At 39.1% G+C, this 58,809-nt stretch overlaps 1 protein-coding gene across 4 annotated transcripts; it reads right to left on the bottom strand.

Annotated features, from left to right (window-relative positions):
• Positions 1-7,519: 7,519 nt before the first annotated feature.
• NT5C3A (5'-nucleotidase, cytosolic IIIA) lies at positions 7,520-56,500 on the bottom strand. Of its 4 annotated transcripts, none has more exons than XM_075212585.1 (9): positions 55,964-56,500; positions 21,647-21,745; positions 20,180-20,249; positions 19,855-19,901; positions 19,303-19,388; positions 16,029-16,118; positions 15,659-15,821; positions 12,097-12,297; positions 7,520-8,089 (listed from the first exon to the last, which is right to left on the bottom strand). In XM_075212585.1, the coding sequence occupies exons 1-9, from the start codon at positions 56,099-56,101 to the stop codon at positions 7,988-7,990; spliced, it is 996 nt and encodes a 331-aa protein (XP_075068686.1). In that variant the 5' UTR covers positions 56,102-56,500; the 3' UTR covers positions 7,520-7,987. The 4 variants fall into 4 exon arrangements, with proteins under 4 accessions (XP_075068686.1, XP_075068687.1, XP_075068688.1 ...); XM_075212586.1 differs by lacking the exon at positions 55,964-56,500 and adding an exon at positions 31,049-31,504; XM_075212587.1 differs by lacking the exon at positions 55,964-56,500 and adding an exon at positions 28,527-28,627.
• Between the last annotated feature and the right edge of the window lie 2,309 nt (positions 56,501-58,809).

Genomic DNA, 58,809 nt, shown 5'->3' with positions numbered 1-58,809 from the left:
CAGGGCTGCAGTCACTACAGACTATGAAAGTTTGTTGATGAAAAATTTTTGTTTGTTAATGTTTTGTAATTAAAGTTGTATTAAAACTCCCAAGTGAAAACAGTTTAAACCTCAATGTAAAAAGGCTTCTGTTTATACATATGAATGTTAGAATTGGATATTTTATCCTGACTTACAGCATTAGTACAATATCCGCTTTTGCTGACTCAGTTCTGTTAAGATGAGGTCACTGAAATTGGTTGTTCTGTATATAATGAGAGCCCAAGAAATTCTATGGTAACAAAAGTACATTGCCCTGATCTAGCATCATGCCTTGCTAACCAAGCTGTTTAATTACTGCTCAGTCTGTGAGAATGAATGTGGGACACACTTTCACAGAAATAAAACAGTATGCAATGAGCAACTGATGATTATTTTTAGTGTACTCAGAGCTATTCTGCCATTTTAATTTTCCATTGTCAAAATCAATGGGGATTAGTTTCATTTAAATAAAAAGGGCAATATTCTAAAAATAAATACATTTTTATAATATATATATATATATATACAAACAAGTTAACCCGTGCATGATACTCATGCATTCTAGTCAAATCAAGCTACTTAAGGTGTTAAAAAAGTTCTGGTCACGCATTTGGGCCTAGCCCAGGCCTCCTCAGGGGAAGAGCGTTACTTCCCGACGCAAGCGCCCTTTTTTAACGTGGTTTTGTCCACATGTCACCACCTCATCATTTTTCTCCATCACCTCATCCTTCATCTTCATCGCCACATCCTTCATCAAGCTACTTAAGGTGTTAAAAACTCCCCACTGTCACCCCCAGCAACCACCAACCACTCCCAACTGTCACTTCTCCTTCAAGATATATATAGGTCAGTGTATAACTCTGCCCAGCAGGTGGTGCTGCAGCTTGGTTTTTTTTTCACACACACGCCACTAGGCATTTATATAGTAGATTATATATATATATATATATATATATATATATATATATATATGTATATACATACATACATACATACATACATACACTATAGAGAGGATGCACTCAGTAGGCAGATGCATCAAAAGCACTGTGCACAGTCCAGACAGATATTTGTAGGTGAGTAGTGTTCGAAAAACATTCAAACGTGCACTAGTAATGAGAAAGCATTTAAAAGATTAATTAATCATCTATACACTTAACTACATGAAGTGCTTACTTTTGTTGATATATTTGTATTTTAGTCATTTTTTTTTTATTTTAATGTGCACAGAATATTTGTTTACTGATGATTTTGTTACAAGTACCCAAGTTCATTCACATTTGCCAGTTTATGGATTGTGTATCAGTTACACTAAATCTTTTTATAAATACTGTAACTATTTTCATTTAAAAATTCAAATTGTCAATTAACTGGTCAAAATATTAACTCTAAATGAAATATAATGAGTGTAGTAAGATACTTTTTTTTTTTATAAATACATTACTGAAACTGCACTGGGAATTATGTTGAGAAATTAAAATATTGAACTTTATAAAGTATTTTCACTTGCACTACCAGTTGGAGGACACTGCTCACCTTGAGGGTATAGAGGGCACTGTGGAGTCAAGGCACTATCAAACTTGTCTAGACTGCTCCATCCCCTTTATGCCCACTCCGGCCATCTTCCTCAGTTGTTTTTAAAAGTGCCTATGGAGTAGGGCACATTTTTTGTAGTTTAGCCATTTCTTTTTATTTGAAATTAATTTCTTTTTAACAATCTTTTATTTTAGCGGCATTCACTTTGTGAAGCGGACACAGAGCTTTAGTGCCGCTTCCCCCTAACATTTACGGATGCCCAGGAAAAAGGTCACTTGGCATCTGACAGGTGTCCAGGGACCCAGTCCCCATGGGGTCTGCTCTGGGGACCACGGCCGTGGCAGTCTTCCAGCAGAGGGAATGACTGCACTGTCGGTGGTCCATGTCCTTCAGGACTTCAAAGGACTCCCCACCAAGGAGAACATTCAGCAGTGGAATCGGAGGTAGAGGGGCATGTACTGATGAGTGGCTGTCGCTGTATCGCACCTCCCATCAGGTTGTATAGTTTATTGTGTTGCTGGCAGCAATTTCTATAGGTGAGCCATGTTAAAAGGGGATGGATTAGGAGTTTAGATACTCCCCCTTGTTTTCTCAGGCTTTTGCAGACTGCAGACATCATTACAGCTCGCAGGCACACACAGTACACCTGGAGGCAGACACTGAGGAAGCCAGAGGGACAGGTTCTAAGTCCAAAGCTGTCACTGTGATGCATTTCACCTGTTCAGGTGCCAATCCAAATTACCAAATAGATGGTCTGAACCAGACAGCTTGTGCATTGACTGTGAGACCAAGGACCTGCGTCAGTGCTCGTCTGAAGAAGAAAAAAAAAGCTGAGGCGGAACCGACATGGGTCAAGGAACGTGCACGGTCTATTGCAGAACTTAAGAGAGACATACCACGCTTGGGAATGGGAGGTACTGAAACCTATACTTTTTCCCAGGGTCAGAATCCTCCAATGCCCTTCCCTTGGGACATGCATCTCAGTTGCTACCAGCTTCGGCTGGGTCCTCCCCAGAATCCTCCTTGGATGCAAAATTTAACTATATAGAGCAGGCCTGTCCAACCTGCGGCCCTCCAGGTGTTGTGAAACTACAAGCCCCAGCATGCTTTGCCGGTAGACCACCAGTTGATAGCTGGAAGGGCATGCTGGGACTTGTAGTTTCACAACATCTGGAAGGCCGCAGGTTGGACAGGCCTGATATAGAGGGTCTGCTTCTCTGGAAAAGGTTTTGCAGACCGCTTCGGCTACTAGGCTGCACAAGTGCCTGGGTCAGCCTCTCTCTCAGGCCCTAGAGCACACAGATACTGAGCCATCTCTTCAGGATAATGGTGTACACAAGGAATCGGTGGAGATGTATTTGTGTGGGAGGAGGATTATTCTAGTAGACTACGAGTGGAGGACCAGATCCTGGCGGTGAAGCAAATGCTCAATATTGCTGATACTGACCAAGATGTGGTCCAGACTTCTATGTTTAAGAAGTCCAAGAAGCGGACAGTCTTTTTCTTTCCATCGCCCAATTGTTGGATATTTGGGGAAGGCTAGAACTAAACCAGACGACTAGTTTCTCATACTCCGGCGGTATGCACTCCATTTTCCTTTTCCTGAAGCTGAAATTGGATCTTGGGAGAACCACCCGAGTGTGGATACTCCCATTACACATTTGGTCAAAAATACTGTTATTCCATTGCCGAGTGCTGCTTCCTTGCAGGACAACACTGACAAAAGATGCAAAGGGATTCTTAAATCCATTTATTTAGCATTTGGAGCTTCTCTGCCCCTATTATGGTGACTGTCTGGGTGATCAAAGAAGTTGAAAAGTGGGCATCTGCACTCAGCGAGGGCATTCAAGCAGGACTACCCAGAGCTGAACTGTTCCCCTTGGCAGACTGTGTAAAGGAGGCTGCCAAATTTTTGAGTGATGCAGCGAGATGCTGGCCAGGGATTGTCACGTACTTCTGCTATTGCTATTGCCACCAGACGTACACTTTGGCTGAGATCTTGGGAGGTGGACGCCGAATCCAAGAGAGCTCTGGAATCTGTTTCTTATGACAGCCTAACCCTGTTTGGACAGGCTTTAGACAAGTTTATTGCTCAGGTCACAGGGGGGTGGGGGGGGGGGGGGGGGGGATTTCCTTTCTTCTGATGGCCGCTTCCAAACCTAAAGGGAGACCGTTTTGTTCCTTTTGGTTTGTGAGAAGACCCAAGAGCCTACCTCCATGTGGTCAGCATCCCGCGCCTTGGGGTGGGAGAGGTCGGACAGGTAAGCAAGCTTGGTCTGGATGCGGTTCCTACTGAGAAGCCCTCAGCATGGCTCCCAAGTTTCACCCACCGGAGTCTACAGTGGTGGGAGCTTGATTGTTGCACTTTTAGGGTCAATGGCTTTTCTCAACCACAGACACCTGGGTAAGGGGGGGGGGGGTGATCTCCAGGGGGTACATTTTGGATCTGGAAGGACCGGCTCGCAAGCGGTTCCTCTCCACTCCTCTGCCCAGGGACTGTGTCTTAAAAGGTGGCACTCCACAAAGCTGTCAGAGCTCTGGTGATCTCAGGAGTAGTCATCCCGGTCCCAAGAGAGAAAAGGGGTCTGGGTTATTATTCATACCTCTTCCTTGTACAAAAGCCAGATTTATCTTTCAGACCAATTCTCAATCTCAAAGACCTCACCTTTCACATGAAAGTGCCAAGTTTTCGGATGGAGTCCATTTGTTATGTCAAACTATGGAGAAAGACGAGGTTTTGCCGTCCTTGGACATCAAGGATGCTTACCTTCATGGCCGGGTCATCCAAAACTGCTCAGGTTTACAGCGGATCAGAATCACTTTGAGTTCCAGATGTTTCTGTTCGGTTTAGCTACGGCAGAGTCTTTACCAAGATAATGGCATTCATGGCAGCCATACTTCGTCTACAGGGGATTATTCCTTATCTAGATGATCGGCTGATAAAGGCACACTGGAAGGTTCGCCTTTGGTATCATCTGCATTTGAAAGCAAAACGTTGCAAGCCCACGGCTAGATCATCACTATCAATAAATCCAGTCTGACCGACACTCAAAGCATGATGTTTCTGGGGCTCCTATTTGATACCAAGGGGTAAATGTATCAAGCTGAGAGTTTTCCGGCGGGTTTGAAAAACCAATCAGATTCTAGCTATCATTTATTCAGTACATTCTACAAAATGACAGCTAGAATCGGATTGGTTGCTATAGGCAACATCTCCACTTTTCAAACCCGCTGGAAAACTCTCAGCTTGATACATTTACCCCCAAGTGTCAGAAACTTTTCCGGAGGTTAAAAAAAAAACACCTTCTAACATTGCAGAACCAGGTCAAACATTTGCTGGTTCAGGTGTCAGTGCATGAAGCTGATGGGCTGTCTGGTGTATTGCTTCGAGGCTGTTCAGTGAGCCAGGTTTCACTCTTGCCCGTTTCAGCAGGCAATTCTGTTCATACACTGAAGTTCACATGGGGTGGCAGAGGGAATACAGCCTGTCAGCAGGAAAGTTAACTATTTCAGTGGCTACTGCAAGTTCCCTCATACAACCCCATGGTAAGCAGAGTCCCCCAGGTGGAGTTAAGAGAAATACATTTTTATTTGTCAATGTGATTTGTAATGGTATAGAGATACATGACCATTATTTTGTCCTTTTGTTTTTTCACAAAACCTACTGAACTGAACTCATGGAGGTCTAGAATAGTGTGTGTTTTCTCTCCTAATTAAGAGATTTCTTAAGGACAGTTTCAGTATGGCCAAATCATGTGTACACCTTTCATCAGCAGATCCAATGATGGGAGAGATGAAATTACCCAAGGACTTTAATTATTGCTGGAGCAAACCTTGATGTCAATAGGTCTTGTGGCCAGAAAAGTGCAGGATCTTATACATTAGAACAATATTCTGTAATATACAATGACCTTCTAGCCAGGAAACCTTGACTATAACAAACTATCTGGCTAATGCTCAGAAAACCCCAGAACTGCATAGAACATAAATCTTGAAATGCAGCGAGCCTCAGTACACCTTCTCCCATTGGTCGTAGATCCTTTGATCTGTCCCTTCGCTCTGCCTTCCACTATGTGTGCGCCTCTATTGCCGTCAATTTAAATTAAAATGCCCCACCATCACCCCACAAATAAAAAAAACATCCAATAATTAGCCCCCACCTGCACTCCACACACACACTAGGTTCATTTACTGCCCCCCCCCCCCCTAAACACACTAGATTCAATTACTGGTCCCCGCACGCACACAAGAATCATTTAGTATACTGACACACACACACATTAATTTAGTAAACTGACACACAATATACTACCCACCCCCACTTACCTCGTTTCATCAGCGTGCGCTGTATAGTCTCTACACACATGGGACGGCACCTGTCACGTGGTGCGCGTCCCATGTGACAGCAATAGAGGCGCACACATAGTGGAAGGCAGAGATAGAGGACAGATCAAAGGATCCACGGCCAAAGGGAGAAGGTGGATGGGGGAGGGGCCCAAAATCTGTTTTTTAATGAATTCAACATGGGGTGATAAGACCTTTAATTTAATACTGGGTGGTTTGGGAGCTATTCATTGATTGTGGGGCTGTTTGGGGAAAATGAGGTCTATTAAATGTAATTATGAATTATTTAATGCCTAGGATTGTTGTGGGAAATGGTTCTATTTATTAAACGTAATTGCTATTTAATTTATTGCTTTGGCTGGTTGGAGGGAGTGAAGTAGGTTTATTTATTAAATGTGTATGCTGCTAATTTAATGTCAGGGCTAGTTGGAGGGATATAGGTCTATTTATCAAATGTGAATACTATTATTTTAGTATTGGAGCTGGAGGGAGACCTAATTTTGATTCAACATTGGGGCTGGTTGGAGGTTGGTAAATTTAACATACCCATTTTTTTTTTTTCAAATAGGGTCCCCAGCATTCCAGGATCCAGACTAGCAGCAACTGATCTAAAGAAACCTGCAGCCACAGGTCGTGAAAGTGACAACAGGTAGGAGAGAGCAGGACAGTCTACTAACTGTCCTGAACCTGGTGGGGCAATACAAAATTTGGGTGGTCTCGCTTAGTCAGGATTTGGACTGACTGTAAGGACAGTTGGGAGGTATGTCCCGCTTCATACTGTACTGCTCGTGAAGGCAGAACTGCGTGCACCTAACAGTAGTGCACACAGTATTGTCTGTGTATTTGTCTAAAGTGATAACCATGTTACATTATAGGGGCCCCCCTGTCTAAAGTACTCCAGGCCCCCAGAGCCTTAATCCAGCTCTGGGCCAGGGTGTCAGATTGACACCTAGTGCTCTGCTCCTCCTCTCAGGAGCACCAATCATATTATTTGTTTAAGGTTAACCCTATAACAAATAATAATCCTATTAGAATATAGTGTGAAGGAAAAACAAGCCCTTCTGCTGGCAAAAACATCAGGTTTTCAAAGCAAAGGGGCTTTTTGCATTTTGATAAATCAGTCTTTGGTCAGTATGGTAATAGATTATTATATAATCTATTGCTATATGACTTATACCCATTATCATCACACAGGTATATGTGTAAGAAAAAAAAAAGAAAAAGAAAAGGGCTTTGGAAAGAAAAGTGTAAAATTAAATACAATATAAAGTGAGGTTTGTTTTTCGTTGCATTATCTGTTTATTATTATCAATGATAAAGCTTAAATAACGAAAAGCATTGCTGGGTTAAGAAACACTAAAATTGCCTCTTTTTATATTGAAAAAATATATATTGTACCGAAAACCACCCTTTAAGGATGGGCCGCTACTTATGGGCCAGTGCGATGTGCCTGCCCACCGGGCTAAAGTGTGCCAGACCCTGCTGTATACCATACCAACATAATTATTGTTTGTTTATCAGTATACTATAAAAATAGAAGACCAATATTGATTTCTTAATATCAAAAACAAAATTTCCAAGAACTTACGTTACAAAGAAATACGTTGTTACAACTGTGACTGGTTGAACTTTTAATACATAAAAACACTGTAGAAACATCACTTTTAAACATGCACATTATTTGGCCTTCAATAAACATATATGCTAGTACAAAATACAACACCTAAAAGCGTATATGAAAATATAGATATTTCAAATCTTTACACTTCTCACAGATAGGATTACATTTTATTACATAATGATGGTTAATTTCATTTGGTTCCAGGCAGGTTTTCCATGTAGGTTGAAGGCGATGGACGTATTGCAAAAACACCCCCCAAAACATGGATATAATAAAACAGCACAATGTGGAAAAGTAAGGTGCTTTGAAATTCCAAAATTGTTCTATTAAATATATTTAAATAAAAGAAATTAATATAATTCAGAAAATAAGGATTAAAAAAATAATATCCCCCTTTAACTGGAGAAAACAGTTGGCATTAGTCTTCTCAGTCGATGCAAAGCGAGGGTTCTATCTTAGCGCAAACTAAAGGATCTTCTGTAGAATGGAGTTGGCAACATCCAGAGTTTCATCGGTCACTAAAACTATATCATAAGAGTCCATATATTTTTCTAGTAATTCTTCTACCTGTGGAAGGAAAAATAATTAGAAAGGATTCAATGCCGTTCCTGAAAACCATATGCAAATTATTTACACCTCTATTCTCTTTATTATCCCTCATATTTTTGCTTTTGAATATTAATATTTAATTTGATTGAATCTGCACACAGGAAAATTGCTGAAGACACCAAACCATAAAGAATTAGGCATGTCCATATGCATTTAGTATGTTCTCAAGCAGGATGCTCTTTTCTAAAATGTCTCTACCTTATTGATAATACCCCTGACAAAAAGACAATGCATTTCTTACATTGAATGATCACTCACTATATAAAAAACGTACCTCATGGACTTGGTAAAGATACAATTAAGAGGGTTTTACATGTGAGTAATAACCTGAAAGAGAAACACCAACTGGCTAATGGCTAAACCACCAGTTAAAAGGCCGAAAACCACAGTTTCATAAACCACCACTTTACAAATCGCCATCCTGATTTTTCACTTGTTCAAAATACAAAACAGCCGATTTTACTAAGCTGCCGTTGACAGACTGCTGGGAAAGCTGCCAAAAAAAAACAGCCAGAAAAAAAAGAGTTGGTTGCGAGAGGCGAGATTGCTCTAACTGCATGCTCTTTGTGCTATATGGCCATTCAGAACATAACAGGAGGCAGCATTGACATATATATTATGTGGGCAATCATTGTTTGTTGATTAAGGGGCAAAATTAATTTCTAATTTACTTATGGATGTAATTTTAATTTTCTTTATATTAAGGGACAATATTGTATTACATTATGGGGGAAATATGAATATATAATTATGTTAACTGGACAATACTATTTGCTTGTAAATGGGAGATATAACTGTAGAGGATGCACACATGGGTCACTACATAGTGCCCTCATAATATAATACAATAATATTATCCCCTTAATATAATGAGAAAAATTGCCCCATAAGTTAATCAGAAATTAACTTTGTCCCTTAATCATTAAATAATGATTGTCCCCATAATTTATATGTTAATGCTGCTTCCTCTTATTTTCCGAATGGCACGAGAGCTCAAACAGCATGTTTGAGCTATCAAGCCAATCAGAAGCAGGTATATTAAAAAAAAAACCCTGTTTTTCTTATGGCAGTTTTGAGCAAACCTCCAGCAGTTTAACAGTTTTTAATTCGCCAGGAACTTTACAAGAGAGTAGTTTGAGGCTGCGATGTAAACGCAGTGTATTGGAGCATTAAACCGCCACGATGTTTAGCTATCTGCGTCACCACCAAACGCGATTTTTAGTAAATCTACCCCCAAGGCTTTATCACTGATCATCCATCACATTTATTTTAACACATTTTCTTTGATTGCCGTTACTATTTGCAGATCATGGGGACCTGGTTTGCCCAGAGTTACACCAACCTCTACTTTGGTGCGTTTGAGACAGTGCACATCTGGGGTGGCGACTTTGGGGTGAGCTTGGTTCTCTTATGGTTGTTATATAGATGACATTTATTATTTGGTAGTGTAATGAGCACTTGGCCACTAATTTTGTTTCAAAAACAATTTGTCTAACTTGATGGGAAGAAGCCCCATTGTACTTAGTAATAAAGGCTGTATCTGTAAATTGCACATTTGTGGGCAATTTGTCAGGTTTAACAGTAAGGAACGAGGATCTGTCAAGTAATTTAATCTCACTGATAAATTGCCCACAAATGTGCAATTTACAGATACAACCTTTACTACCAAGTGCAATGGGGCCTCTTTCCATCAAATTAAACAAATTAAAACTTCCTGCCAGCATATTCCTTAAATTATTACCCTTTTTAAAAGCCTGAAAAAACCAAGGCTTTTAAAAAGGGTAATAATTTAAGGAATATGTTAGCAGAAACCCGAAATGTTTGGTAGTTATTGGTGTGGTACATGTTAAGTATCCTGATTGGGGAGGTGACAAATCTAAACGCTTGTGCAGACAAATAGTATATTTGATGTACCAGACTAATTCTAACTATTCAGATAGTCGCAACAAAGCGATGGGGCTAAATAATATTCATTTAGAAATAATGAATATTAAAGATACAACCAACATACTATTAGCGCCGCTCCTATGTATAAGTAATAAAAAATAGCAGTATAAATCAAAAGCTTCTCTGAATATGAAGTCTCTTATAAGAAGTTTCTGCTATCTCAATCAAATACGTCTACATGCTTTCAAACTTCCCATATGACCAATTTATTAAAGATATATACACCTTTGCTAATATGATATTATTCATAGTTTTGTTGTTAAGGCTTGAAATAAATTTAGTATGTATTTCAATTATGGAATATTGGGTAGAAACTGATTGAAACATTTGACGCTTTCTAGCCAGATGTCCGATTGGAACTTATAGGGCCAATTTGGCCCTGACGTTTTTACATAGCGGCCTCTCACAAATCACTGCTCAAAGCTGTTTACATGGTCAGCTGACTTGGTAGTGGACCATTTATAAGACTCATTGGAGCTATAGATTTATTTCAGATATGCCTCTGAGGAAGTTAATATATGTAACGAATCATGTTAGGAAGATTTATACATATATTTTACCTGTGGCTGCTAACTACGGACCTTTCTGCTTTACGGTTTGATATTATTTATACAAAAAAAAAACCAAAAAAAAACCACACACATTAAAAAATCCCTCTGATCCCTATTATTGTAGATCATTTTTTTTACCAGTTTGAACAAATGAGAGTTAAAATGAAAGAAATGATAAGACCTACATTTAAGGCAAGGACAATGTAAATTCTACATTTATGGAAATTATTTTGACTACCATTCTCATTGAAGTGATTGCCAATTCAATTTAAAGGGTAAATAGTTATCTAATATATATAAGCCTAGCGGCGTGTGTTAGTGTGTGGAAAAAACTATTTTCTCAGAAAGGGCTCATCCAATTGACCTTTGGTATACTGACATTATTTGACAAAAAAATTATAATAGTGAAGTCAGTTAACTTCCATCATTCCCCCCTCTTCCCCGTGGGAGGGGTAGTAAAGGCTAAATTTACCAGTTGAGGACTCAAACTCTTGACCATGTGGGTATTTATTTACCAGAGCCTGTGTTTGGTCATGGACAATTGTATGTCGCATTTTCACGAGTACGGAAAAGCAGTGATGTGAAAGTGCAGGTTATGAATACTGCCCTTCAAGGAAGACTGATTGAGCACAGCGATAAGGTGTTTAGCAGAAACGTTGTGTATCGAGAGGTTTTATAACAGTAAGACGATGGAGATTAAGGATGTGGCGATGAAAATGAAGGATGAGGTGATGGAGAAGAATGATGAGGTGGTGACATGTGGACAAAACCACGTTAAAAAAGGGCGCATACGTCGGGAAGTAACGCTCTTCCCCTGAGGAGGCCTGGCCTAGCCCCAAATGCATGACAAGAACCTTTTTAACACCTTAAGTAGCTTGATTTGACTAGAATGCATGAGTATCATGCACGGGTTAACTTGTATTAAATATATATGTAGTATATTTTATTGAACCAGAGAAGGAAAAACCTGAAAAAGAAAAACCAAGCCAAGTCGGATTCACAGATATGGCACGAGTGTGATGTTTTTCATTTTAGAATTTGAAAGTTGTATCATAAATGAAGATGATGGTAATAGTCACATGTGAACAATTAATTACAACTTTTTTAATTGTTGCAAGAGGAATTATCCTTAAATGCAGTTTGGCACTAAATGTAATCTATATTAAATAGAGAAAAAAACAGGCTACTTTAATTATAACAGTCATTTTTATCTATGTACTTATTTAGAATAGGGCTTTCATTCCAAATAGAGGAGCCTGACTTGGCAGTGACCAAATCCAACCCAAAGAACCTTCTTCCACAATGAAGCAAAGTAGAATATCCTGGAAATTGTGGGAGGGACACCAGCTTGTCAATTGGGGAAAACAGACTTATGTTATAATGAGTTATCCTTTAATGCCTTTTAAATAAAAAGCTTAGGCAGACAACACAGAACATACTTTCACAAGGAGGATGACATGTCTTTACCTTATTATTAAGGAATCCTATTTTTAGGATATTTTCCACATTTGGCACTCCATCAGCCATAGTTAAGTCTCCTAATGAATCGCCCAACAAAATTATGTTACTGTTATCCTTCAATTGGTTGAAATACTCTGTACTCTTCAAGGCACCATCATGTTTGTTGTAAACATGTATTAACTCTCCCTTGAAACCCTTCATAACACCCTGAAGAAAAACAAAATACTGCATTAATATTTAAATGTAAAATGTATTATTTATTTTGTGGCCTACAAGTACATTTATCCCTTACTAGCACTGTGGTGGGTTTCTTACTATGTAGGATTCAGAGTAGCAGAGCAGCAGACAGAAGTATGCTACATAATGTTGTATGATTTCCCTGCATACCAGGTAAGATGCTCCTTTTGTGCTTGCCAAGGTATCTGTCATTAGTGGGGGTTTTTCCACCTGTGCCACATCACTCATTTTTTAAATAAACGTATAGCTGTTATGAAGGGAAAATACATCTATAGGTGATCACGGAGCTCAACTGTGATTGCTGATGCCATCTCTGGTTGGCTGCTTGACCCTCTGCACCCAGCTGTCAGCATACTGGACCTCATCATGTCAGAGCTGCAGAAACTTCCTACTATTAACGACAGCCAGGGGGCAGTAAAGTATCCTTCACCTCCTTAATTGCCCTGCACAATTTGGATCAATTGTTCACTCCCAATCCCTACCCTGCCTTATACGCATTTATTCAAATCTCGCTGTAAATTGATGCACTACTCAATTTACACTCTCTCCTAGTCACTGTCACTACACTTCTCTCCAAACTCCTCTAGTCTCTCCATCATTTATGTCGCCCTCTCCTATTATCATTTCCCCTTCACTAGTTCTCTTCTTGCTACTCTGTACACATGAACTGTTTTGTTTCCTGTACCCGCCACACTTACCAAGCTACATTAACAGAAATAAACCTCACACCAACAAATCATCCTTGCATGACCTCCTTCTCATGGCTGCTGGTGACATCTTGCCTATCCCTGTACAATCCCCACTCTCTGCTCGCGCTCCTTACTCCAACTCAAACCTTTCCATCCACCCTGTACTTCCAATCCCACCAACCTTATCCACATTTCTCCACTACCCACTCTTCCCTTCTCCTGTACCCTATGGAATGCCAGATCTGTTTGTAACAAACTTTCATCCATTCATGATCTATTCATTTCCAAATTCTTTAATCTTCTTGCCATTCAATCTTCTTGCCATTACAGAAACCTGACTCTCCTCCACTGCCACTACATCCTGCAGCTTTCCTACAGGGCACTCTCCCTCAGCAACAGTTCTATACACGGAAACAGACAAATGCTTTATCCTATGACTTCAATGTCCTGCCTAATCAGGCTGCCTTTTTCTACAACAAAACACTCACTTGAGCCCAAGACAATGCAGCTCCAGCTACCACATACAGTCTCCAACAATCCAAACCCCAACAATGATACACCAAAAAGACCTGCCACCTGCAAAAGTGCTCCCACACTGCAGAGCGCCACTGGAGGAAACCTCGTTCCTCTTCCGATTTCCTCCACTATAAATCCATCCTTGCACCTTACAGAACTGCCCTTTCAATTGCCAAACAAACATACTTGAAATCTCTAACATCCACCCAGTCTTCTAACCCACGTCACCTCTTTGCCCTAATAAAATCACTTCTCTGGCAATCGGCACCTCCTCCCCCTTCCTTGCTCACAACTGATGATTTTGTCATCTACTTCAAAGACAAAATCAAAACCATTCAACAAGATAATTCCTCATGCCAAATTCAACCTGTTCTACCCACCTTCACCTACAGTCCCCAATTCACCCTGAATTCATTTTCTAGAGTAACATAAGTCGAAGTCTCTGCACTCATCAACATACCCTACAACCTGTCCCCTCGACCTTATTCCCAATCAAATTCTTTGCTCCCTCTCCCCCACTACATGACCACCTCTAACTCATCTCTTTCACCTGTCTTTCTCCAATGGTACAACTCCCTTTAAACATGTGCTCAATTATAAATAAACCATCTATCGATCTAGCCTCTCTATCCAACTACCGCCTCATTTCTCTCCTCCTATTGGCCTCTAAACTAATTGAGCGATTGGTATACAAGCACCTGTCACACTTTCTCTTCTCTCATTTCATCCTCAACTCTGCAATCAGGCATCCACCACCAACATTCCACTGAAACCGCACTCACAAAAGTGATCAATGATCTATTTACTGCAAAGTCTAAGGGGTAAATTTAGCGGGTTTGAAAAAGTTGAGATGCTGCCTTTAGAAACCAATCAGATTCTAGTTATTTATTTAGTACATTCTACAAAATGACAGATAGGGTCATAAGGGTAATTTCTCCAAACTTATGCTCCTTGTCCTGCTTTTGACACGGTTTGATCACCCGCTTCTCCTACACAACCCTAACTCCACTGGCTTCCGTGACCTAGTTCTTTCCGGATTCACTACATATCTATCAAACTGCTCCTCTTTTTAGCGTTTCTACCTCTAGCACATCCTCCCCCCTGCTTCCATCTGTTGGCATCCCACAAGGCACTGTTCTTTACTTCTTTCACTGTACACCCCTTCCCTTGATGAAATAATTTGCTCACTCTGCTTCCAATACCACCACGAGACTGACAACACCCAAATCTATATACCTCTTCCCCTGACCTCTCTCCTATCTTATGTAACCAGCTGTCTTTCTGCTATCTCCACATGGATGTCTCATCAAGCTCAACATGTCCAAAACACTGCACATGCATTCCTCACATGCAGACTATCTCCCAGTCCTGTCGACTCCACCTTACAAACATTGCCAGAATTCGCCCCTTTTCGTACCCAACAATCAACCAAAACTGTTAATCATTCTCTCACCATCTCCTGTCATGACTATTGCAACCTCCTGCTATCTGGAATTCACGACACCCATATAGCCACACTTGAATGCATCCTAAATGCTACTGCAAGACTGATCTTCCCCTCTCACTGTTCCACATCTGCTACACCACATTGTAAATCCCTACACTGGTTCGCTGTGTCCTCTAGAATCCAATTCAAATTACTCACCCTTACCTACAAAACCCTCCTCAAAAGTAACCCTGCATACATCTCAATCTCATATCAAAATACCCTCTCTCCCACCTTCTTAGATCTACCTCTGACCCACGCCTCGTCTCATCTCTGATAACAACCCCTCACTCCCGCCTACAAGACTTGTTCACTTGTGTACTAACTTTCCATAAATGCAAATACTTTCATTTCCAGGTCCATAATAAGTCAGGTTTAAATGAAAGTACAGGAGGTTGTTTAGAATCTTACGTAATAAACTTTTTATAAATTATGGTCTCCCACCAGTACAGGATTATCAGCATCTGATACCACGGTTTGGCTGCGCACACTCAAAAAAGTAGTTTGAGTGTGTGCAGCTAAACCACAGTAGTTTTGCTTTGTTTGCTTATGAGAGCTACACTCTTTTTGGCAGCATCCATTTGCTCAATTACATATAATGCAAAAACCAGCATAACATTAAGACTAAGTAATAAATTACATTTTCATCAAAATCCATGAAATTGGAGACCACTTTAACATTGGGGTAGTAGATACCACACTGACGTATCGCTTCTTCCAGGACATCTCCAAGCCCTGCTGAAAATATGAACACGGGTACATTGTGTTCATTTAGCTTATCAAAGAACGTTTCATAACCATCCCTGCAAAATAAAAGAAAAACATTGTTTGATCTGTTTTGCATATTCCTTAATCAAAACTCTTATTTACATATGCTGCCGCACCAATGCCCCACACATACAGAAAATGCTACTGCTCCTAGGGACTATTTCAAATAACATTTATAATACCGATAGTATAATCTGTTTTACCTCCTTTCATAATACATGACATAATAATAAGAAGCTTACTTGAGCATGATGTCAGAGTCCCGTACAACCTCTGCCAATTGGTCTTTCTGTAAACGTTGGTCAATTAATAGAGTGTGGGATTTTGTGTACCTGAGGTAACAAATGTAAGTGTTAAATTGCTGGTCACCATATTACAACTGTTTATTTATTGGTATTAACATTTACAGAGGAGTAGCATACTGTGCAGCATTTTACAGTAAGGTATTAACAGAGAAAGAAGTATGAGGTCCCTGCTTGTAAGCTAAATCTAGAGGATTTCCATCTACCTCCCTATTATAACAGTGTGACAGTTCTTCACGATTTATGCTTCAGTGTGACTATACTATTAATCAATGAGTTCGACATCCACAAACAATAAACCCTTACATGTTTTGTCAGCTGCAGGTACATCAGAATTATTATATGTTACTGCAAATGTTTTTTGATTTGTTTGCTTTTGTTCTTGAAAGCCTGGGATCAGTGTTCTTATGCCCCAAGTGCAAAAAAAATGCAAATCCCAAAGAGTTCAAAAGGGTGTGGCAATTTCTGGCACTCCTCAAAAGAGGCCCCTTCATCCCGACCCCCGAGACCAAAATGTTATTTAGGGGGCAAAGGTCTTCAGAGCCCTCTTTTCCGCAAGGCTAAGTTTGGGGGGGTGGCGCCACTCCGTCCCCCCCATAGATAATCAGGGAATTGCAGCACCCATAAGGGCCTATTGCACCCCCTAGATCCGTGTAAAGAAAAATATGACAAACAAGATGTGCAATAAATAGTGCTGTGTGGGTACAGATCCAGCCTAATGGCTGAGCAATTATAAAAAATGATCCCGCCTGGCCAAAAAGTCTGGGAAAATGGAGGCAGTTGCAAAACTAAAATGTTAAAAATGTGTTAAAGTGCCATTAAAAGTCACATCTGTGATTCTCAGGCAGCCGCTCCCTAGGGACATTATCCCAAGCTTTCCCCGCAGCCTCAGCCTTCTGGCCAGAGGATCAAGTATACCACTAACCAAAAGGCAGATAAGCGACTTACTGTGTATGTTCCTTTTCCAAAATTAAATATAATAAATGTCTAGTTTTAGAGATAAGGCAGTTTATGAGATTATGTTATTTACCTGGGAGAGGAGCAACACTGCATGGCTTGCAATGCTGACTCGGACAGCTGAATAGTTAAAGGGAACCCGTTCCCTTGGGTATGGGCATTTTATATAGTGTGTTGTGCACTTTGCATATACTGCATAGAACAAAAGGAAATATTGCCTGTATGTCCTCCAAATCCTGCCACATGGAAGAAAGCCTGTTATTTATTTAGCTGCCAAGGTGACCTGCGCACTGTATTATGTTTTTATCTGATAGTCTTTTTATGTATAGTGCACAAAACACTATCTCTTAATAAGGTCTTCGCAATGTCCCCACTTCGCTCTTACAAGAAAAAAAAAATGTTTGTTTACTTTTATTATGTACTTTTAATAATTATAAGTGGCCTTGGGAAAAGCTAAACAGTAGATTATTTATATTACCAACTGAGAAAGCAAATTTCAGAAGGAATATTTTGAAAGCAATAAAACATACTTAACACTTGCTTGGGCTTGCCTCCTTAAATATAAAAGTAGAATTCACACACACTAAATAAAACTGCACAGTGCAGTTATCTGGATCCACTATATAACTAGAGTGTCTGTATTTAATAGAGCACTGAATTATACAGCAAGTACTCTTCTGTATTTACTGAAACAAAGAACGTACCAAATATAGAATATATTGCTTTCCAATTGCACTTAATACTTTAGTGGGTACAGAAGAATGTTTACCATAGATATCAATGACATTAACAAGCTTTCTAGCTGCGCCTACTGAGCAGTGAGTGAGGAAATCTGCAACATTTTATAAAATAATATTTATGTGGCCTTGCAGAACCAATCTCTGTAATCAAGTATTTGATTACAATATAATAAATTACAATTTGAGTATCATATAAAATAGTTGCTCTTCAGTTGTGAATGTTTTCTCCCTAATACACTGGATAATTGAGTTTACCGTATATACTCGAGTATAAGCCGACCCGAATATAAGCCGAGGCACCTAATTTTACCACAAAAAACTGGGAAAACTTATTGACTCGAGTATAAGCCTAGGGTGGGAAATGCAGCAGCTACTGGTAAATTTCAAAAATAAAAATATTGGGGGGTGGCTTCAATGCATTAGGTAAACACTCATTATTTAATCTCTGTTTGTAAACTAATAAGAGACTATCAGTAAATGTTAATCTGGTGTGGAAGAGAGAGAGGGGAATTCTTGATGAATTGTCTTGTGACCTTTGAATCTTGACATTATTATTATTATTATTATTATACATGGCCAGATATTTGTGTTTTTCATGGATGATTCTCACTTACCAATATAATTATCCCTTATTCACCAATAAGTACAGCCCTTTATAGTATTAATTGAATTAAATCCCCCTCAAATCAGCCTGGGGATATCTATCCTTTACCTGCTGCTTAAAACAATGTATATAACCTGATCTTAGTTAGTGCCATAGCATATAGTCAAGTCATGAATAGAATTAACTTTGTATTGCAAGAGTAGTCTGTAACTCAGTGTGAGCTTGCTTGCATATCCGTTTACAGCCCTCCTAGAAGCTGTCCGTTTCTGCTCCGACATCAGTTCTAAGTTAAACTCGTTAACTCATTCATTCATCTTTATCTAGCATGATCAAAGTGTAATCCTATAGTCTACTCACAAATCATTAACACTGTCTGGTAGGCACATAGATACTATCAAAGCTTTCCGTCACACTCATTGATCTCACTGTGTATTGCAAGAGTAATCTGTAACTCAGCATGAACTTGCTTGCATATCTGTTTAGTGCAGCCGTCCTAGAAGCTGTCAGTTTCTGCTCCGGCATCAGTTCTAAGTTAAACTTCTTAACTCATTAACGAGTGAATTACCAGACGACAAGTTCACTCGTGTATAAGCCGAGGGGGGGCTTTTTCAGCATAAAAAATGTGCTGAAAAACTCGGCTTATACACGAGTATATACGGTAACTAATTTATAGATAAGTCTATGACAGGCTGCCATGGGAAATTCTGAGGAACAGTACAAATTAAACAACTACCCCACCTCCTCTGCTCACACCCCCCCCCCCCCCCCCCCCACACCACCTTCCCTACCCTCACCCCAATTTTCATTTTCCTCTGCCTGAAATCTGTCTCCCCCCAGCCCTACCTCATCAATCTACACCAAAATAAAGAGACTGATAAGAGTAGCTAGTTGGGTATGTTTGTATCAGACTTACCATTCTATCATGTATGGGTACTTTTCTTTGATTGTAAGGTTTGGGTCAATTTCAATTGCATAGTACTTTTCTTTCAGTTCATATAACTACAAGAAACACAGTTTTACAAATGATACATGATTATAACAGAAACAATTATAATAATGGAAATATTTTAGTCATACAATCAAAAGCGTAAAAATATATGTAATACTGTATATTACTGGAGCTTACTGCCTCATTTGCCAGTTGTACACACAAGTGCCGTGTTTGACAGGTGAACAGAGACACAGATGATCACATACACAATGTCCTTCTTAAAGCACATGACGGAGCATGGATAGTGGAAAATAGTATAGCACAGTACTGCGTTTTGAAAATGAACCACACAGAAGAATATTTCCATTTGCATTCAAAATAAGAACTGCAGCTTTAACATAACTGCACAGATGAGGTTACGCAGTTTTTTTCTCACTTAATCATCAAATATTTTCTCTAATTAGTGATTTAAACAAGGCTATCACACACTCCTACTCACAAATGGTAATCGTGCACAGAAATAAGTCTACAAACCTTTTTGCGACATTCATCAGTTACATATTTGCAGTTATCAATAACATCTGTGGATGAAAAGTAAAAAGTTTAGCTGAAATATTTATATTCCACCTGGAGATGGTAATTGCTTTAACTTCACTATCCATCAGATGTGTACAAAGCATTGTCCACTATACATTAGTTTTAAATCATGAACCATATATTATTTTACAGAAAAATATTGTAAAAGTGGTGTACAAACATTAGGGTTCAGACAACTAAGACAGAGATTTTATGGCACAAGCACTAGTCATTAGTAGTCCAAACAGAAAAATGTAAAAGGAATATGCACAAATACACTTACTGTGACAAGTGGGACATCTCTTTCCATTGTGGGAAAATCTGCTTAATGTCATATCAAAATCTGTTATTACCTTAAAAAAAAAAAAAAAAAAAAAAAAAAAAACCATTATACCAATTACCCCCAGTTTTCATGTATCGCTGCAAGATGGTGCATGTAACATTGTGAGTTATTACTATTCTTAAGAAAAGCAGAAATGTAATGCAATCATACCTGGGGGGCTAAGCATGGGGGAATTTTACAGTCTTGTTTTTACAGAGTTATCGTATATTCTCATTGGTAAGGACCATGCAGCTACAATTATTGTAACTAAGAGCCTGTCAACAATGTTACCAGTATTTTGACAGAATATTTTTTTATTTTTTTACAAAATACTTTAATGAACTGGTCCGTAATATATTGTGGATGTGTTCTACTATTTTTTCATTAGCCTCTCCTCATAAGGTAAGAGAGGTCATATTTAAGAGGTCATTTATGGGATGACCACAAAGCACCCCAAGTAAAAAAGTTTTTTTCCATTCCCACCAGCCTTTGCTCTCTGCAGTCTTAACATTATTTACTTGATATGTTGAAGATGCCAGGCTGCAAACCAAAACCAATTATCACAGGTATATGCACCGATCAACCACAACATTAAAACCACCTGCCTAAATTGGTTTACGTCCCCCTCGTGCCGGCAAAACAGCTCTGACCCATTGAAGCATGGACTCCACAAGACCTCTGAAGGTGTCCTGTGGTATGTGGCACCAAGATGTTAGCAGAAGATTCTTTAAGTCCTGTAAGTTGCGAGGTGGGGCCTCCATGCGGTGCACTTTCCATCATAGACAGCATTAACTTTTTTCAGCAATTTGTGCTACAGTAGCTTTTCTGTGGGAATGGACCAGACGGACTAAACTTTGCTCCCCACATGCATCAATGAACCTTGGGCGCACCTGACCCTGTCACTGGTTGTCCATTCTTGGACCAGTTTGGTAGGCACGAACCAGTGCATACTGGAAATACCCTACAAGACCTGCCGTTTTGGAGATGCTCTGACCCAGCGTCTAGCCATCACAATTTGGCCCTTGTCAGAAGTCGTTCAGATCCTTATGCTTGCCCATTTTTCCTGCTTCCAACACATCAACACGAAGAACTGAGTGATATATCCCACCCCTTGACAGGTGTCATTGTAACAAGATAATCAATGTTATTCACTTCCCTTGTTAGAGGTTTTAATGTTGTTGCTGATCAGTGTATATATTAGTTTCATGAATGTACACAATCCTTATGGCTCCCTCATATGTCACCAATTATATAGGATGTGGAAATAATTACTAAAACATCTCTCTTTCATTATTATCTTCTGAAATAAGGGACATTGTAGCAAGCAAATAATGATCACAAACACTCTCTGCAATGTTATTAGCTTCTACTTTGGTAAGGAGTTTAGTATTTCCAATATCCTTAATCTCCAGCTGTATCTATACATACCTGAAGTCTGGCTGAACCACCTTTGATTAGCCCACATATTATTTCTTCTACTCTTGCTGGGTCCTTTATGTGGACTGTCTTCTTTTGAAATTCAGGCATCTGAAACCATAACACCATTAAAAGGTTACTTACTACAAGCAAAGTAAAAAAAATACATCCAAACATATTACAAAAGGATAAAATATATTTAACTACCTATTGGAAGGGTTGCCACTTCAATCAGAAGTGAAAATGACATATACTAAACTATATATATATATATATATATATATATATATATATATATATATATATATATATATATATACATACACACACACACACTAAACTATATATATATATATATACACACACACACACATACACACACACACACACACACATATATACATACATACATATACATACATATATATATACACATGCACACACACCATGGAAGCATTTCATTCAATTTATTTAAAGCTGTAATCCCACATACTGATTTAAAGGAAAAAAATAAGTTTTGTATCTGTTTAATGCCCAATGGCATTGCATTATGCATATTTTAATGCATGCAACACTAAAAATAATTGATCTATTGGGCCCGTAGCCATTAGCGTGTTTACTTGCGTTTCGGCAGGGTTTATCAGAAAGCTGAATTTACTCCATTTCAAGACATTTCCAACAATACAAAACACTAGTAAACAGTCGGTTTGCACAATTACATGAAGTTATGTCCTCCTATAACTTAGTATTCCCTTTGCAAAATTTCTCTGAAACCGATATGGCTGCAGAGCCTCTCAGCTGGAACACAAGTGCTCTTCCTCCAAGTACATGAGGAGAGGCAGGAGGGGCCAGGGGATTGTGCTGCGAACAAGCATGCTAAAAAGAGTGATGCAAAAGTCTCTCTGCTCACTACATCATATCTCATGTGCCTATGGTCATCATGGTACTCTTATGAAAACTGCAAATCATTAAAAACAGCTTGAAGATAAAGGGCAAGGAAAAAAGGAACACCCCATTTGTCTTTGTATAGTAAATCAGTGATGTTAAAGTATCATCTCCACATTTCAGCTAAAGCTACATCCACATATTTAGAACAGTGTGCTGATTGGTTCTGATGCAAGTAAAAAACAGAAGTCATTTGAGTTTCTATGGCAACACTGCTTCAGTTCATGAACTAAGAGTGGTACTGGAGTAGAGAACTGACTGTATTCCTGCACGTCAGTCATGTGACCAGCATTCAGCATGAAGGGGGACACTGACACAGGTGATCTCATATTGGGGCACAGACTGGTATGTGGAGGGGCACAAACAGGTTTCCAAGAAGGGCATGGGAGAATCCCTGGTATCTATTTTCAGTATTCTCTGTGCACTGAAATTTCTGGCTTCACTTACTCTCCAATCTGGCAATTTTTATAAAAATAATTATAATAAATGCAAACATGGATTTTTCTTTATAAGAAATGTTTCAAGGTAATGTACATTAATTTGTTTGCCTGTTTTTATATATACGTGGTAGAAAAAGTACGTTACCCATAGAAAAAAATATAAATTCACTAGAGTAGATGAAGTAATAAAAATGTTGTTTCTAGTGTAACACACACAAAGTGTTCTGTACAATTGTGAAGTTGTGATTATCAAATCATACTTGGAAGTAAACAGCAGTTAGCAATAACGTACCAGAATAGTTTTTGTATGCTTGAACATCTACGGGAAGTACCAAGAACTGAGAGAACAGTGGAATGTGCAGTGTTCTATTGCCACCTCCCTCCCATTTTTACTGGTGTCCTTAAAAGACCTCTTGTTGTGTGTCATAATATAAAGCTTAACCAAGTAGTGAGTTAACAAACAAATTAAATTCTTAAAAAAAAAAAATCAAAAAAAAAAATCTGTGAAGTATTAATTCTCAGAACATGCCCTAAAAAAACAATTTGTTCTCAGTATTTTCCAAAACAAAGCCGTTCTTTTAAACAAATGGACAATACAGACAAACTCCTCCAATCTAGGGACTCATTTTCACAGTAGCGCTTTTAAATCTGCTTCACATAAGTTTTTAAGTGCATGTAATCAGGCAATGACACTAGAAACCACTGTATCTATTGTCAACATGCCCAGAACATTACCCGTTTTATTCTTTGCATTTACCATATGTAAATGTATGGGGATTCTTATGGAGTTCTAAAACAATAGTAAAAATGCATATCAAAATGTCTGTGTTTTATATAAGTGTTCACAAGCAAAAAATTTCAGATTCAGATTTCCTTTGGCATAAAAGAAAACAAGTATAACATAGTGCAGCAGATCGTATTTAGAATCTTCAGAATCGCAAATCCATTTTATAACAGAATACCACTGCATTCAAAACTAATGTGGTGTTCCATGAGGAAGAGAGAACATTGCCAAACAAGTCCTCAGGTAACAGCTTTAGTACTCAGGTCATGCTACATGATGCAGAAAATATATGTAGCATTTCACCACAATTCATCTGCAATTCTGTGAGACCTTGACAAAGTCACTACTGGAATAATTAATTGCCTCTAACTGCACAAAGGTTGTCTACATAACCCAATACTCTAACTTTGAGAAAAAGGGGAGAGCTACCAATAAACAGATAGTTGTTGTCCAGACCAAAATACACCTGGTAAAACTCCATGTATAACAAAATAAAGCCATGGATAGATAGAGAATATTTATAATAAATATAATATAACATACAAACTCCACACAGATAAGGCCATGGTCGCAAATCAAACTCATGACCACAGTACTGTGAGGCAGAAGTGATAACCACTAAAGCTGGGTACACACTACAGAACTCGGTCCATGGACTGCATACACACTAGCCTTGTTTTAGACGATAAAGGGAAGAGCGGCCGTCCCGTTAGCGACTTTTTACAGCCATGTTGTCGTGAGCAATGATTTTAATACCATACACACTGAAGCATCATTTGCGGGGCATGTAACAATATACCAAAAGACATTAGCATAAAGGGGCAGAGCTTTCACTATAGTTAACACCCAAAGCCGCATAAAAAGAGAAGGCAACACTGTCTTCATTCATTCCTATAAAATAGATATTACCATACATAAAGTTTAGAAAAAACATTTAACTGGTAAAGTGCAATGCAATAATTATTCCCTAATAATAAAATCCCTTTGTATGTAATGGAATTCTCCATTCTCTGCGGGCATCATCGCTGATTGGTCCACAGCAGAAACGAACGCCCATGTCCGAGTGTATAAAATGACAGGAGCCTGTCTGGCGCTGAGGAGTGTGAGAAGATGGGGAGCAAGGAGAAAGTGTCAGTGGGGGTTGTGGGTGAGAAGGTGTCTGTGGGGGTTGCAGCTATGGAGACAGAGTTAGAAATGGTGCTGGAAGGGCCAAAAAATGTTGAAAAAGTTAAGGTGGGGGATGGAGATGCTCAAGAAGAGCAAAGCCAATAAGCCCAAGAGAGGTGGAGATGAAAAGGTCAGTAGCACGTGTAGTGTACCTGTTTGAAGGACTTTATTTATTTCTAGTTTCACACGAAGCAATGTAAACACCTAATTTGTAACAGATTTTCTTTTGTCGGAACGAAAAATTAATGGTGAGAGGGCCAGTTTAGATACCACCGATACCACTAATGTAACACCTGTTATCAAACAAGAAAAAATTGATGTTGAATACCAAGATCTGAAAGAAGTTATACACAAAGGTAATTCAGTGAACATGTATAGACAACTAAATGCTTTGGGCACATACCTGTACCGTTATAATTAACCAAAATGACTGCTGTTTTCCAGAATACATGGAGGTTAAGCCCACTATTATTGCGATTGCACCACAGGGACCACAACATAAACTGATCTCGAGCAGTGTACAAGGTGAGGAAATGAGAGTATTTCTGGTGTTGGCTATAAATTACAGATATAGAAGTTTAATGGTAAACATTTTTTATTTCCTTGTTTCGCAGGTAAAGAAATCAAAGGGAATAGAAACCCAAGTGGCATCAAGAAAAAAATGAAACACATTAAGAAAAATTTGGTTGAAATGTGTATTCTGTTTGGAAGTGTTCTGCCACAAACCAGTAGCACATTTAACGTGTAGTACTAGTTTATTCACTTGTCATATTCTGCAATAAAAATGTTTGTACTTTTTTCCTGCAATAAAACTGTTGCATGAACACGGTGTGATTTATTCTGGATATTTTACAAATATTAGTTAATAAAGGTTAATATGACGTTATAAGTTTAATAGTTTATGAAGGTATAAGTTTATAAAGGGTAAATATGAATAGGTTCCCAACATAGATGCAAAGGGTAATAACACACGTGCTTTACACAAGTGTAATGGCCTGCAGCCAGACAGGTACAATACACATCTATACAAAACACAAGTCTGTGATGTGCGGATACTGTGCCACGTGGGACTGGTACAGGCATCACAAATTTACATACACACGCCCCCCAGATCGAGGAAGTATCGGAGGATTGTCGTGGATCGGTCGGAAATCTATACACACTAAGGAGATTGGAACAAAAATATTGAACGGTATGACCAACCAAATGAGGCGACAATCGCCCATTTGGGCAGACTTTTGACCATCGTGTCACTACATACACTGACCCGACTTTCGAACGAGTGGTCGCATGTTGGCTGGTTGAGGCGATTATTGGACAAAAACCCTGTAGTGTGTACCCAGCTTAAGCCACCGTGCTCAAACAATTTTTTTTATGACATACCCATCCCAAGTGGCAGGAATCTACATGAATGCGGATATCTTTATTGTTTAAAAATATTAATTTAAAGGTTACATAATCTGTTTGTGGCACATGACAAGTATATTTTAAAGTATAACATTGGTGATGTCAGTAGAAATCTTATAACCTGAAGGACCCCGGTTCTCATATTACCACATTATACACAAATGCCTCCTATTACTGGATGTTTGAAAAAAAAAGTATTTTTATTTTTTTCAAGCACACAAAAAAATGTTATTGTAAAATGCTTCAATCAAAGCCATCTCCTCAGGATATGTTAACACTATAGCGATGATGTCTGACTAACACCCATTTAACTGTAATAGGTTTCAAGTGCTGTTTACTCGGAGATCATGCAGAACAAAAACCAATAGAGCATATATTGCTTGTGTGCGGAAACTAAGGTTCTAAGGTTATATATTTACCCATGTTAACCCCTAATAAACAGTGATTAATTACAACTAGCCAGGCAACTAAGATGTGTTTTCATGACTCAAGTGGGAAACTCAACAGTTGCTTAAATAGTTGTTAAACCAGCACAATAGAGTAGTCATATTCACACTAGCTAATATGCTATAAATGATCACCTAAGCGTATCCAAACGTTTATAAAATATATATATATATATATATATATATATATATATATATATATATATATATATATATATATACACACACACACACATACATACATAGCAACATGGCTTGCTGATTTTGATTGGCTGATCTCACTCTTATATTTTACTCTTTCATCAAATTAATTGAAACTCATTTTGTATGTGCAGTAACTTGTAACACGGGGGAAGATGCAATCTGACATAACAAATTCATATATGTAATAGCACCAGTATACGCTACCGCGCTTTACAAGTCATGAAACATGAGTGGGTATTAGCAAACAGGTTATGCAAATACTCTCCAGATAGTGTCTTACATTGGGAACTGAAGAGAAAGAGTGGAGTAGGTTCTATTTATAATTTATCTATGGGTACTAATATTTAGCATACTAATTTATTATCATGCGTTAGTTACTAGTTACTTGGAAAGTGTAAGGTGTCCTTTAAAAATCATTTAAAATAGTATTTGTGATATAAATTGCAGAACCCATACAAAATAGGAATTATATTCATAAAGTATGTTATGACAAAGCTTCAGTTATTTTTTTTTTTCTTCTGATAGTTTTGCTTTCGATTTAGCATGCAAGTTCAAGTTAATTCTCTGCTGTGTCTGGGCTTACTTTTCAAAGATTTAGCAAGACATTCAATTTCTAGAGATAAGAGAAGCATAAAGCTTGGGATGTCTGCACCAGTTGATAACACAGGAGGTGGTACAGCTCAGTTCAATATTTCAGCTTTACACTTTGTCTACACTTAGATACACCCTAGCAGACAATTATATGGTTGCTGCAGCCTTTTTAACCTATATTTACAGTCCCCTTGAACTTAACATAGCACAAAACAACCACAACTTAACAACTGTATCCAGAGTCAAGTTCAAAGCAGCCAGATAACCAATGGAAATGTTGTTTGTTTTAATTCATTAAAGAGCATTTAAACAGATGATTTACTTAGGTTATGAATTATAACTATTTAGTTGAATGCAACCTAAAACACAAACATTTATAAAAGCAAGAGGTAAAGGGAACAAAAACATGACAACAATCATACCTTTAACCAGTTTTGTAAACGGTTGTCAAATACGATCAGTATATTTTTTTATTAAAATATTATTTCATTAAATATCAGTGTGAAATTGCAGATATAAACATAACACAATACAATCTTTACTAAATGAAAACAAATCTAATTTGTTCATATTTAAAAGAAGCAGTAGTATAAAATTTGAACTGTACAAAACCTATGAGCAAACAGATAAAAATAATAAATTGAGAACTCAGTTGACAACAATTGAATAAACACAACTTCAGGTCAATAAAGCCATATAAGAAACATATGCAAATAGTTTTAGTAAATACTTAATATTGGTTATACTACAACTTCAGGCACATTAGGCAGCAATCTAAGCTAGTTTTACATTTCTTTCACAGTGCATCCCTTAACAACTCCACTCAGCACCCTACAACTACAAGTTCACAGCACTCTGGTTACAAGCAGCTTGCTTGTTTACATGAGCTTACTTGTTTACATTCTTACCACGGGATTCACTGCAGCAGTTGACTAGAGAAAAGAAAATTCTGCTTGTCTGTAATGTGCTTATATAGCACAAGGCGTCTCCACAAATAGATCCACTAATCCAGCCCAGCAGGCAGCACTTCTCTGACGTACAGTGAAATAACTGGGCCCAATGCCAGGACTGAAAGCCTTATTTTGACATATTAAAATACATTTATTTTCTTGTAGCCAATAGCAGTGCTTTGCATGCTTTTCACAAATGGTGTGACCGTGGTATGTGCAAAAGACAGCTAGATCATTGCTGTCCCCCAAGCCAACAAATCCAGGGTGATTAGTTATGAAAACCTCCTGACTACATTGATCGCATGCTAAAGGTGTTGCAATCTCTAAACACAGAAGCAAATGCATAAAGTTTTTTTTGTTGTTGTTGTTTGCAAGTACTGCAAAAACCTGCTTATTTCAAATGTTTGTTTGCAAGTGTGTAAAACTGTTTACTACAAAATATTTGCTGCAAATGTGTGGCGTTTATAGGTGTTGCAAACCTTAATCACAAAGCAGGTATATGAAATTGATTGATGGTTGTTTGTTATGAACTATAAGTGACATACAACCTTTCCCACAAACAAGTCTGTTTAATTTATGCTTAGGGAAGCAAAGTTTCATTTTCCTTCACACCAAATTAGCAATATGGAGGAACTCTTCAGGGCTCTGGTGAATGTGACCACTAGGCAGAATGTGTACGGTATTTCTTTATTAAAGGGAATTTGCTATATATGGCAGGGGTTGTTCAGAGAAGGAAAATTGAATAGCTGTTAATACCGCAGGTACAGGTGCCTTTAATATTAGAAACCGCGCACACACACACACGCGCACACACACACACACACCATTGTGGGGGTCATTTAAGAGAGGATAAGACTCTGGAAAGAATTTTACTACGCTGTTACTGGCCAGGAATACATAGGGCTGTAAAAAGCTATTGCCTATCCTGCCCAAACTGTAAAAATATCTCTCCAGAACCTGACTACAGGGCCCCATTCTTGTATAAAAAGGAGAGACAGAGTCCGCCAGTTGAATAAAAGTCAAGAACGACAAGTTAAACATGTCGCTATTCTAAAAACCTGGCATGAGGAGACCCCACTGAGAGAGCATAGACTAGGACCTAAACTTAAAACTCCAGATGCCCACCTCCATAAAAATGTACCTCCCGCAGTATCCACTTCACTAGGGTTGATGAAGCCAAAAGGGACGAATCTATGATAAAGAGGGCAGTTTTGCGCTCCTCGCGGAGTCCGCTTTGTGTAGCTGGACGAATCTAAGGAGAGGGGTATGTGGCAAATGGGATACTTTGCCACCTTCTACTAGAGGAAAGAGTGGTGGTTTCCATCGGAAACCACATCGTATAGGTGCAGAGAGGGTTAAATCTACACACACACACACACACACACACACACACACACACACACGCAGACCAGGTGGAGCACCTGGCCTAATCAATTAAGGAGTCAGCCAGAGCAAGGCCTGACAGGAAGCTTAAAAAGCTGGGTTTGATCTATGTGTGGGAGACTGGTGCCAACAAGTGGGCAGTGACCAGTTAGGGACCAAACTGTTATAGCCAGAGTTTAGGGTTATTGGATTATGTTTATTGCTGTGAAAGTTTCATTTTGTTTGCTGAAGACACTGCCAAGACTGTTTATGCATCCTGAGAAGTAAAATAAAAAAAACAAATGTCAAATTGCTTCAGAAAAATCTCTGTGAGAAGCCATCTGTTCTCACGCTTTTCACAAAAAATAAAATAATTATAAATATATATATATATATATATATATATATATATATATATATATATATATATATATTTTATCTATATTTGGATACGCTTGGGTGATCATTTGTAATGTATTAGCTAGAGTGAATATGATTACTCTATTGTGCTGGTTTAACAATAACTTAAGCAACTGTTGAGCTTACTACTTGAGTCATGAAAACACATTTTGGCTGCCTGGCTAGTTGTAACTAATCACTGTTTATTAGTGATTAACATGGGTAAATATATAACCTTAGTCCAGGGGTGCATAAATAAATAGAAAGAGAACTCTCTCTAATATAAATTATATATATATATATATATATATATATATATATATATATATATATATATATATATATATATATATATATATATATATACATATATATATATACACATATACACACACACACATACATACATACACACACACACACGCATATATACATACACACACACACATTTCACTTCAAATGTAGCTAGGTAAGGGCTAGCGAATTTTAGTCTGGGGGGTAACAATCGACTCAGCAGCCTATCGGTAACATTTTAAAGGAAAAAAAAACAACTCGGGGTGACAGATGCCCCTCTGCCCCCCAGCCCAGCCTGCCCCAGAATGTAGTTTTCTTGTACTTATTGACAGCTCTGGGGGAAAATACAAAATTTGAAACGTAAATTAGTTTTAAATATCAGCTACAATAAATATATAAAAACTGGTTTAAAGACGACAACAAACCTAGCCCCTATAGACAGTGCCATATCCAATCTTCAGCCTTTTATATCAAAAGGGCAGCAAGGCCGCTAACCACTTGTAGTGTAGTAACACGAGAATCCACAGTTCTTGTTACACTAAATGTTCCCTCCTCAGCCAGTAAGTTGGTCACTTGCTGTGGTTACAGCCATTGAGGAACGAGAGACCCTATTAACTCCAACTGGCCATTGTAGCAGCCCTGGGTCTCTTTGTAGCACATGACACCACCGGACTGTCCAGCAGAAAAGTGTCCCCAGGGAAGAGACCGTCTGTCCATGTCCAAATTGTCCAATGTCTTTGCCCACAACTTCACTCTAGTATCCTCCACAGCACCACAAGGACTTCTCTTCAGAGCTTCCGATGGATGTGCTCAATTCTGATGGTGAGGATCCCAACTCCAGGGTATGAACAGGTGGCAAACTAGCACCATCTAGCCTGCAATATTCACTAGAGCATATATATTTAGTGACTGTTGCAGAAGGGAATATACTACCAAATAAAGTTGTCTGACAACCCCAAGTAAACATATCAAATCCTTCCAACATGTTATATATTCAGGAATTTTAAGCATCTTTTAGACATTGTCACCCTTGGCTGTACAGACTAGTTCTATATTTAGGCGTGTGCTTAAAATATTTCATGAACAGTCTGGTAAACAAGGATAATGACTTTCACAGATACAGGCTTTGTCGTTTTGCAGAAAACTAATAAAAAAACAAAAACAAACAAACATACAGTATATGGATAATGTAATCTTGTATCCTCTTTTGAATAAGGTCAGAAAAATTTACTTATTCTTTGTTTATATGACCTACATGTTCCCAAGTGCTGTACAATCAGAAAACTTTTATTTAGGCACAGGAATCCATTGAGTTAACAATATAATTTCCCTAACACAGACATACACTATGTTCGTGAACCATGGAGGGAAATAGGGGAGAACATACAAACTCCAAACATTCAAATCAAAGTAATAATGGTAACCAATATGCATCCATGCCTTTAGTACCATTAATCTTTCATGTGTCTCTTTATATGCTAACTATTGGCCCTTCTCCATCTTCTAGAATCTCACTGACTGCAAGTTTAAGACAAGTGTACAGAAACCTATGTGTTTCTTGCCCTCAAAGTAACTATCAGTTTACAGAAATATGCAACTCGTTTCAATAAGAAAGCACATGGAGTGTGAATGATCACTTAGCTATTGGAAGTCGTTCCCTTAGCCGTTTGTACTCAATGAGGGAAAAAAAAGCATGCAAGTACAAAACACAATATCACAACTAGGGCAAAATTAACGTAATATTTGTAATTCATCATGCCTATCTTTTACCATTGATGATAACTTTTGACACTGTGGATATCAGACAGCTCCAGAGGAAACTATGTGAACAATAAAGGAATGTGTATGCGACCTGGTCAGATTAGTCTGCACAAAACTAGCCACCGTCCATGCCATCTTCATCTCAAACTCCTTCAACCTCCTTGCTAAAACTGGAACCAGGCTATTCCTGGCAGACATCACATCTCTTACTGCTCTCTCCTTTCCTCCCACACACCCCGACCTGAGGGACGGCAAGGGGGTCGAACAGGGGACCTGATATCCCCTGCTACACCTTCTGGGTCATTCCTACTGCACCCTATCTTCCCTTCTACGAGGGTTACTCCATCCACCTCTTCCATCCTGTCTACCTCCACCTTGTAAACATCTATCATTTCCCATTTCTGTGATAACTTCACTGTCTACCTCCCAGATGTCCTTTTTTTTCTCATCCTGGAGATCAACAATCCCACCAACCCCACCATAGCCTCCATACCTCTCTCCCTCTTGTCCTTATTTGGTCTCTCTCAATGTGGCCACTCCCTTAATTTGGATTTCCAACCTCTGTGGTGCCTCTGAAATTAACTCCCCCTTCCCCCATTTCCTCTCCTACAGCTTTTGCCCACCACTCTTATGTTCCCACTCTAAGGTCACACTCATTAAGCGCAAACTTGACGCCCTCGAACCTGCCACCTTCTCCTACTCTCTGAACTCACTTCTCTCCCTCATAACCACCCTCCCCTGCCCTGTCCTGACCAGACTGCCTCCTTTTAATAGCACCCTTCCCTCTGCTCTAGACTCCGCAGCCTGGCTCTCATTATCAGCCTATAATGGTCCTCCCCATTACAAACTTGGAATTCTATACAGAACGACTCTTATCTCCAAAAAGTTTGTGCACCACCGAGCGTCTCTGGAGAAAATCACGCTCCCTTCTTTCACTTCAAGTTCATTCTTTTCTTCTACAGTTCTGTGCGCTCTCTCTATAAACAGTCCTACTTAAAATCTCTAATTTCCCTTACAATCCTCCAACTCCCGTCTTCACCCTCAACCCCTTCCTCTGCCCCTTCTCCCCCTCTTGTCCCCTGTCAATGCACTTGAATTTGCTATCCACTTTACATCCAAAGTATTGTTCATTAGCCGTGCCATCGTCTACCTTTAAAGCTCCTCTCTTGACATCCCTACTTCCACACCTTTCCTCCACCTTTGGTCTACCCACCTTGTTCTCCTTCAACTCTTTTCTCCTCCTCCCCTTTCTCCATTTACATCAGAATGTGATAAGCCCAAAAGTGCTAAAGCAGGTTCAGCACAGGAATGAAAAAATACCAAAGCAGCGAATGGGTTAAAGGAGGACAACAGATAGATCATGACATCCATGGAGTTATCAAAAATGACCCAGTTACTAATTAATCTACAAACTGTAATGTGAATAGGTCTGGCAACAATGTACTGCTGGTGGTATAATCAGAACAAATAGTTAGAGGCAAAAAAGTATAAAAGACATTGGTTGCAAAAAAAAAAAAAAAACCTACAGTGAAACACATCTTGAATTTCAATAATTGTCACAACTTATGCTCTGTAAGTATAATGCTGGTGACAACTAACTATTGTTACTTGTTGAAGATGGCTACTTGCTGTGAAAAGTAGTGACAATGTAATTTAGGTTTTGCAAAGCTGACAAATCAACAGAGTTTGCATAACTAAGCAGAAAACTTTTTGCAAACTCAGTGTTAAAGTATACCCTTGGTGTTACTTTATATGTGGTGGGCTGCATGTTCTACGACAGTTTCAGCAAATGGGAGCAGATACTAGTTCTCTCTGAAAAAATAAATGCCAGCACTCCAACATATACCAAGAACAAGGAGAATTCTTGTTGGAAAGCGATTCTGATTGCACATTTTTTGGATGCATTAATCTTTATAGAAAGGGCTCTAATATTCCCAAACCTCATAGTTAGTAGGAAACTGTAAACGCCCCAGCAGTCTTGACTATAATTGGGAGATGAACATCACTACACCACACTGCAAGTCCCGGTAGCCGCACCAACAGCATTTTATTAATAAAAAAAAACCAAAAAACACACACACACATATATATAGAATTATACACTGACCTATATATTTCTTGAAGTAGAAGTGACAGTTGGGAGTGGTTGGTGGTTGCCGGGGGGGGTGACAGTGGGGAGTTTTTAACACCTCAAGTAGCTTGATGAAGGATGTGACGATGAACATGAAGGATGAGGTGGTGACATGTGGACAAAACCACGTTAAAAAAGGGTGCTTGCGTCGGGAAGTAACGCTCTTCCCCTGAGGAGGCCTGGGCTTGGTCCAAATGCATGACAAGAACCTTTTTAACACCTTAAGTAGCTTGATTTGACTAGAATGTATGAGTGTCATGCACGGGTTAAATATATATATATATATATATATATATATATATATATATATATATATATATCAATACCAACAATCGGTGCCCACAAGTCCAATATTATGGATAATAATCTCAGCGTGCTTTTCCGTGAACAGTCTTTGTTATACTGTATTTCAAAACACCAGCAGGATGAAATCTGCGCGTCCTTCCCTTCTATCTCCCGATCTCCACGGGGGAATAACCAACACTCCTAAAACATCAAAAAAGAAGGGGCGCTTCCATGGTGTGTTATCCAAGTTAAAAGTTTTATTCCAAACAATAAAATTGCACGTACCAAATGGTAAAATTAATCAGGTATAGATAATATAACAGCTCGATTTTCACATACGAACGGCTCTATCTGAAGCAGCTCGAAATCAGAGAGTCCTCACGATCACCTCTACGCGTTTCATCACTCAGGACTTCATCAGGAGGCGTGGATTATCACATCACAGCTCACCTATTTAGTAGTGTGCTAAAAAGGCTGCAGCTCTATCTCTTGGTTGTCAATTATTCAGGATAAAATCAGCACGAAATTTGTTAAATAATTAATATGCCCATGCAGAACAAAGCTTAGCTTCTTTTTCAAGTTTTGTTTTCCAAGTGTGTGGTTAAATCAGTAGACATTCACTCTGAAGCACAAATCCCATTTAAACCACAATCCCTCTTGTTAGCAGACAACTCTTAGAAAGTTTTTTGACCTCTCAAGCAAAGCAACAAATTGAGTTTGCTAAAAACAAATTCTTTAGATGGGCAATAAGGCCGGCAAACTACTTGCAAAGATAACTAGACCCCAGAAGCGCAGAAGTCATATAGTCACCCTCAAAGCCCCCCATTCCTCTAAACTTCTCACTAAATCAGAGGAGATACTGGAGTCCTTTCAAACTTATTACTCAACCTCCCATATCCCCAAAACACTAACCAGCCCCCCCTGTGGCTAGAAAATGTGGGTAATTTCTTCAGCTCAGAGATGAAAATCCCTTAGTCAGAGACTCAGCCATGTTTGTGCTCTAAAATGAAGCCAGTCTGAGTACACCCAGCACAAACCTCTAACTGACATGTGCAACATTATGAAATCTGTAAAATGGGGCATATTTTACCAAATTGTAAAAGAAACTAACTTTCTCAAAATTGTAAACCCTCAAAAGACCTCCTGTACACGGAGTTACGCTCTCCCCCCCCCCCCCCCCCCCGAAAAAAAACCCAGAAAACCAGTGACTTTTGCAAAACAGTAAGTGGAAAAAAATGGCGAGATTTTGAACTTTAGACTAGACTAATTTGTCATTTTTTATTCTTTTTTTTCTGACATTTGGCATGCGGCAACTATGGACGACGGTTCTTCATTCGCATGCCACATTTCATTTTAATAGCTTTAATATTTTTTAAAATGTAGCCCCTCAAACACCGTGCCCCCCTCTCACAGATTTCTAATGGCAGAATGTCATTTATTAGATGCAACCTTAATATAAGTAATAACTACTCCTGGTAATTGTAGATGGATATATGGGAGAATGGGACATGGGATGTTAAATGCTCATTGGATTGTAAGACATTTGTAAGACATTTGTGAAAATTATGTATGTATTTTATAATGCATTTGATGCTTTGTGTTGTATTTTCTACCTCAATAAAATCTCTAAAAAAAAAAAGGGTGTATAAAGTTATATTCCCATATAGCTGTAAAACACTGCATAATAGTCATTTATGTGTCTACAGAGAAACATATCATGTACAGCTTTATCAGTCTAGCAGTTCTAAATACAGAACCTGTTATGTCAGATATATTTACTGGTAGCAGGTGCAAGTCACTCATCCTTTTTCAATGTCAAGGGGCTGAAGGATATGACAGCAGGCACAGTGGTATCACTTGATGTACTTAATTACTATACTTTGGAAAATAAGCAAGCTCTCTTGCACTGTAGTAATTTCCAAAACATGATGGAGCATTTAGGAAATATTTTGCTATATTGGCACTCAGACTGCCATACCTATAATATAGAGTGTGCAGTACATTGATTTAATTGACTGAGCAAATCAGGACAGAGCCTAGCAGAAAAGAGGCAGGGCACATCGTCCGGACTCACGGTACGAGAGTAATGACAGGTAAGAAAAACAACATTAATAAAACTACCATTATGGCATTTGTCTGATGCCAGGTCAGACCTGCTGTAGACGCTTTGGAGAGGACTAGTCGGGGGACATTCTCAGAAACTGCCCATGCAGTTTTTATAAATGTAAATTACTGTATTTTTCCATAAATTTTCTGTTGCAGAGTTTCTACACATTTTTTTGTGACTGTTTGTGCCAGAAGTTTGTTTTAGCGTTCACACGTAAAACATATAGGGGTGACTCAATTAAATGCAAGTTGTATTGTACTTTATGCATGGTATGTGCAAATAGAAGTTCAATTACAAGTCCTGCTGTAATTATTATGACTGGAAATAGGGCTTAATTTGCACATTTTTTGCTTGCACCCTAGCAGGGGTAAAAGAGCTGTGTAATATGGTGGCATGATATAAACAATATATTATTTTATGATCTTAAACACATCAGGGAAAAGAGGAGAGAGTGCCAGGGGAGAGGAAACCAAGGCAGGGGGCATGTTGCCAGGAGGAGGATCCAAGGGGATGGGATGTCAGGAGACAGGTTGCCAAGTGAAAAGGCAATATAACACCAATGAATCTATCTAGCACTGTAGTTTTCCACCTTCTGTGTTATTTTCTTTATTAGCTTCTCATTCTCCCTATCAGTTCCTCCTTGCCTTCCCTACCCATCAGAATTTTTTTTCTCCATGCTGGATCGGTTTCTTTTCATCCTTCCCGTGCAAGCAGCAGATCAGCTCAGGAATTTCTACACCCTGCTTCCCACACCCTATAAATACAGCTGCGCTGTCAGGGGAGCAGCATGATTATGTTGCTCGGCAGCTTTGTGAAGTTTTTTTATAATTAATATTGTAAGATTCTAAAGTTGTTGTTAAAACAACATATCAAAGCCGAGAGGCCAATCTGATCTAAACAATTGAGAACTGCAACTTGTCATTAATAGAATACTGTATGTAGTACATACTGTTACTCAGCTATTTGGCTTCTGAAAATGTACCCTTACTCAATCAAAATTTAAAGTGATAAATATTATTATATCATAGGAAAACTAGAATTATTTCTGTATAGTATGTACCACAGGGGTCAGCAACCCCCGGCACGCGTGCCAGACGTGGCACGCTGACCACTTTTGTCTGGCACGCCGATGCTGAAGCTGCTTCAGCAAAGCAGCCGATGATGGCCGAAACGGCTGTTTTATTGAAGCAGCTCCCAGGACGAGTCTACAAAGGTAAATAAGGGCAGCAAATTGAGGGGCACATATACTTGGCATACTTTGTATTTGTGGGGGCAACTGTGGCATGCTATGTATTTGTGGGGGCAACTGTGGCATGCTATGTATTTGTGGGGGCAACTGTGGCATGCTATGTATTTGTGGGGGCAACTGTGGCATGCTATGTATTTGTGGGGGCAACTGTGGCATGCTATGTATTTGTGGGGGCAACTGTGGCATACCATGTGTTTCTGGGGGCAACTGTGGCATACCATGTGTTTCTGGGGGCAACTGTGGCATACCATGTGTTTCTGGGGGCAACTGTGGCATACCATGTGTTTCTGGGGGCAACTGTGGCATACCATGTGTTTCTGGGGGCAACTGTGGCATACCATGTGTTTCTGGGGGCAACTGTGGCATACTATGTGTTTGTGGGGGCAACTGTGGCATACTATGTGTTTGTGGGGGCAACTGTGGCATACTATGTGTTTGTGGGGGCAACTGTGGCATACTATGTGTTTGTGGGGGCAACTGTGGCATACTATGTGTTTCTGGGGGCAACTGTGGCATACTATGTGTTTCTGGGGGCAACTGTGGCATACTATGTGTTTCTGGGGGCAACTGTGGAAAAGTATGAATTGTGGGCACAACTATGAGGCATAAGATGAATTGGGGACACAATTATGAGGTATGATGTGAACTGGAGCACTACTGTGCGGCATAACGTTTTTTTTTTGCTGGTCCCTTACTGTTAATATATTAGCCCCATAAAATTATATATATATATGTTATATATATATAGCCGAGAGGGGAGGGGGCGGCTACAAATTGCCCGGGCCTGCTTGGTGGCCCGAGTCCCCACTGGAGACCTATCTTTGAAAATACATTTTTTATTTTAAAAGTACCTTTTTTATTTTTTTTATTGAGTGCAGGGGGGGGATCGGTAGTAGCTAAATCCCCTTCAGCTCAGGTATCTTCAGACGCCAGGTCATTTGACTGCAGTGGTCACATGGTACTCGGCGGGCTGATGGATATCTTCCCATGCTGTGCAGTGGAGAATAAGGTAAGAAGGTGTGCTGGATAGGGGGCATGTGTGACTAAAGGTGCTGGGCAGAGGGGGGGCAAGTGTGATTAAAGCATGTGGGCAGAGGGGACATATGTGAGCAAAGCTGCTGAGCAAGGGAGCATGTGTGAGTGATGCCTTTTTCTGTAAGAAGGTGGCCTGGTGCTTTTCACTTCATAGACACGCCCCCAATGATGCACTGCCACGCCCCCAATTGTACGACCACTTGCATGGTAAAAAAAATGGCGGCATAACATTTTTTTTTACCATGCTTGACTATAAAGGGGGACACATGAAGTTGCTGTACTGGGGCCATGAATTTCTCTAGGCAGCCATGTGTGTGTATATATATATATATATATATATATCTATATCTCACACCCAACTGGCAAACCTGGGCTTCACAAGATTTTAGCCGGCACTGATAGAAAAAGGTTGCCAACCCCTGATGTACCATAATAATACAATGTACAACACAGTCAAAAGTAAAGTCAGATAAACAACAACGAGCTCTTAAACTAGAGATGAGCGCACTCGGATTTCTGAAATCCGAGCCCACCCGAACGTTGCCGATCCGAGCCGGATCCGAGACAGATCCGGGTATTGGCGCCAAATTCAAAAGTGAAACTGAGGCTCTGACTCATAATCCCGCTGTCGGATCTCGCGATACTCGGATCCTATAAATTCCCCGCTAGTCGTCGCCATCTTCACTCGGGCATTGATCAGGGTAGAGGGAGGGTGTGTTAGGTGGTCCTCTGTCCTGCTATATCTCGTGCTGTTCAGTTCTGTGCTGTGCTCTGTCCTTCTGAGTTCAGTGGCGCTGCTGGGTCCTGTGCTGTGTCCTGTTCAGTCCAGTGGTGCTGGGTCCTGTGCTGTGTCCTGTTCAGTTCAGTGGTGCTGCTGGGTCCTGTGCTGTGTCCTGTTCAGTTCAGTGGTGCTGCTGGGTCCTGTGCTGTGTCCTGTTCAGTCCAGTGGTGCCGTGTCCTGTGCTCTATCCTTCTAAGGGCATTGTTATTTCCCCATTATTCCCAAATTCTAAAAAATTTCAAAAAAAGTAATTATAAAAAAAAAAATATCCCAAAACAATCCTGCAGTATGAGTCCATTGGTACTGCTATATTACAAAGTTCCCTGATTCAGCAGTATAAGTCTAGTGGTACTGCTTAATTACAAAGTTCACTCATTCTGCAGTATAAGTCCATTGGTACTGCAATATTACAAAGTTCACTCATTCTGCAGTATAAGTCCATTGTTGTTACTGCCATATTACAAATTTCCCTGATTCTGCAGTATAAGTCCAGTGGTACTGCTGTATAACTCCAGTCCAGTGGTACTCTCCTGTGCCGCATATAATTTTTAAAGGCTTTGCCGAGTGTGTGTGGCTTCGGGGTACACTCTCTTGTGCTACATATAATGCAGAACAAAAATTTGGAGGATAAAGTAGGGAAAGATCAAGACCCACTTCCTCCTAATGCTGAAGCTGCTGCCACTAGTCATGACATAGACAATGAAATGCCATCAACGTCGTCTGGCAAGCCCGGTGCCCAATCTCCTAGTACAGGGCATGTAAAATCCAAAAAGCCCAAGTTCAGTAAAAGTAGCAAAAAGAGAAACTTAAAATCATCTGAGGAGAAACGTAAAGTTGCCAATATGCCATTTACGACACGCAGTGGCAAGGAACGGATTAGGCCTTGGCCCGTGTTCATGACTAGTGGATCAGCTTCACCCAAGGAACTAAGCCCTCCTACCGCCCCCCCCTACAAAAAATTTAAGAGAGTTATGCTGTCAGCAACAACACAGCAAACAACTCTGCCTTCTAAAGAGAAATTATCACAAATCCCCAAGGCGAGTCCAAGGGTGTTAGTGGTTGCGAAGCCTGACCTTCCCATCACTGTACGGGAAGAGGTGGCTCCTTCCACCATTTGCAGCACGCCCTCTGCATATGCTGGAAGGATCACCCACAGTCCAGTTACAGATTTGGCTAATGAAGGTGTGAATGTTGTACACACCGGGAGGAGGATATTGATGTAGCTGGCGCTGAGGAGGATGTTGATGATTATGATGCAGACAGATACCAAATTGCCTTTCTCAATTTCTATTTATATTCTAGATTATATAACGGCTGAATAGTTTTCTATTTTACTCCTAGTGCAGAGGGGATCTGATGCCGACAGATACCAAACTGCCTTTGTCCATTTCTTTGTATATTTGAATTTCTAGTTCTACAGTCTATGCAGGCTGCTTTTTTTATATTCAACTACAAGTGTAGGGTGGGGGAGGGCACAGATAGCCACCAAAGTAACGTGGTCCATTTAATTTCACTTTCTAGCTCCACAGTCTGTGCAGCCTGCTTTTTTTTATCTTCAAAGTATTTACAAGCCTTGCAATCTAAATTAACAAGAGGTAGTGACGTGCTAGAACTCCACCCTCTATATGCTGCAGAGGATGGAGGAGCATCAAAAGGCCATTCAAGCCTACACAGCCACCTACGACATAGGAAAAGGAGTGGGGATGCGCCTGAGTCAAGCGCACTGGAGAATGATTTCCGTGTTGTGCAAGGTTCTGCAGCCATTTGAACTTGCCACATGAGAAGTCAGTTCCGACACTGCCAGCTTGAATCAGGTGATTCCCCTGATCAGGCTTTTGCAGAAGCAGCTGGAGAAAGTGAGGGAGGAGCTGGTACACCATTGCGATTCCACCAAGCATGTAGCTCTTGTGGATGAAGCCCTTCCTACGCTTTGCCAGGATCCGAGGGTGGTCAGTCTTTTAAAGTCAGAGGAATACATTCTGGCCACCGTTCTCGATCCTCCATTTAAAGCGTATGTTGTGTCTCTGTTTCCGGCGGACACAAGTCTACAGCGGTGCAAAGACCTGCTGGTCAGGAGATTGTCCTCTGAAGAGGACCGTGACATGCCACCAGCTCCACCTTCATTTTCATCACTGTTTGTGCAGTTCCCAAAAAGAGGAACTGCCATTTCTATTGCTACTTTCTTTCTTTCTGTATTTCCTGTGTCCTGTGGTCTGTTCTGCTAAGGGCATTGTTATTTCCAAGTTATCCAAAAGTTCTAAAAAAAACAAATTTAAATTTATAAAAAAATAACAAATTAATTAAAAAATAAATAAAAAAAAAAATTTAAAAAAAATCTAGCTTGTACTGCTATTTAAAAGTCTAACTACGATCATTCATTGTTGCTGTACACAAAAATAATAGGTACTGCTATTAAAGTACAGTCCAGTGGTACTCTCCTGTGCCGCAGATAATTAGTAAAAGGTTTGCAGAGTGTGTGTAGTTATGTATCACAGGTTTTAAGAAGAGGCACAACACTGACAACCTGTTAGAGAAACTGAGGGAAATAATCTCTCTGTGGCTCACCCCATTTAGACTCTCCTGGGGATTCGAATAACTGCCATTTCTAGTACTACCTTCTTTCTTTCTATATTTAAAACAAAAAAAAAAAAAGTCATTTCTATTACTACGTTAATTGTTTGTGCAGTCACAAAAAAGAGGAACTGCGCCCTTAACTGCTATGTTGGTTTTAGACGTCCATCCGGTGTCCGCCATCTGTGCACTGGAATTCAGACCAGTTGAGGGTTTTATTATTATATTGTGGCCCTGGTACCAAATTGTGTACCAGGGCCACTCCACTACGCAGTCCAGATACTTGTTTGGTGGAATTCAGACCAGTTGAGGGTGATATATTGTGGCCCCGGTACCAAATTGGGTACCGGGACCACTCCACTATGCAGTCCAGAAAGCTACCTCGGTGAAACGTTTTGGACTTAAAACAATAATGTGAGGTGTGAGGGTGTTCAGAATAGACTGGAAATTAGTGGAAATGATTGTTATTTAATGTTATTGAGGTTAATAATAGCGTAGGAGTGAAAATAAGCCCAAAAACTTGATTTTGGAACTTTTTATGCTTTTTTCAAAATAAATCCGAATCCAAAACCTTAAATCCGAACCAAAACCTTTCGACAGGTGTTTTGCGAAACAAATCCGAACCCAAAACACAAAACACGAGACACCAAAAGTGCACATCCCTATCTTAAACTACTAATATGTGCAAGAAAAACACTTAAAAACATTAATTTTAACAAACAATTCATATTGCACACACCCTTCAAACTAGACCTTAGAAGATATCCATAGGGCCTGAAAAACTACATACACAGGTAAACTTTGAAAAGGCAACCTAAAATGCCACTGTAACTATGTCTAAGATACATGGAAACAGTATAACAGATGACTAATTCACTTAGATAATTTCATTGTTGTCATTGGCATTATTCTTATAAAACTAAACCAAACGTACATTGTATAATAAGATAATCAATCTCTTTAAGCTTCAATTTGAAAAACCTACTTAATATAGATAAATTCTTAAATAAGAATAAATAGATTAAGTGCACGGAGAGACAGTGCGGCCTTTCCAGAACATGTTAAGAGATAATGCATATAGCAGGAAATTCATCTGTATCAGTCTAGTAGTGCAAATGTCAATGGACTGGTTCATATCAGTCTTACCTTGTGTGCTTGATGTGTAAAGCACTGATCAGGCAGTCATAATGTGCGTTTTATTAAATAGCATCCGTATCTTCTTATGAAATCATATTCTGACAACTTCCATGATACTTGTTACACCAGTGCAACCAGTTATTTGGAAGTCATATGTTTATAAAGAGGATATATAGAACTCTGTAAAACCAGCAAACTCACAACTCATTCATTACCTCATGATGACTAAATGTAACTATGAGTTGTATATTAAATTATGACATCACATGGGAACATGACAATAAAGACAAGCTGTTTTCTTAAGTGCTATATAATTTACGCTTAATTACTGGTAGCATAATTGGTTGTGAAAACAGACAAAAATTATATGAAGTCTTTTTTCTAACAAAAAAATGAAACGGTCACACATTAAAAATATAGATTCAAGTCTTACTGACAAGAGATTGTAATTATGATAAATCAACAAAATGTATTTCCTGTAATGCTCCATGACTTGTCCCTTCAACAGCAGTGTCTACCACATACATGAGGTACATCTAATCCCAACTTCCCTTCGTATAGCCTAAATTCATCTAGCATTAACTTAACTAGTTAAAAATTGCAGCAACATAAAGGTATGCCCTAATAAATGTTCAGATATCCTGTGGCATTCAAAAGGTGCTCAACTTGAGTCCCACTACCCGCCTGCATGGTTGACAACCAACATAATGGAGCCATGGTCTCACGTGGTTTTCACTGAACCATGTTCTTCCCATTAATATGAAACAGTACTAGCAGAGTGAAACTGGAGCAGTGTCAGTATCAAGTCACAACAGTTTGAAACTACGCAGGACTGTAGGACGTATAGCCTACTTGGTGTTTCCAGTACTACCCTCATTGCGTGGATCGAAACATCTACCATTTTACATGTTTTTATTAGTAATTTAGCATCTCCTATGCACATTATATCTGTATGAAGATAGTAGATACTCTGTATCACCCTGTTTAACCCGTTCAGTGCCGAGGATGAGTGCCTAATAGGTAGGGAGTTCAAAGAGTTAAAATTACACATACATGTCCCCCACAGTAATTTCCTGTTCGTGGACAATTGGGGAGGGGTGGTGCACAGGTTTCCCCCATCTTTGCACCTAGAGACTACAGGTCACCCTTGTGGTAAAACGTGCCCACTTAATAGTTATTTCCTGGTGATCAACAGACAATATACCCTACACTAGAGAAAGCATTAAGTAGTCTGAAAGGGGGGTTAAAATGCCCACATCTCCCCACATCCTGGCTTTAATCAACTCAGGGGTACCCTCTTTTGATGCAGTAGGTTGCATATAACTAAATATATATTTAACAACATAACCACCATGTGTTTTAATCCAAATGACTACATTTAATAAACCTGGATAACCACAGATATGTCTTAACCTTACATATATATGTCACACCTATAACCAGCATGGTAATCTTTGTTATCTACTCTTTGTTTTTATTTTTCGCTTACATACCTGTTATTGTTGGACAGACTACTGATATTGTTTCTTCTTTACTGTAATCGACGTCTAAACCGGTTTCATTTTAAAATAAATGTATAATTTAACTTTCCATATTGGTTCACTATTTTTATTTGGGGTAATATTGCTTTTATTGTTTAGGTCTACAAGCTAATCATTTATTTTTGTCTCAAAGAAATGGTGAATGCAAACTTGTACAATTGTTGAGACCGATATAGGTATATTGCGGAGGTAGTAAAAAGACACAAGACAAAAGCATGCTATGGAGAAATTATATGGGAATACTGTCCATCAGAAGTAGTGAAGTACATTTCAGACTTCATTTTCCAATGTTTAATGACTTGTTTACAGCAGTGTTTAACTAATTGGAGTTCAAGCAAGTGCTATTCTCACAATGTTAACATTTACCTTATGGAATTTCACCCAAAACTAGAAAGTTGCTTAGAAATGTACCCCAAAATATGCCAAGACAAAAACGTCAAGGTTTTATGGTATGCTCAAGTTAACAACTGAAGTGATTTTACAATGCGGGAAATAAAATAATCTCTAGTATCCTGATCAGTAATTTATAGAAACTAAGGGGCATATTCAATCCCGATCCGCGGTATCGCGCCGGAACGGCCGCGAACCTAGTCCGAGGTACCGCAATAACGTGGATTTTCGTTCGCAGCCCATAGGGCTGCGTACGAAAATCCGCGTTATTGCGGTACCGTATTACCGGCAGTACTGCGCATTTTCCGCGGTAATGCGCGTTACCGCGGATCAGATCGGAATTGAATATGCCCCTATGACTGATGGCACATCTAGCATGATTAATGTGTGAGAACTGTATATGAAGTCTTCATAACAGGAAAAATATCCATACTTATTTCATCACCTCAGGACGACAATGAGCAAAACAAATGATTACAGCACGTTAACAAACACGTGTTCTGCAAATGAATTTTGTAATAACACATAACAGATCTTTCAACTCCCAACAAAATAAGATCATTTCATTGCTATGAGAATATCTAGTAACGCCCACTTTGAGAGATACAGTAATCGTCTCAATTAGAAAAGGCTGATACTGTACAAAGGATATGATGATAGGACTTAAATGTTTAGAACACTACTATTGAGATGACTATTTCTAATGTTAATACTGTAATTAATATAATAAGCATGTGCACCTAACACATGTGACGCTCAAGTTACAATAACAACTCATATAATAACACGGACAACATGGACTATTTACAATGAACCTCTGAGAAACTTGGTCTTGCACCAATGAAACACATTAGGCAAAACATGACAAAGCTTGACACATATGACCTTGTTGTAAAACAGTTCTGGAGCCAGTGTTATATTGTTTTCATGTATGTTTAATTGACCACCCAAAATAAAGAATCATAAAAAGAAAAGAAAGAATACTAACTCCACAGATCAAAAATTAAGACTACAAAAATGTCTCTCTTATCAAACATTATGGATCCGAAACTATTATTCCAAAAGGTTACAATCGCAAATAATACCACTGAAAAGCACAGAAGAGGGGAAGAGGAATTCACCAGCTAAGAAGCACATCATTTCACTTTTTGGGGCCGGATGACATATGATTTGGGAAACCTTCTGGTGATCCATTACAACAGAACCAAAGCTAAAACCCACAATCAGATAACGATTTCATCAAGTACTACAGTGTTTGGGTAAACCACAATGGGTCCTACATTACAAAAGATCATTTAGAACATCCTATTCAAGCACCCACACACACCCAACAGGTTGGACCAGCCAAACTGGTCTAAGGGCTAGATTTACTAAGCTGCGGGTTTGAAAAAGTGGGGATGTTGCCTATAGCAACCAATCAGATTCTAGCTTTCATTTATTTAGTACATTCTACAAAATGATTGAAATTACTACTGACACCAAAAGCAGTATTATAAGATATTTCACTGGAAAATTTCTTATCCAATTATAATATATATTTATATGTTTGTTTATATTTATGTACATTATCCCCTCATTATTTAACACATATTCAATTAAAATTACGAACACCATTCTACCACAGTTCATCACTGCCTTATATCTTATGCTATCTTTCCTTTGTCCTTTTATACCTTATTTGATTTACATTAATTTATTTGTATCCTCTACTGTATTTTGCCTATTGTTTACCTCTTAATGTGATTTATATAAAACTCTTATTTATGACCAGGTTACCTGCAAATAAATAAAAAAAACTGTTATAGGATTAAAAACCCTACCCAAGCAGGCAGTAATAACAAACTCCCCTCAATCCTTTTTTTCAATTGAGACCAGAATTTTATCTGTTGTTTTCAAATAAAAATAAATAGTCTATTGTATACCAAATTATGTCTACTCTGCATATTTGGCCTTACTGTGTTTATATTGCATGTGTATTAGGAGAGAAATACAGGGCCATTGGCAGAAGGCATACATGAGTCTCTCAGATGTCTCTAGTGAACAACATATTAACCGGTTAGTGAAAGATAGAGGGGCTGATTTGCTGGATGGCAAGTGGTAAATGGGATCCCAATCCACTGCAAATTTGGCAGGGGGCAGAAAACTTTGAAGTTCTCCATATTTACAGTTTTAGACAATCTTTTTCTTTCTGACCTGCCCCTGCGTAGTTTATGATGATCCTACCCTTAGAGCTAGAGCTGAAGTTCATAGCACAGGAGGACTCAATTCATCCAGGCATCTTCAATAGAGTTTAATATAGTAGTTCTATTCAGCTCTATTCAAGAGGACTGGATGAATTGACTGTTAGCTCAGCGCAATATGGCTCCCAAATTTAGGTAAAGTGAGGGGACCTTGAAGAAGGAAAAACATCAGTATTTGCTACAAGCAGAGAAACCCCTTCAAAAGCTGTGGTTACAAACAGACTCTGCATTGAGTCTAGACTGGCATTAGGCTGCTATCATTTATTTTGTTTCTTTTTCTTGTACCATTTCAATCTGCAAATAAAACAGGCTTTGATCTGTTCGACCAAATATGCTGGCCTGTGTCTCCTGTATGATTACTGCTGTGTACTTGGATCTACCGCAGGATACAGCAATCCGGTAACCTAATATCATTACACTAGGAACACACGACTTCTTGTGATAACCATTTTGTAAACTAGTGTGACTCAATTACCAAGCATTAAAGCAATTAGAAATATATTTTAAAGAAAAATTAACCCTAAGGTAGAATGCAGTATTTTTTCTGCTGCATCCCAAACAGCAATATAATGAACATACAAGACACAAACTACCTGGAAGCATAATATACATGTTTGAATTATATGAGTTATTGCTTCAAATGCCCAAAATTGCTGCCGAAATGACAGAATGTGACCAGCATAAGAAAGAGGATAATAAATGTTGGACAAACTTGCTGTAGATAACTTTATACAACTTGCTCTTTAAAGGGGAAGATTAGAGAGACTAGATCATGCTAGGGTGCCTACCATTAGTGGAAGAGCTACCCTAATTTGCTGCAGTGCATTGGACAGATCCCCTTTCTACTAGTTGGTGGGACTATAAAAACTCCCTGCAAATTGACACTCTTTTTTAAAGGGTACACTGCTTACTAGTTGTGGTAGGGAGGCTTTATATTAAAACAATGAAGTGGCAAAGCAACATAGTTTGTCTTCTTTAAATAGAACGTTAGGTACCTTTTAAGCACACATGCAATAGTCTTTCTACAAAGCATTATCGCTTCTTAAAAATCTCTCTTGAGGTTGCAGAACATGGTTGCCAGCTCACAGCGCTCAGCATGTCATGTGAAGACAGAGGGGAGGATTTTACATTACACAGAAAAGGCAGAGCTCAGAGGAGCATTCCAAAGCCTCTCTGCTCACTACATCATGTGCCATGTGACTGTGGCTACCATGGTACTCCATGACACTGCAGAATTAAAAATAATCAATAGCAGCCTGAAGATGGAATGATGGAAGATGGAAAATACCAACACCATTCTTATAGTCTGCCACAGTGATTTATGGTAAAATAAAATACATAATTTTAGCTGCTTTAAAGTTGCTGAAATGCTCATTTAACTAAAGAAATACAGTGTAAGGAAATACTGAAACTGATGACAATGTGGTAATGACAGTTCTCTCAGATATAGGAAACCTTTTAGTCTCTTTGCCCAAGGGTGATCTGGATAGAAAACAAATTGATTTAATCACTTTAGGTTTTGGCAAAAGGCAGACATTGATTTTCCTTACTCCAGACACAGTGAGTGATGAGTCTTTATGACCTATCCCATCCTCGCTGCCATCCAAAAGGAAACAACACCAGACACTTTTACAAAAAATTAGAAATTCCTACTAAATACATCACACAGGTAAATTATATTTAATTTTAAGTTACACACACACAAAAAAACATTTTATGGGGACATTTTCTCTTTAATAGATGATCTTTTTCGGTCATGGAAAGCATCAATGTCATTTCAACCTAATGTTATTAACAGTGCACCATCAAGAAGCAGCACGTTCAAAACCCATGTACAATGTTTTTCAACAGTAGCTGACATAAAACTGAAATGTAACTGCCAGGAACAAACAATTATATTGTTCTCAACAAAAAACTAAATCAAAATAACATATATGGTGAACTGTACACATTGGAAATAAGTTCACCTGTGCAATGTAAACTTACAGTATAGCAACAGAAACCTCTAAAACCGTATATAACCTTTTTGTTCAGTATTTCATAGATAAAGTATCTGCTTTGCTATATGACTTAGACATGCCAGTATTAGTGAGATTTTGTCTAACCTTTCAGCTATAATCTATTTTGCACCATAAATAAAGGGCACCTACAATCTAATTCCAATGTCATTATCCATTTTTTAAACCTAATTTATTATTAACAATAATAATATTCTAATAAATGATTAGCACTGTTACTCATCTATTAAAATGATTTCAGGGTTATCCACAACTGGCCACACCAGCATATACAAGAGACCTGACTCACACTTCATAGCCCCCAACTGACAAATTCACAGGCTCCTATCTCCAACATTTTGCTTGCATAAATAACTATATTGTGCCACTAGGCTTTATCAAAATATTTCTGTTTCTTTTTAGGATGCTACATTTAACAAGTTTCTTGAGCACTGAAAAAATTATTGCTATATACATATACACGACTGAAAATTATCTAAAAGATAAAGCTTTTTGAACTGCATGTTAGATTGCAGATTTTGACTGCAAGTTATAGGGGATTATTAGGACATTCTCCACTAGCAGGCAGTGCAAGTACCTCAAGGCAGTGGTTCCCAAACTTTTGCAGTTTGCGGCACCCTTAGAGTCTCCATAATTTTTTCAAGGCAGCCCTCCAAAATAATTACAGAGCAGTCCCTTTTATAAGTAGTTCGGGCAAAAAAACGTAATAAGTATTTAGGTCGGGACAGAAATACTTACTTAGTTGTATGCAAAAATAATACACATAAATCCAAGAGAAAAGAATATTTTTAGATATTTTTTTTCAATTATATTTCTGTCAAAGAATAATTTACAGCTAACTCCCTCTGCCCCCTCCTCCACTCCCCTCTGCCCCCTCCTCCGCATCCGCCCCCTCTGCCCCCATTCCTTCATTCTTTTGCCCCTCTATTGTGGTTTCCTATCACCATTCCCGTCCGTTTCTTTACTTACCATACTTGACCTTCTTTCTTCTATGTCTTACCAAATTTGGCAGTGCCTGGGACCCAGCATCCTCTCTCCTGCCACTTATCACTGAATGTTGGGAGTGATGACGTCGCGAACGACATTCAGTGAGAAGCAAGGAGGATGCTGGGTGCCGGGCGCCGCCGGATTGGTAAGGTTTTTGTTTTTTTCTCCTCCTGGCTGCGGCGCCCCTATGACAGCGCCGCGGCACCCATGAGCGCACACTTTGGGAACCTAGGCCTCAAGGGTTAAGTGACTCTTCCCTGGAACCCATTCATTTCAGACAAAGGAATTCTTTTGCCCACCGGTTTGGAGGAGCAAATAGAGCAGCAAGACAATTCCAATGTGGTAGTCTTCTCTCCGCTGTGTTATCCAGGTAACATCCCAATAAGGGAAGAAAAAAAAATAAACAGGACAAAAAGTTTACTAAGCTATAAATTTCAAACCTGGTGACATTGAAATAATGATACAGTTGGGGGCAAGCTTTGTCTCCCAGTACTGCAACTGATGTCTGTTTTCTCGAATCAACAAGACTGAAGGATTGTGAAAAACTGTGGGCCTGCCTTAGACTGAAATTAATGGGTTCCAAGTAAATAACCCCCACATCAGAGGTAGTGGGGATAGAAAATTGTTTATATTGTAAACCCAAAAACTATAAATCTGATATAGGTCAACCCTTTCCCAGACATGTACAGTATGACCATATGGACTACCACCTTCGCCAAGCACTCCTGCATCCACAAAATTAAATGCCTAAACAATTTGTAAATGGTGCATGCTCTGGACATATCATTGCACCCAGTTGTCAAATATTGGCATGCTCAGTGGTACCTCTAAATTAGGTCTGCTCCAATCATGATCCAATTCTGCTTAGACATGTCCTCTGTCCTATCTATAATGCCACACGTCAGACTTGCCAGGTTCAAAAGTTCACTCACTGCACAGTTGAGCAACAAGTTATTTTGGCTGTTGTGTACTAGTCTGAGTTGTTGCTTTGATTTTCAATGTCTCACCCAGCTTGTCTTCCAACCATCCTTGTCCATTTGTGATCTTGACCTTTGATATCTAGTCTTTATTGTGCTGTCGAGAGAGGATAATCTGGAGCCGTGACCTGTGGGTGTCCCACTACAAAGTCTAATAGCTAGTCACAGTCTGTGACATCTCCCACAGTATGTGAAAGCTATCAAATTGAAATCATACTTGAAAAAGCAGACACATTTTTTTTAAAATATCATATCAGCTTACCCAGTGCACTTACAGCCTATACAAGGTCTCAAATATTGAACCCTGGAAGAAACTCACTTATGCAGTAAGGAATGGAACAAGATTTTAAAATTCTATAAATGCATTAAAAAATAAAAAAAACAAACAACATGTGCATGACTGAATATGGCGGATACTTATTAGTCCATTGATAAGTGCAGGTATTGAACATGAGGGATCTGGTAGTTGCATTCATCTCTGCCAGACCTTCTGACTATACAAAGCCTATTTTAAATGACCATGCACTGCTAAAGAAAGGAAAATAAACTTCTCTAGAATGACCAGTCCACTTCTCCATCTTCTAATATAGTTGTCTCTCATATCACTACCTTGTGATAGCTCAGATAGTTGTGGCTGTGTAACAGAAAGCAGATTCCAGATGCAAAATACACCTACTGGAGAGCCTACCAGCTTCATTCAGTGCATCTTTATTTGACAGAGAAATGACGTCCTACTGTATCAGATTACATCCAGTCAAGAATCCACCTTTCTCGATTGCCCAGTTAACAACATGGATGTGCTCTAAATTTCAAACTCTAAAGCCCTATTCCAGTGTCAATTAGGCTTGGTGCAAAGGTGGTTTTCCTGAGATCTAGCCAAAGGAAAATGTGAATTATAGTTACTGTTAAATCCTTTTCCTCAAAATATTCCTGGTGAGCCATTACAATAGGTAAGTTTACTTTTAGTTTAGGCAGAGTAAATATACAGGCACAGAAGAAGAATGGCTTATGGTGCCAGAGATTCTGAGGGCCCATTCAACACGATTGGTACCAACATCTTGAACAAGAAGTTATTATGGACATATATCCATAACTTTGCTAGTCATTATCTGGATGTCTTATCTTCAATTGACTCTCAGTTTGGGAGACGTGTTCTCCACACAGCCACTGAATAAATTCTTTATTTTGCAACAGAGGAAACAAGTAATCTGGGTCAGTGAATTGAAGCCACCAAGTGTAAGCTGGATGTACAAGTGAACAAAAACAGTAACCCATGTTAATTAACACACTTAGCTCATTAATAGCTTGCAGGCCCAGTTAAGACATATGAATGTGGCATTCAGGCTGTAGAGTTCTTCAAGATGGTGCCACAAGTGTACTTGTCCATTTGCCAAGAATATGGTGAAGAGTGATTCATGCGACTGCTTGCACTCAAAACACACTGAACTCGCTAATGTGCATTGTCAGAGAAATCCAATTTGATCCCTCCTTAAATAAACCTGTTCCAATTCAGCCTCAGCTATGACTATCTCAATGCCTAAGCTGATCACAATTATTACCAAACTAACTTCTCAGCAGAAGTTCCTACCCACAACAGGGTATATAGTTATTATCCCACCTACCGTAAACCACTCCTCCATTATATATATATATATATATATATACTATATATATATATATATCCCTCTACACTCCAGACTATTTTCAAGGATGTATATCTGTTAATGACTTGTGACCATGCCCCAATAGTGAAAGAATCCTAGCGAAACATGAAAAAGCTATTTCAACAAATACGCACCTGGCAATGAACTAAACATGTGTCTAGCATGATTTGGGGTTTTTATATTAGGACTGCACTTAATTTAGTCCTTCTGCATAGATGGCAGATTATAGGCTACCTGCAAGTGGGAAATAGGTTAAAAGAAATAAACAAAAACATAAAATAAACCCCCCAAAAACACCCAAGCATAAAATCCAAATAAAAATACCTAAGCATTGCAGTCTTCCTTCATTCTCAAATCTCGATTATCTTTTGTTCCCTGTACTATTTCTGTCCACCTTGCAATGTTGTCTTTTTGTTGAGCTTGCAAAACACCATGTAACACTGCAAAGAATCCCATACATTTCAATCTGCTGATAACACACACTGAAACAGATTTTCAAACTTGACCAATCATAATCAGACTGGGAAGAACGAGCTTTGGTGGGCAACAGAAAACAAGCATTGTGGAGCCAATTTGGTTGAAAACAACTATCATACCCAGCACTCACCTGAGCCTGTGTGATGTGTGGGCGTAAAAGTGTTGATCAAAAGCAAACCACTCGGTTTGTATATGAATAATGAATAAACTCCCCAAAAAGTCTCATGCTCACTACGTAACTACCTTCTGCGATCACCAAGATTTGCTTCAGGAGTTGAAACCCTTACATGAAATCTTTGATTATTCCCGGACATCTCAAAATATATTATACAACTTAAAATTAGTCAGTCTCTGTTAACCAATGATCTGCCTTAAATGTCGGGTTTATAAAAAATAACCAAGATCATTTAGGACATGAATCTTTTAAGTAAACAGAATGTTCTTGAATAAAGATTAATATGATGAAATAAGCCCACAATGCTTAAGGTAAGAAACTTACATATATTAATATATTGCAAAACAGTTTCTTAAAATAAAAATAATTAACAGAAAACTACCACTCACATAAATTAATTTAAACTGTCCTCCTAATTAATGAACCTTGAGACATCAAACTAACAGGCTGACAAAGAGTGAGTACTACGCCAATTTGCATAGCATATCTTGTGTGAAATCGCTCTGCCGTATGCCCAGAGCCCATGCTGCTTGCGCATGGATAGGACAGATGGGATGTGATAGGGGTGTTCTAGCGTAGGCAAAATACAATTAGCATGTGTTTGCGCAACTGCAAGCATATGCAGACCAGGGCAAATATAGAATCTGAAAAAGCTGCATTATTTGTGGGTGGTCAGGGGCAGGTGCAAAAAGCAAAATTTGAGATCAAGTCCCGACCAGTAGTGAACAGCTTGTGACTGGCTGTTTGTGAATGTTCCACTTAAGGTTTTTTTTCCCATACACGAGACAGTTGAGTTGTTTCTGCTATATTTGAAAGGTTTTAGCAGTTTTATTGGGGAAAAAAAACATGGGAGCTAATGGGATGTAAGAGTATATGAAATATACTATCGTAAAGAAGGCACATATGCTACCATGGCCGACCAGCATGTATCGTAAGGCAGTTGATACTTTGCATATGGACACAATTGTGGCTTTTTTAATAAATGCAATTTGCGCCTGTAATTGGGCCGCAATTGTGCCAATTATGCATCAGCCCCTTAGTGGTAATGACAGAATTTGGCTGTGGCCATAAAATGCTGTCCTCAGGTTGGGGCTGGGAGATATCAGGGGGTAGATTTACTACAGCTTCTAAATAGGAAACGTGGAGGTATTTACCATAGCAGCCAATCTGATTCTAGCCATCATTTATCTAGTACATGGTAGAAAATGATAGAATCTGATTGGTTGCTATGGGCAATGCCTTCACTTTTAGTTTTTAGAAACTTAAATAAATCTACCCCTTAGCCTCCTAAATACGAGACCCCTCCCCCCCGCTTTGTAGTAGGATACAGGAACTTGCAAAGGGCTAGGAAAGAACAAATGGCCAAGGAAGAAGTCAGCATAGTCAGATTAGCCCTCTATTTACTTGCACACAATGGGGAGATTAAATTCTCCATGCTGTTCTAAAGAACAACGTGGGTCACGCACAATTACCATTACTACGGTAATCGCTGCACATTATTACCATTACTATGGAAATTTTACAGCTGAGCTGCGAGCAGAAATTCATGTTAGAATTACTGTAGTAACAGTAATAATGCGCACCGCACTGTTCTAAAGAACAATGCAGGGAATTAAATCTACCCCAGTGAGTTCACAAATTACAATTCATATTTTATTGTTTTCTTAACAGCGAATTATGCAACAATCACGACAACAACCAAACTGTTATATCAATCTATCACAGAACTTGCGACCATCTCTAATCAGAACTGCTAAAGACAAATAAACATAATTGACCATACCATAAGTAATAAAGTAAAAGTAAATACTTGCCATCTCTATGATTTTTGTTTTCCTTCCTGTTTTCTTCTTGACCGTGAAGATATACTGTGCCAACACCACACCAGCAACAACAGCGCACATGCTGGCACTGGCCACTGCTCCCATTTTAGCCACAGATGACCTGTCCATGATAATTTCAATTAAGTCACAATCACCTAATGTTTGTTTAATTGGGTGTATTTATATGCCCAGATGTCTAAATCATATGTATATAAATATGTATGCATGAGTGCAGTCTTATTAAAAAAATATGAATAAACAATGCTGTAGGCTGCTATTCAACCTAAACCAATGTTGCACTGTAGCTCTGTGCTTTGGTCAGAGACAGACTAACAGGGGTACATTTTCTACCCTTAATTATTTCACTTAAAGTTTATGTTTTAGGCAAGTCAATATGTGAGTAAGTATAGTGTGTCCGTAGAGTCCCTGTGGCCAGCAGACCAGTGTGTAGTGTGGGAATAGAAGTAGTGCTATGCTTCCCCTCGCTGTCTTCTTGTCTGTCACGTTTGTCTGAAGTGACAGTTGCAGCTCTTCCGCTTCCGTTCTCCATGCGTTCTGAGTTACGACTCCGCCCATTACAATTAAATCATATTTCCTATTGGCTGTTACGCGACAGAACTAAATACGTCTCAGGGAAAGCCGTGACGTGCTGGCTTTCGTAGTTACGGGAATTCCCTTGGTTGCTACGGTAACCACAAATCAAAAGACTGTGCGTCTATATATATGGGCGCAGATGCTCAATCGCATAAAGGGAATAATACAGAAAAGTACTCTTAGAAGAGACCTTATAACAATCAGTTTTACAAATGATAGATGCAAAGCTGAGCTGATGTGCACAACCCAGAATATAAAGAACATGGAAAATATAGCAGAGTTAATGAAGTTTCTGCAAACTGATTAATAAATAAATACCGGAGGGCGGACAATGTCACAAGCATTCAAATTATAAATTAAAATACGAATATAAACTAAAACTATCCGCCTACAGTTATTATAGTTGTTTTTTACTATTTCTCATTACCCTGACAACGGGAAACAAACACTAATGTAAAGTGTGGTTGCTATGGATAAATTATGCGTTGTTCTACCTCCATGTTATTATTATATTAATAAACTTCATTGTCTTTGTTATATTGCTGATGATTCTACTGATATGTACGTGTATTGTCTTTGTTTTCGAAATAAGCTGAACTTCAATAAAAAAAATTGTTCTAAGAAGTAAAAAAAGATGCTCAGGCTCAGTTCCTTGGAAACTGAACACACCCCAACTTAGGGGATCCGAGTACCGAGCCGATTCCAAAACTAAGCAAAACGTAATTGTGACTTCGTCGGATTTCGGATATCGTAAGTTTTGGAATCTATAAATACTGCCTTCCACGGCGATCTAGCGCCATTCTCCTTGCAAATCTCATTGCAGAAAAATGCAAACATTATTGCTGCTGGCAGGGTTGGTGTAATTCTGCAGTCCAATTCTACTGTGTTGTATAGGTAACACCAGAGCCGTAACGAGGCCGGTGCGGCCGGTGTCACCGCCCCGAGCGCAGTCCCAAGGGGGCGCAGTGGCCGCCCGCACCGACCTCTGTGTGAGCAATGAAAAAAAAACAAAAAAAAACAGACCTCAGATTCAGACTGCCGGCCGCCCGGCGCATCCAAGATGGCGGCCGGCACCCGGCTCCTCCTACTTTTTAACTCTGCCCTCTGTCCCTGCAGCATCAGAGGTCATGATGCTGCTGGGAGCAGAGGAGCAGAGATTTACACAGAGCACCAGTGAGCAGGAAAGGAAAGAAAAAAAAACCTGAAGCTGAAAAGGTAATTAACCTGAGAGGGAGAGGGGGGATGGGGGGATCTTTTAACACTTTAATGTTACCATTAAAATTAATTTTGTAGAAATTATATGGAACTAAAAAGTGGGTATATTCTTTCTGATTCTTTCAATTTCTGATCAAAGATCAATTGTTGTATCTATGTGCCCCATCCCAAGCTAACTTCTCCCTATTGTAACACTTGTGTTTGCATATTGCATTAAAGGGATTGTACCATAACTTGGTTTGATTGCTGGTTTGCAAAGTAATTAACTGGGAGAGGTTTAAAATGGGAGAAACATTCAGTACAAGAGAGGGCCGCATATGATTTATTGTGAGCTGCTTTACACTGAACACCACCTCTCTCCCGGTCAGTCACCGCAAAAAAACAGTGATCACTATCTACTGCAATATACTTTTAGGTATTGGAAGGCTATGGTCTGTTTTAGGGGCATTAATGACGTTGACCATTATAAATCTCCCTGCTATAGTGCCATCTGGCTTGCCTAGTGCTGGTTATGGTAAAATTGGGAGGACCAACTGTAATGCCACCAGACCAGCCGGCTCTGAAGGAGCTGACAGATATGTACCTGCCTGCAGCGTCCTGTGTAGTAGAGCACAGCAACCCTGCACCCAAATTCAACGGGGCACGTTCCTTGCTCAATTCGGGAGTGCGCAAAGCCTAAATAAGTGTGTACAATACTGAATGAGCTTTCCTAACTTCTTTGTACAGTCTGTAATGTATTTATATCCCTCTGGAGATATGGCCTCCAGAAATGATCACAGTATTCTAGATGAGGCCGTACCAATGACCTATACAGGGGCATTATTACTTCTTTCTTTCTGCTACGGATTTTTCTCCATATGCAACCAAACACCTCTCCACCTCTGCAATTAATAGATTTATTTTAAATGTTTCAAAAAAATAAAAGGAATTATTTTATTTATTTCTGCAAGGACATCTTTAAAATCAGAGAACACATATTTTCTTATGGCCAAAACACCTGAATGAGAACACGGTCACCTGCTGGACCT

The sequence above is a fragment of the Mixophyes fleayi genome, chromosome 5 (genome assembly GCF_038048845.1).
Source record: "Mixophyes fleayi isolate aMixFle1 chromosome 5, aMixFle1.hap1, whole genome shotgun sequence".
Classification (NCBI taxonomy): domain Eukaryota; kingdom Metazoa; phylum Chordata; class Amphibia; order Anura; family Limnodynastidae; genus Mixophyes; species Mixophyes fleayi.
Note: the sequence above shows the minus strand (reverse complement) of the source record. Positions and strands in the feature narration are given on the sequence as shown.

Coding starts and splice junctions, on each gene's coding strand:
- NT5C3A (XM_075212585.1), bottom strand. CDS start 56,101: ATGGACAGGTCATCTGTGGCTAAAATGGGAGCAGTGGCCAGTGCCAGC. Junction 21,746..55,963: donor AAACAAAAATCATAGAGATG/GCAAGTATTTAC, acceptor TTATGGTTTCAG/ATGCCTGAATTTCAAAAGAA. Junction 19,902..20,179: donor GAGATGTCCCACTTGTCACA/GTAAGTGTATTT, acceptor TTTCATCCACAG/ATGTTATTGATAACTGCAAA.